The following is a 72,089-nucleotide window of genomic DNA, read 5'->3' as shown; positions in this document are numbered from 1 at the left end:
ACCTTGGAAAGGACAGGGAGTATCGAAATTGGGCGGTACTCAGTGAAGGATGTTGGATTTGAGGTTTTGGGAGAGGAATTACATGAGCAAGCTTCCACAGTCAAGGAAAAGTGCCCGTGGAAAAGGAGAAGTTTATAATGTGCGAGAGAATGGGAGCAATGTGATCCGCCGCCAGCAAAAGCATGTCCAAGCCAAGGCAATCTTCACCAACAGCCTTCGTCCTAATGACTTTGAGAAAAACTACTATTTCCTGAGGTGAAATATCATCAAGTTCAAAAACGGGACAGTCAGGGGAAGGTATAGTGGCAAGAAGAGATAGTGTATGGTGCTTAACGGAAGGATCCAATGTAACCGGAGAAGTACTGAAATGCTTATTTAAAGCATTGATGCTTATTTAAAAGTTTGGTGGTAATTGAGTATTGTAATTTGGAATGTTCGTAGAGTAACTGTAGCAAATTGTTTTCTCGCTTTTCAGTTTGTAGCGTATTTATAGGTTAGCAATTAGTCCCGGCACCTTTACAGCTAGAGAGTTTAGGTACAGTCACCAGCATTAATATCTGCCACAGCGGAGCGTGCAAAAATATCTGACACGTCCTTCCGGTCCTAGAAATAGAGTCGTATCAGATATTCATGCACACTTATTGTGTCAGATATTGGTGCTGGTGACTGTACGTAGTTGAAATAGATAAATTTTGCTTTATGTGAACCATTAAATTTGGCAGTTGATTTTAAATTCCGAAATATCACTTAATTCCCATCATCATCATCATATTAGCCGTAAGACGTCCACTGTTGGACATGGGTCTCCCTCGTAGACCTTCAGTTGCTGCGGTTGGAAGCGGCCTGCATCCACTGTGAACCCACAAAAATTGCGATGGGAATTCGAAAAATAACACCGGGGATTACATTTACGTGGCATAATGAAGAATATCCGTGCAAAATAACGTGTCTCTAAACTTAAAAGTTGAGACTTAGGCATTTTACATACCATACATAGGTGTCCCAATCCTGCGATAATATTGGAATAAAAAGCCTATGTGATTACAGATATCTAACACCCACCAAATTTTATTCAAATCCATCCAACCATTTTAGGCGAACAAGTTGCAAACACACACACACAGACACATACTCTCGCATACTTTCGCATTTATACTAGCGGGGCATGATTAATACTGTACTTAAAGGCATGTTTAATTACGAATAACAGTTTAATTGAGGCTTGATAATGATCTTTATTAGGTAAAAATTATATCAAGCAAAAACTGGCCGGTGGTCGGGACGGGAGTCGAACCCGCAATTAGCAGCGAGGCTAGCTTTCGACACGTCCGTACCGTTAGCATAACAACCAACGGTTCTAAGGAGACTTCGGTTTTATATACAGGGGTGGACACAGTACAGTCACCAGCACCAATATCTGATACAACAAAGCGTGCATAAATATCTGATACGACTCTATTTCTAGGGCCGGTAGGACGTGCCAGATATTTTTGCGCGCTCCGCTGTAGCAGATATTAATGCAGGTGGCTGAACTTTGTACCAGTGATTTTTCGGTATCATGCAGCATATTTGGTTTTGGATGTGTTCCAATCTAATATTTTCAAGAAAGAAAGAAAACATTTTTTTTACTCGTGAAAACATTCGAAGAAAAATAATGTTTTTTAATTTATTTTATTTATTTAAATAATTTATTGAATCAGGCGTTACTTTGCGGAGGTCCATATCAATGAACTAAAATAATTTCTTTGCTCACCCACGACCTTACGATAACTAAGTTTGGGTCAATCAACTTTTTATTCGACACTAATCTGTCCGCGACATTTTTCAAACAATTGCAGATTTTTTTAAGTAAACATGTTTTTTCTGTAATTTAATAGATGGTGTACATGAATATATGCCATCCTACATAAGTTGAAGCCATTAAACCGTGAAATATCTTGTTGGAAGTACGATTTTTTGGTAACGCCAGAGACAATTTTGGAAACGCAGGAGACGCCCAAAATGTCGGTAAAATAGTTGATTGGCCCGTTTATGCAAAATATGCGTGTTCATGCAGTTCCTCCACCTACACACTGTAAGAACACCACACACAAATCACACAAACCCATCTATCATAACCACCACACTACACTAACGCGTTTCGAACTCAACCAGAGAAACATGATACGACTCTATTTCTAGAGCCTGGTAGGACATGTCAGATATTTTTGCGCTCTCCGCTGTGGCAGATATTAATGCAGGTGACTGTACAATGACTTTTTATTGTACACTAAGTAGTAAACAATACAGAAAACAGGTGCATAGAAAAAAAACATGATACGCTATAGGCAGCCTTATCGCTTCCAACATAAAGCCACCAATTGCTGTTTCAACTGAGGCGATTATAGTGTGTTTCTCTAAACGGAATCAACAAACAAAAAATAAATAAAGTGTAGTTAATTGACTTTAACTATTAAGTATAAACAATACAATCTGTTAACTTTTTTTATTTATTAATGGCATTTGAATAGAGTATTTTTCTAGCCAACACTTAAATTTATTGCGGACACAGTTAAAAACGTAGTTGTAATTACTTTTTTTTTTAATTTGATATGTAAAGTCTAAGGTTATGGAGGGCTCTCAAGCTATTTTTTTATGATTTAGGATTGATCGTTAATAATGTGATTTGCGTTCTTTTAAGTAGTAACAGTGACGATTTTTACGGAATTTTATTAGTATATCCAATGATTCTATGGCGGGCAAGCAATCAAATGGTTGGCTGTGCGTGTTACCGAAAACCTTTGCTATCTGGTACTGTTAAACAGGAACCAGATTCCTAAAACGACAATGATTTAGCTTCTAATATTCTTTATTCTTTAGAAAGAAGTTCTAAATACTTTGTCTCTTTCGATTATCCTACAGACCCATACGTTAGAAAAAGTAAGCACTAAATTCCCTACCTCCTTATCAGGACTAGGTAATTAGTTGGATCATGGTACATAATAAATTTACTGCGCCTTTAACCGCTTTGATAGAATTTTAATCACGTCTTCATGTTTGGTGGCCGCCATATTGCCTTCCATTTATGTTAAACTTGACAGCGGCTGCCTGTAGTGCCATAGACCACTGCTGTTTTTTTTTTGTTAATTGCTGTGAAGTATTTTAAATAAGGATGTGGAGTTAATTATTGATTTCTCTTTACATCACAGGAAGGCTTTAGGAAGGAGTACTTTTGGAGAAGTAGCGTTGAAAGAGATTGTGTATTATATTTTAAAATTACATGTTAACTCGTATTATTAAGTTAAGAGCTTTTATCAGTACAAAGTACAACCTTGCAAAGAGAGAGAAAAACCTGACGAAATAAGATAATAACGATTTAAAATACAAAATTGCGGATACCAAAGCTTTTTTATTGGCTTTTTTTGGGCTTGAAATCAACATGAACTGAAAGTTTTGAAATTGTGACAATTATGTAAGATTTCATAGGTTTTGAAAATCTTTGTTTTCAGGTTTCTTAACGTAATTTTTTTGAAGGTTAGTTTTTACAAGGGGGATACTGTAGGAGCTGTTTCACCATCCATTGTTAAATTGAGCGTCTTAACGAATAGACGACGGTTCAAATGTGATGCCCTCTTCGTCTAGTGTGATTACTAGTGTTTTTAAAAACAGGTGATTTTTTTGATGTCTCTCTCATGTCATGTGTCTCAATTGACCTTTAACAATAGCTGTGAAATTGTATTAAGTACGAAAAACATAGTTTTCTTTCTTCAATTTAACCAAAAAGTTAGTTATCTGGTAGTTTCTGTCGATAAACTGAGCTAGCTGTCGAAGTTAACGGAAATCAACAGAAATAAGGTGTATAAGTATTTGTGGATTGGGCACGTATCTGAATATCGAAAATTGAAATATCTATAGTTAAAATATCGACGGTCAAAATATCGAACCTAACCTAACCTACTTTCGATATCTATCTTGTTTGACCGTCGACTTTTAACATTAGATATATTAATTTGCGATATTCAGATACGTCCCCTGTGAATTTCAATACTTACACACCGCAGACAGTCCAGTGTCGAGTAGGTGCAACAGAAGGTGACTTAAAACCATATCTCCAATGTCAGTAAAATTAGCCCAGCATTTGCGTCAAAATGCGATAAAGAATTCTGTGAAACCTTTGATGCCGATTAAAGTTGCTGCACTACTGGAACACAGTTACATGATAAAAAATAGTTTCCTTGAAAACGCTTTTTGCTGTCCGTACCTTTCGATAATAAGCCCACGGGGTGCCTCGAGGAAAGCTGCACCATGTATATGGGCATTTGTTTGCCGTAACAGCTTGAGGATCAGCTTTTTATCACTCAAACGCCATATTTAGCCTTTGAAAGTTTAAGGGCTGAAGTTGAATGCCGTAAATTTGAGCTTATTTCTCTTTTGGTTCTACACAAGTAGACTGTTTGACACCATTCTATTGACGTACTTTATTAGAAAAAATTGAGATAAAAACTCGATTTCCATTGATAATTTTGTGGGTGACACTATTTGCCGGCCCGGATGATACCGACTCTGTTTTTCGTGTTAAGTAACACCCGGAAACTAAAGTCAATACTTATTTTTACTTTTTTTCATATTAACTTAAAAAACGTCGAAAGAGGCAAGAGTTGCAATCATATACAGCCACGCCTACAATAAATCGGTACTGCCGCGCCGCAGTTTCAATCATCGAAAAAACGATCACGGCGCGAATGTCGAAAAACAAATAAGCATAACTCATCGAGCACAGATCGGTATCGATTATTGGGAGAGTGGAATCGATTAATTCGAGAGAAATAATAAAGCGAGTCGAGTTAATTGGTTTGGGAGCTGATAACTTACTTACTGAGGCTTGAACATGGCTTACATGACATGTTAAATTACGCCTACATATTTACATACATGTGCAGTAAAAGGGTTGAGAGATTTGCTCTTAGCCTGAGGCATATTTAGTTAATTATGCGGGCTCCTATTAATAGATTGCACACCTCTAAGATCGATACAGGCTTCGCAGGACCGGTAATAATAGCGTTCTATGCGGGAGACCCAAGTCCAGCAGTGGTTATCTTTAGCTGACGATGGAACATCATCATTATCAATGAAGACCGCAGAATGGATATTAAGATAAATATAAACCTAACCCGATATAACCTTAAAACTAGATGACTTCTGTCAAATTAACCAAGTGAGCGCGAATCGTTTCAGCGTGGGCAAAAAGGCTTTCTTATTGGCTGCTGCCCGGATGTCTAGCTGTTATTCTTTACGCATTTCTTAACCGGTTCTCGTGAAACTTTGTAAGTAAGTTTGATAATTAAATACTTATGTAATTTTTTTATTTGTTCAGTGTTTGGAAATATTTCAAAACGTTCGGAGCTTTGATGAACACGTGAAGCCTGAAATTAAGCAACATCGGCTGTGGTGACCTCCTCCGGCTTTTATCTTTTTGTTTCTTTTTCTTATTTCATTTTTAATGTGTAAGCAGTGAATAAACATGATTTTTACCGTACGTATAAATGTAAAATAAGGCTCCTCAAGTTACTAGTGTAATTTAGTTAAGAATTGGCAGAGACACCTTGTAAAACTGGCACTGTCATACTCTCAACCAACCAGACCAAACACCACGCCAGATGGTCCCAAAGGAAGATCGACACCGTTCATAAGACCGGCAATTTTGCTGATTTGGGACCATTTCGTGACATGCACATACTCGTACATATACTTACTAGGACGCTGTCCATTCCCCTTTACACCGAGCATGGACTCTCTTAAACGATATTCTGGACAGTGACACCAGTCTGGATCTGTTTTTTACCTCCGAGTCAAGATTTCTTGCATCAGCCAACCGGCATTTGGAGTCAATAGTGACACCGAGCTCAATAAATATTTAGTTTATATATTCTCTTATTCACTTCTCTTATAATATAATTAGCATGAGTGGCTTGTCCGTAGATGTTCATTATGAGATTAAATAAATATCATCTGGTAGCATGGTGTACGGTTGTGTTGCTCTGAAGATAAGCTCTGTTTGTGTTCGAAATGCGTTAGTGTAGTGTGGTAGTTGTGATAGATGGGGTTGTCTGTGTTCTTACCGTGTGGAGGTGGAGGAACTGCATGAAGACGCATATTTTGCATAAACTTAGCTATCATAAGGTCGCGGGTGAGCAAAGAAATTCTTTTAGTTCATTGATATGGATCTCCGCAAAGTTTTTAAATATTATTCAAATAATTTATTGAATCAGGCGTTACTTTGCGGAGGTTATCAATGTATGATTGGTTTTTTGGAGTCTTTTTGGATTCCTGTTCAGCGGTGGTGTAGAGGTGGTATAGCACGCATCACGGATTGCTTAGGACCTGGGTTCGATTCCCAGCGCTGGTCTCTTTTTCTGGTTTTTCTGTGCATCCATGTCTCAGTTTGTATTTTCCATATCAATGAACTAAAAGAATTTCTTTACTTTATTTTATTTAGATAAAATTAATAAACAATATTTGATTTTTTTTTTCTTTCGAATGTTGTCACGAGTAAATGGTTTCTTTATTTCTGGAAAATATTAGATTTGAACACATCCAAAACAAAATATACGGCATGATACCTAAAAATCACTGGTACCAACAAAGTACAGTCACCTGCATTAATATCTGCTACAGCGGAGCGCGCAAAAATATCTGACACGTCCTACCGGCCCTAGATATAGAGTCATATCAGATATTTGTACACGCTTTGTTGTATCAGATATTGATGCTGGTTGCTGTACCGTCTTAAAGTACCTTGTAAAAATAGGTAATACGCAACTCTTCATAAGTGGGGTAGGAGGTATTTATTAAACTTGAACTCTAGTGTTACCTAATCACTTCTCGCACATACGCGATCTTGAGCGTCCAGCCGCTAAGGTATCAATTTAGCAAACCAAATGAAGAGATTCGCCGACACTGGAAAGGCGTAAAACAATTTTCATGGGCTCTCAGCAATAACTAACCAGGCGCAGGGCTGGCGACGAGGAGTTTTGAGGTCAAAAAAACAATAATGAACTTAAATCAATTACTTTGCTCAGCTACATCTATGCAACAAAATCACGCAAACCTAACTATCACCACCACCACACAACACTGACGCGTTTCAAACTCAACCAGAGTTTATCTTCAGAGCAACACAACTGCCCCGCTCTGCAGCGCGTTGCTCTAGCCTTGCAGTTTAGATTCCTCACTGGTTGTTATTGTTACACAACTTCGAAACAAATAAAGCAACACAAGAGTATTAAATTAGCAATTGCAGAAAGACATGTTTGTAAGTCTCTACATTTCCCACCTTTTAACTAACTACATTAGTAAACACTACATTTACATGAAAAAAGCAGCTATTTAAATAAAAGGTGACCCATTACCACATACTGGCATACGCTGACCACACTTACGTAAACAAACCTACTAACAACATGTACGCTTCCCCTATAATTCCGCCTTGTTCTACGGCCGGTGAAAATGCTAATGTTGCCAGCCCTGCCATCCAATTGGCTGTCTGGCTAAGTGCCGTGGCCTCTGGGCAAATTAAAACATCAAGAAGCGGCCATGTTGGTCCGACAGGTTATCTTTCATATTTTGTCTTAGCTGTCATATAACGCTTGTGGCGTACCAATTATAGTATCACATGCTAAGGCTTGTGCTTATGAGTGCTGCAGGGCTACTACGAAATTTGAAAATAGAAGTTCGTGTCGTTTGGTCCCTCTGACACTTATACTATTTAATACGAGAGCGAGAGGGACGGTGCAATACGAACTTCGATTTTCGAACTTCGGAGTAGGCCCTCTGTTGCGATAGCGATGGTAAGCATAATAATGCCTAATAAGCGTTACAGTTTTCAGGCAAAATCTAATCCATCTACACTAATCCGTTTAAATATTATACTTAACTAGATTATGCCTGCGACTTCGTCTGCGCAGATCTAGGTATCCTATATTGATCCTTTGGGTTCAAACTACCTATATTATACCAAATTTCAGGTAGTCGGTTCAGTAGTTTCGACATGAAAGCGTAACAGCAGACAGAGTTACTTTCGCATTTATAATAATTATATTATAGTAGGGATTATGCGAAAGTAACTCTATCGATTTATCTGTCTGTATTTTTATCCCGGATTTTTTTTTATTCGACTGGATATGGCAAAGAGCAAGTCACCAGCAGCTTGTGCAAGGTCCGACCGGATTGCTACCACCATCTTGCTCGCTAATCCTGCCGTGAAGCAGCAGTGCTTGCACTGTTGTGTTTTGGCGTGGAGAGTAAGACAGCCGGTGAAATTACTGGCACGTGAGGTATCCATCTTGGGCTCTAGGTTGGCAACGCGTCTGCAATACCCTGGTGTTGCAGATGTTTATGGGCGGTGGTGATCTCTTACCATCAGGAGACCCATTTGCTCGTTTGCCATCCAGTCAAATAAAAAAAAAAAAAACCGCCCTTAAGACACAATGTACTATTAATACGTTTAAATAAGCACTTGCCTCTTGAAGAGGCTCAGAGTCGAGCAACGAGCTATGGAGGGAACTACCTATGCTCGGAATTCCTTTGCGCGGTAGAAATCGGAATACAGAAATTCACCGAAGAATGAAAGTCACCGACATAGCTCGAAGAATATGCAAGTTGAAGTGGCTATGGCAATGGGCAGGCCACATCATCCGAAGAACAGATAACCGCTGGGAGAGAAAAGTTCTCGAGTGGCGACCACAAACCGGATGACGAAGAATTGGTAGGCCTTTCATTAGAAGGGCAGACGACATCGTGACCTGACGCAAGTGGCGAGTTGTCCTTCATTGTGGCGTTCCGATGGGGAGGGCTCTGTTCAACAGTGGACGTCTTCTGGCAGATGATGAGCATTAAATATAATTAAATACGGTTAATCAATAATTACAATTTGCATTTAAAAAAATACTCTATTAAGCCCGGCTAACCAGAATTGTATATTAACTGTAAATACAGTGTTGTTATTAGTTGCTTTGCAACAAATAAATAAATAGTTAATCAATTCGTTGACCACGACCATTGTAATGTGCTCGAAACGTTGAGGTAATAGTTAGCGTGATGATAAGTCCTGCCTGATTAAGGTAGTTAGTATGAGTAAAAATCACGAAAGCTTGAAACATAATATTTTAATCAATTGGTAAATAAGTGATTTTACTTAATCATACATAGTTCACTATTGCCATACAAAGTCAAAAGGAAAGTCGTGTTTTAACTGCTCATAAAAATATGTCAATTGATTGATGGTGTCAAATATGTAATGGAATTAATGAAATGATAGTCGCGTTCAACTCCGTGTCTCCGTGACGTAGGTACAGTCAGTAGCAGAAGTAATGAGCAGTTGTGGTTGTCAATATGATCTAAACACTCTCTTATTACCTTGGCAGAAGAGTCGTGTGCAGGTCATTTTGAGCATTGTAACCGCTCTACTTCTGCTGCTTACTGTACCTATTAGTTTCTTAATTCCCGACACAGATTTGTGTCAACTGACAGTTGTCTGGTTGTTTCCTGTTTCCACAATGTCTTAAGCCCGAACAAGATTCTGAGGCCCTCTAAGCTTCTGAGACTCGTGTTAATGACAGTAAAGTTGTCTGTCTGTGTATTGACAAATGAAGGCGCGAGGCGGGCGCGGATTAGTTATAGGTGGCAGCCGGCACTCCCGCCCGCTCTCAAGTGAATTTGAATTAACTCGTTGCCTCTACCACGGATAGCAAGTTAGTAATGCTTAGGCTGGACCGGGTAAAACAGTGCATTTAGAGATATTACGTTGTTGCTTTCAGTTGATATTTTCAATACATTTTATTGATAATTTATACTTAGGGGCTGTTTCACCATCCATTGATTAGTGTTAACTGGCGGTTAAATGTGATGCCGTCTCCATCTATTCGAACAAAACAAATAGAGACGGCATCACATTTAACCGTCTGTTAACACTAATCAATGGATGGTGAAACAGCCCCTTAATCTATGTTTTTTAAGTTAAATTATGATTGAAAAGTTAAAATTATTTGGAAACAGAACATTTATGCATAACTGATTTGTAAATATATTTTTTGTTGGAATGACGCTACTTCCAATTAGGTCCCATAGTTATCAAGTCATGATCTGATGATTAATGTTCTAAGGGAAATCTATAGTTATTGGGTTATATTCTATAGTAACTCGTATATTTTGTTTTTCGAAATTACCATTTGGAGAAGTAGAACTGATGAGGAAGACTAAAGATAATTACCGGAACTACTTAAATACTATACTACTACGTTAAATATTACAGGAAATAGATATTTTTTGGAAGAAAAAAAATTTGAGAAGTATTTTTTGATACATACAGAATGAGCGTGAACCATGTTGAGCTACTCGATTTTATCGAAAATACAAACCGGATGACCGGTTCACGGGATGGCCGTAAAAGTAACAAATTTGGAGTTGAAATAAAAAATTCAAAAATACTCCAAAAACCAATTATACTACTCGATTTTGTTATAGGTTTGTACCTTCAATATGTATATATATAAGTAATCGTGTTAAACATTGGTACGGGTAAGTTATGCTGATGATATACATTAAGATTTTAATTAATCGACGGCGTGGAATGATTAAGGATTTAATTTTGCACTCGAGATCTTTCTGGCTTTGATTGCTTTAAAAAGTCGATTGAGATTTTATTGACTTCGGGCGATTGATTGCTCGCAAAGATAGGATTACTATACGTGCGTATTTTTCCGGACATAACCGGACTTTGGATCGTCGGAGGAGAAAAATCCTCGAGTGGTGACAATGAATTGGAAGACGAAGCGTTAGCAGGCCTCCCACTAGATGGACTGACAACATCGGAGAGTGGTGGACGACCGGTTAAAGTGGCGAGTTGTCGTTCAATGTGGCATTAAAAGTGGTAGGTCTTTTTTAGCTTCGTCTAGTAAACTGGCTCTTTCATGCCACCTCCTCCTCTACAGTTTTCTTTTCTTTCGACGTCACGTGCGGCCAAAAACTACAACCATCTTATTGCGCCTTGCTCCTGGCGTGCTATTAACTCTTTTATATAATTGCAGGTGATAGGACCTTGTGCAAGGTCCGCCCGGATTGCTACCACCATCTTGCTAGCTAATCCTGCCGTGAAGCAGCAGTGCTTGCACTGTTGTGTTTCGGTGTGGAGAGTAACAGCCGGTGAAATTACTGGCACTTGAGGTATCCCATCTTAGGTCTCTAGGTTGGCAACGCATCTGCAATCCTCCTGGTGTTGCAGGTGTCTATGGGCGGTGGTTATCTCTTACCATCAGGAGACCCACTTGCTCGTTTGCCATCCAGTCAAATAAAAAATAATAATAATATTAATACTATTAACAGGTATATACATAATTATATATATCACGATATTGCTGATTCACGTGTACGAAACCGTACTTATAAGCTAGCCTAGTCATTTATAAAGTTGAACGTTAGGGTTACCAAGTGGGCCCCTACTGCTAGTAGGTACATATACCCTTAATGTATTCAAGTGGCATATTTATTTGTTCTTTCCGTTGTCCGATAACCATCGACAGCTCGGGTGGCCAAACTCGTCCACAATCACGAGGAATGCCGTCAAATATGCTAACAATCCCAATTTTACCGAAAGGGTAGAGTCGATCTGATAATTGTAATGAATTATTCTACTCATTTTTATGAACAATTACGTTAATGAGCAAAGTTTTAGAATAATTACAACAATTTGTAAAGATGACGTTTTGGACAAATTTAAGTTCAGTTCAATTTTTAATTGTTGCCAAGTTTGGGGCTTTGTTATTATATTTCCTTACTTTTTTTTTGAGTTGCCTTAAGAGCCTAAGACACTAAGTCCTTGCATTTACTTACTTGATGTTAGTTTTTAAATTTTATAATGTGGTGCTTTATAGGTGATGGGATCATGGGGGCGTGCAGTCGGGAAAAACCCATTATGGACGACTGGGAAGGGAGGACCCAGAGAGTGCCGGACTCTCACCGGCTAAAAAACCCGGCTGCACGTTCCTAACTCTTTGGCCACAGATATAGATTACACTAGATAACGCAAATACCTCTGTATGAAAACCAACCGTGTCACTTTTTCATATCTACTGTAACGTCTCAAGAGCGAATTAGCGATGTGAATTCCCCGATGTCTGCGCAAAATCAATTCAAGTGCGCCGCCCGCCCGCGCCGTGGGGCTCGAGTCAGTCACTAGTCATGATTAGTCAGTTAGCGGTCAGTCTTCCGACGTTTGGTCGGGGTTCGGACACGCGAAGTAGATGCATTTGCGTGATCTAGTGTAATCTATATCTGTGTCCTTGGCGCTTATCCTTACTTACCTATGCATATCTTTATCTCATAACCGTTGGAGGGGAAGTTTCTAAAAGAGAGTAGGAATCGGAACACGCAGCATTGGCGCCTCCGGCTAGGTGGACCGACGACATAGCGAGAGTTGCGGGGCGTACTAAGGCGGAGGTTATATTCCACAGTGGACGTTATGATGAACATGATGGTAATCATAGTGACGAACTTATGTTATACTTACCTAGTTATTTTTTTTTAAATAACAACTAAAATAGAAATAACAAGTCAGTCTACACCTAGTTTACGTAACTTAAACTTCAACAGTCGAGACACAGTGACGTTTGTTACTCAACAGAGTTCTTACACTCCACTGCCACACCACTGCCTACTTAACTTGTTATTTGCATTTTAGTTTTATTTAAAGGTATTTTTTATTTGTATTAGAGATTTGATGATGTAGGTGGCAAAGGGTTCTAAGGAGGAGGACTTTGTTCAGCAGTAGACGTCTTCAGGCTGATGATAATGATGACGATGATGTAAAGAATTAAAAAACGGTTAAACCTTAATCACCCTGGGTTGGCCCTCCCCGTTACTTCCTTACTTGCCTCATTAAAGGGCATTTTAGGCCTTCACTCCATCCATTCGTCTTCAGCCATTGCGAGTACTGGCCAATTACAATAAATTATTCGTACTGGCCATATAAACAGCCATTTTGGTAAATAAATGAGTAAATTAATGCCACTGTTTGCCGTTTGGTAGTCTGTAGCATACGAATCTGTGTATTATAACAAATTATAGTCGGTTATGGAGTGCGCCGGTGTCCGGTTTTTACTGATCAGACCAATTAGTGGACGGAAACGGGGGAAAAAGTAGCGCTCACACCACGACGTCAATGCCTCATAAAACATGGTAGGTATGAGGCATCGAATGAAGCGATCCGATAGAACCAAAGTAAACTAAGTGACTTAGAACAATTTGCTCACCCGTAAACTTACGATAACTTGTATGCAATTTATCTTACTTAATTTCAGTTGCTGCGAGCGTACCACATCACTGTCGACCCATGACTACCAACAGGCTTAACTAGTAGTGGATGTACTCCCGTCGACGATGATAATGATGATGGTAATGAAATGTCTAAGTTTTGACTAAAAGAGGCTTAACACATGCCAAGTGATTTAAATGAAGTGATGTAAACTTTACTGTAAATGTATAGGTAAAAAACTTAAGAAGATGACCTATGTATGTGGGTATGTGTGTGTCTATGTTGTATGTAGTAACGTGTCCGTATAGATACGAGAAGGTCGACGTTCCATGTTCGAAAAATTACTTCAGTCCCATATCAATTCTATGCAGATACTTTTACGTAGTTTTTATTCTACCAAGAATTTATATAAAATTAAAAATCAATCAAAATAAATCAATAAAACTAAAAAATAGAATTATATAATAATAAAATTACAAAAAATCTAAATCAATACAATAATAACTACCAATTCTACCGATTGTGTAAGTGTAGGGTACATAGAATGCTGTCCCTATACTAGTTACGAAGTGCAAAATTCGAACTTCGTATCTTGCCGTCCCGCTGACGCTTATATTATTTAATACGAGAGTGAGAGGGACGGTACGATACGAGCTTTGATTTCCGAATTTCATAGTAGCCCCCTGACTGACTTTAGGTGTTACTTCGCTGAGTTTAATGTTTAAAAACTTCGGGGTAGATGGCCATAAGGGAGAAATGGCCAGGCCAATAAAATTCATAGAAGCGTCGAATTTACGCCAGTGCGAGCTACGGTATAGCCAACAGTTTGGGGAATAAAATATCGAAAATTAGATCTACCCCGGACTTACCCTAGCTTGACCGCACTACTTCGCGGAGGGGCAAAACCACATTATCCATTTTATTCTAAGTGAACGTAAGTTATTGTAACTTGGATTAGTTACACTAAAGGTCGAGGAATAAAAACAAACATACTCCAAAAAACCACGAAAATTCTACTGATTTGTGTGAAGTAAATCGTAATACACAAACTGATATTTCTCTTCTCGACTTAGGAGTCCACCTGTATACCTAATTGGCTTGTATTGGCGCACACATTATATACTTAAATTGTAAAATGATAATCTGTACGAGTCGGATGCAAAGAGACATACATATTTCATTAAACTTTCTATTGACAAACACACTAACTGTCTTTTTGTAACCAAAGAAATCCCCCCCTATCATAGAGTAGATAGAGTACTTCCACGTCCCTGGGGTTAACAAGTAGTAATAAAACTTCTATGTTGTACTAATAATTAAGTATAATTTTATCATAACTTTATTTATAACAGATACACTGCTTGTCTGGAAAAGGCTTCAATTAGTATAATTAGATGGTCAAGTTTTTATGTTCAAGTTATGTAGAGCAAGACAGTTAGAGCCTTCTTCACTATCTGGTAAGATTCTCATATTTCATACGACGAATGTTTTGTTGTAATGAACACTGTCACTTAAAATATCTGAAACTTTTTTGAGTGTGTTGTAATAGGGTTAAACAACTTATCGTAATCTGTCTACTTAGGAGGGAAAAAATAATAGGAACCATCCAGTAATTATAAATGACTAGCTTAAAATTATTTTGTTTCATGTACACTCTGATGTGTGTATTACTCTGAATTTAAGTGTTAGAAAAGTAATTGCAATTCAAGATTCATAAACTCGCATCAATGAACAGATTGTAACTACCATGTTTAAGAGAAGTTTCCCTGCCGGCCGCGCGGCCGCGTTAGGTACCTATTCGTTTGGGATATTGCTGTCTTTATCACTCGTGACATAAGCGCTCGCAGCCGTCCCCCCCCCATGTCTTAACTGTAAGCTTTTCAAGATTTGGGCGGTTGAATTTTGGGTTTCGTTATCCTCATATCATACGAAAAGTATAGCACAGAAATCAATTATATTTTACAATCAAGATATTAATTATATTTTCTATGCCCGTGGTTTTTTCGATTTTTGGAAAAATGCTTTATTAGTCTGTAATTCTCGTGCAAAGTTGACATCTTTTTTTTGTCGACTTTTGAGCTCCTGTAATTCTGATATTACACATTTATATGAAAATCTGGAAAATCATAGGCATAGATAATTACGTCTAGTCCATACTTACAAAATTTCATCTATGTCTGTTGCCTAGTTTTCAAATGAGACCAGGACTACGTTTGTATGGAGAATGGAAGAAAGAGACTTCTCTAATAGACATAAATGTTATCTTTTATAACCACATAAAATATACCGTCAACAAACAAAAACCCAAACAAATCGCGATCTTATTTTAACAAATTAAGGTGCTAGGTAAATGTGACGGTATGATCAGTGATGGGGTTGTATTCTAAGAGTCTTAACAGTTTGTATAATAGTACGAATTAGAATTCAAGTAACGTATTTCAGTAAAATTGACGTACCTTAAAATAGTACATATTTGTAAGAACACACACTAACGAACCATTTTATTTCTCTTCACAGTAGAACGCTCTCACAGTGTTTTTCATAATTACCTCTGATTTCCTTGTCAAAGAATGCGATGTCACAAACACTTTTTCTGCGACAAGGTTCCATTGTGGGCCACTATTCAGCAGGCTCGATAGTAGGTATTCGATTCTGCCTTACATAACTTGAACTTGAAATCAAAAACGTACTTACCATCGGAAGATCAGCCTTAAAAGTATGACAGTTAATTCGACAATTTCGAAAGGAACAAATTGTACGGGAAATAAATCCGTTTCTGCACGATAGAGACACAGCTATACGTTAGAGTAAGAAGCGCCATGAATATATGATTTAAAATGTATGCCACCGTAGAACCATATCCAATGAGTCCACACTTTATTGATAGTTTACAGCGTTGAAGAAAGGAGGTTCTTAATACGACTGTATTGTATTGCTTCCTGTTGCCCGCGACTTTATGAAGAATTCGTTTATTGCTATCCCGCGGGAACTATGCCAGTTTCCGGGAGAAAAACAAACCTATGTCCTTCCCAGGGCCTCAAACTATCTCCTTTAAATTTCATATAGCTCAGTTCAATCTTTTACGCGTGAAGAGGTAATTAGGTAACAGAAATACAGAGTTAGTTTCGTATTTACGATAATAAGTATCCTGGACTATGGATGTTATATGTTATTAACATATTTATATGTTATCATTACCAATATTTATGTTATCATTACTAGTATTAGTAAGAAACTACCGTGAGACTCATTTATATTAAATGATATTGTAACGGATAACTCAGCTCTTAAATCGATTTTAGCTCGACATGTTTCGGGCTGATTCGTAGCCCTTCTTCATAGGAGCAACGCGAATCGGCGGCTGCCGCAACACGCGCACTACGCGCCACCGCTCTGTCACTCGATTTAAGACGTGAGTTATCCGTTACAATATAATTTAATATTAGTAAGGATTGGTGTCCGAGCATAATTTCTTGGTAATGGTCCGCTTTATATGATTATTTTATATCTAATCCAATGAAGATACCAGAAGAATGGTCCCATATAAATTTTAATATATTAAGAGTCAGAAACTGCCCCTAGGTGAAATTATAGTTTACTTATCTGCGTTTATTTGTTTCATCATAAACTTTCATTTTACCAAATTTTAAGCTTTATATTTTCGGATGTAACACCTCGTAGTTAGTAAAAACAACCAATGCCATACTTTATGATCCTTGACGTCACATAAAAAAAACAAGTTTTTAAGGCGTCACTGCTTCTTACTGTAAAGTATAACTGCGTCCCTTTCGAGTGTTCATAATATATAGATCACATTGTGGATATAATGCAACTGCCTGGGACTGGCAGAGCATTATAGTGCTACAAAATATTCTGATATGATAATCATAACATCCACAAATACTCATCAGTATAGATTTTTTTTGCTCACATAGTTTGCTTGGGCGGCCTCTACAAATTGTATTAACCGTGTCTCTATCTAACGTTCTCATCAAAACGAGACGGTTATATGTTTGTGGCACCCTTCAAGAGTAAGTACTGTTCGAGCAAACATACTGTAATAAATACTCGTTATTTAGTCGATGATTTGCATACAACAAGAAAAAAAAAACTATCGCCATGTCTATGATTCACTTTCGTTATAATTTCTGACACTAAATAGGAAGTCGTGTTAAAAAATCTAACATCTTAACTAAAGTGAAATTAACCGAAACTTAACTATACAATAAGTTACTTAGTATGGTTAGTTAGTTAAATGTAATATTTACATTCACATTTTTGACATAAATGCTATTAGGATGCGTTTTTGCATTTGAAAAGGACTATTTGAAGTGAATATAGTCGGTTTGATTTTTTTTACAACGCAGATGTCACTGTCAAGTTGCAAAAGTTGATTGTAATTCTTATGTCTTTAATTATGTAGTAATGACAAGATACTTAGAAATGTATTTTTAATTAAAATTAAAAACATAGACAAAGGAAATTTACTTAAAATGAGTAAAATGGCGTGGCAAAGTCGTAAAAAAACTAACAAGCTGTCAACGATGTCTGTAAGGTATGAATATAAAATTAAATTAACGTAATTATCACACTTATAGAATTATTTTCTAGAATTTTTTAAATTATGACGAGTTATTTTGCATTAAATGTGAATATCAAACTCGTTTCGCGAACTAGAAAGAGGGCCATAAATAATAAATTACATTTTACACCTCCATAATTAAGTAACCGTGTGTGAAATGTACATCGTACATTCTTAATTATCTCAACAACTATTGCTCCGAGAAATGCTCATTACGTCTAATATATACACAGTTTTTTTCTATTATTAAAATAAATTAACTACTGAATTCAAACCTCATACATAAAAATTGCACTTACTGATTCTTAGAGTTCATTCAGTATACCATCAGCACAAAACAGCCAAAAAGTCCAACGTGCTTAAATCACAGACAAATGTCGACCGCAGTTCGATGTCAGAACAGCTAGCAGGGCTACTACGAAATTCTAAAATCGAAGTTCGTGCCGTTCGGTCTCTCTGACACATACTATTTAATACGAGAGCGAGAGGGACGGTACGATACGAATTCTAATTTTTGAACTTCGAAGTAGACCCTCAGATGCTTTATTGTCTACACTTGAAATCACAACCGTTTTCAACACTTCTTCTGTCACACGATATAAAGCGAGTGGTAGAAAGACATGGCGAATGCAATCGTGAACGTCGGCGTGTTAGACAATGCCATCTTCGACCCATTAGGATGGTGGTTGTTCGTTAGAAGGGTTACGCGTTGCCGCGTGATTCAACCGTCAATGCGGTTGCAAAGAGTTCAGTATGTTCATGTTGATGGCATGTTGGTGCGAGGGGGGGCCCCCGAGGAAGCTGAGTTGGGGGCGCGTGGCGGCGGCCATTGCTGCGAAAAGGGGGGGCGCTCCCCCCCCTCCGAACAGCGCGAAGGAAGGCGGCAGCAGCGGTCTCGCAGATAACCTCAGTTTCTCTATCTCGGCTTCTTGCAGCCTTTTCGCTTTCGCACGCCGATTTTGGAACCAAATTTTGACCTGGAAACAAAACGGTCAAGGTTTAACATTACGTCGTTTTACGTGTATTTATTCTGTGACTTTGACACGGAATCGTATGGTTAAGGTTAATGCTAACAGGCGTAATTCAGTTAAATACAATCGATTAACATACGTTATTGAAATTGTTTCACAGAACATGACTTCATTCGAAAAAAGTATTGGTCAGAAATAAACTACAAAAAAATAAATTTGCTAATACGCGACCTTGTGATAGCTAAACATATGCAACAAATATGTGTTCTTGCAGCTCCTCCACCTCCACACTGTAAGAACTATAAGACCACACACAAATCACAAGCCCAACTATATTTTGCAGGTGGTAGGACCTTGTGTAAGGTCTGCCCGGATTGCTATCACCATCTTGCTCGCTAATCCTGCCGTGAAGCAGCAGTGCTTGCACTGTTGTGTTTCGGTGTGGAGTGGAGAGTAAGACAGCCGGTGAAATTACTGGCACTTGAGGTATCCCATTTTAGGCCTCTAGGTTGGCAGCGCGTCTGAAATACCCCTGGTGTTGCAGATGTTTATGGGCGGTGGTGATCTCTTACCATCAGGAGACCCAATTGCTCGTTTGCCACCCAGTCGAATAAAAAATATATATATATCACCACCACCCGTGGCGCCTTTGGAACTTAACCAGAGTTCATTTCGAAAATACAACCATGCTACCAGATACCAACGAAAAAAAACTTTTCAGTTTATCAATATACTATACATGCCCAAGTATCTACCCACTTTATTTTTGTGTGTTTTTGTGTTGTTTTTTATTGCTTGATATTAATAACGGCAACTGGTAGACGCTTGAAATATTCACAGAATATTTAGTTGTATAAGCACTTTAAGAAAAAGATATTATATTAAAAGAAAATAAATATTTAAGGGGGGCTCCCAATGCTCCCATACAACAAACTTGATTTTTTGCTAATGTCTAATGTTGTATAGATAATGTCACGGAACCCTTCGTGCGCGAGTCCGACTCGAACTTTGCCGGTTTTGTTATTTTTTACATAAACTCGTCTCACCTGTGTCTCAGTCAACCTAAGCGAGGAGGAGAACTCGGCGCGCTCAGCGATGCTCAGGTACTGCTTATCCCGAAACTTCTTCTCCAGCGCCAACAGCTGCTGCGTCGTGAATGGCGTCCGGGGCTTGCGGTTGGGCTTGTGCTTGCGGAGGGCGCAGCGCACCACGGGAGGGCCAGAGGGTGGTCCTGCTGGGAGGACATACCGGCTTAGTACAGAGTAGCGACTGTCTGAGAAATTAATGGGAATGGAAACCCATTCTATTCCATTTTAGTTCTTCATTTTTGTTTTTATTAATCTGCCGTATTGTTTCTCAGGCACATCGTGATATGCCTGGCCAACTTTTAGGCATATCATGAAATGGCCCCAATTCACGATATGCCTAGGAATTTCGTGATCTGGCGGATTTTACGATCGGCCGCCAACATATAGACCAATTAATATGTTGCTGACTTATTTCAAGGAAATCGAATCTTGTTTTGCTTTACTATCTCCATTTTTAGGTAGTCATGATTTTTAAATGTCTGTATTAGAAAACAATTCCTAAAGAAAATAAAGAGAAGAAAAGCAAAAATTAGAAGTCTAAATATTTTTTTAAAATTTTCATGCGAAATTACAAAAATGTCAGAATTTAGTTCTTATGTTTGTACGGAACCCTCGGTGCGCGAGTCCGACACGAACTTGGCCGTTTTTTTTTTAATTTATTCGAGAATTGGGACAAGATTTTAAGACCTTAAATTGCATTAGGATAAGGTTGCTCCTAAGATGTTCCTAAGTTTAACTAGCGAGAAAAGGCAGTTAACCGAATTATGACCACCCAGCTTTTCCCTTTCAGCGCATGCGTGAAATTGATTGCGCAACACTAAATGTTACAGCGATTCTAACTGTCGCGAATGGAACTAACTCTCATTCTAATTTTAGTTAACTGAATAGTTGAGTATTTAAACAAAGGAATGTGGAGGAAGGTGTCTAAAAATTGTCCTGAAGTCTTTAAACAGATGATTGGGTGCGCTATAGGTCGATTCACAAGGGCTGGTACGAATTAATTGAACGAAAGTAATGACAATTTGTCATTGTGTGAGAGCCGCTCTTATAATAATAATAATAATTGATTTATTTGAATGTTCACACACTTAGTGAACTATAACAGCACGCAAAATATAGAGTTTTATAATCTAAAAAAATAATGTCAAGGTATGTCTAACAAGGATAAAAATTTCAATTGATCAAATTGTTGCATTGAGAAAATAACAAAGACTAAAATAGTAATCTTGTGTCGTAGTTAAAATTATCTTTCACAGAATAAAAACACATTTCTGTCAACCACTGTTTTAACTATTGTCTAAATGAAAAAATTGGGTCATTAGTTTGTCTCAAACGTTGCGGTAAATGATTGAATATTACCATGTCACTACACGACAGTTTCTTCCAATATTTACATAATAATCCGTTATTAAAAATACATAAAATATAATCTGCACATCATCATTTTAACGCAAACACTAACTTCATCAATGAAAAAAATATCAAAAAAAAAATTAAATATCAAATCACTTCACTCTATATGTCCCATTATTGGGTACAGGCCTTCTGTCAGAATAAGAGGGCTTGTGCTATAGTTCCGACGCAGGCCCAGTGTGGATTAGTAAATTTACACGGTGTTTACACGTTACAGCGATGTGGAACGCTGGAGTTCGGAATTCGTCGTTGGCAATAGAGAGCGCTGCTGCCCTTAGGTCAGGTCACTTAGACGAAGAGGAAGAGATAGGTCGGTCCTATTCCAAAACCGGGCACAGTACCGACACGGGTAAAGGTTAATTTATTTAACATACTAGCCGTTACCCGCGACTCCGTCCGCGAAGAATTCGGTTTTCAGTATCCCGCGGGAACTACGCAATTTTCCGGGAGAAAAACTATCCTATGTCCATCCCCGGAAACTCAAACTATCTGTAGGTAGGTGTACCGAATTTCAAATCGGTTCAGCGGTTTAGACGTGATGGAGTAACAAATAAACAAACAGACTTATTTTTTTTTTATATTAGTTTATAGTTTTTTATTAATTATATTAGTGGGAAGTGGGATGTCAAATAAGTATATAAGTACTGTAGTTAAACATGATGTTTCTTAACTCAATCACGCAATTGGGATGCACCAAAAAAAATAAGCTATAGTTTTTTATTTTATTTTTGGAAAGAAGGGTATTTTAAGATACCGTTTCATTGATTTTGAATTTGGATGAGTATTTAATTTTTTATATTTTTTTTATGAAATACGCTGGATGACGTCACAGTGAGACAGCCACGTTCCATTGCCTAGAAAAATTCAGGTCGTACAGTCACCAGCACCAATATCTGACACAACAAGCGTGCATAAATATCTGATACGACTCTATTTTTCTAGGGCCGGAAGGACGTGTCAGATATTTTTGCACGCTCCGCTGTGGCAGATATTAATACAATTTGACAATAATTCAAGCACTTAAATGAACCATGACAAATAGTTTTATTTATTTCTCTTCTTTTAGCTTCGATTATTCCTATGTTTGTTTAATGGTGTAATAGTAAATAGATATTTTTTATTAAAATCTTATATTTAAAATACATTGGAAATACTCGTATACATTTCGGACTTTACGATAAATTATTAAAGTTCTCTTTTGTCACTTTGCAATTACTTATAAGCAGGACAGCAACATTTCAAACTGTCAAATTTCTGAAGAGTGTAGACCTGCTTTATAACTGCCTTTGTGACGGGACACTGCAGAGGTCAAATGAGGGTCATTACTTCAATTTTGTTTATTTAATTCACTTTATCACATTTTTGGAATCGGATTTATGAAAACGCTTCACAAACCCTATTTCTCCAAATGGTTTTCGATTTATTATATGTTGTCAAAAATTGGGACATCCCAATTACCTCACTGTATAATTAATTACAATTGTTTCAGTTGACCTTTATTAATTCTTGTTGTAGTGTAACTCTAAGTAAATCCTACGTCAATACATATCATACATATAAAAGACTTATTTGCATTTGACAATGAAACGTTGTACTGTACCTACTCTTAAGTAGGTACAAAGTTTTTGAAAGAGTTGGAATGCTTATAGACTAAACCAATAGTAGGTACAGTCAGCATCAAAAGTAGCGGATCAGTTTTGACTTTGTCGTATTAGCACATAATTTGTCAAATTTGTATGGTGTTATGTACCTACCTAAGCTGCTGTAAAACGAAAAAGCACAAAAGTATGCAGCTACTTTTGCTGTTGACCGTATTACAGAATTATCATTAATACATGCTTTTTTTACCCGACTGCTCGAAGGAGGTGTGCATGTATGTATGTGTTAATATTTCTTTGATCCTATCTGCTGCCTAAACGGCTGGACAAATTTCAACATATATGTGTCATTAGATTTGAAATAATTGTCGGAGTGACATAGTTTTTTTTTTATTCGACTGGATGGTAAACGAGCAAGTTGGTCTCCTGATGGTAATAGATCACCACCGCCCATAGACACCTGCAACATATGCAATGCAATGATATGCTGAGCCGGGACCTTTTTATAGCGGCAACATTTCCTATTGTTATTTTTACTTATTATGTGTCATTGCTGTTATAAATAAATTATTTTCTTTCTTTCTTTCTTTCAACACCAGGGAGATTGCAGATGCGTTGCCAACCTAGAGGCCTAAGATGGGATACCTCAAGTGCCAGTAATTTCACCGGCTGTCTTACTCTCCACGCCGAACTGCTGCTTCACGGCAGGATTAGCGAGCAAGGTATAATTTTTCAAAATTACGTCCGCAAAAAAAGGCGGAGGAATTAAAAAATATAATTTTGTATTGTAAGAATATGAGTATCAAATGAAAGCTAATAATTAGCCCATTTTAAACATGTAATAAAACTTTTAAGTTACCTATCATTTTCATAGAAATATCGAAAAGACTGAAGTAAAAGAATAAAAAGAAAACTCAATTGCTTTAAAAAACTAAAACGAAGAAAATAATTCTAGCTGTCTAGAACTCTGTTAAGTAACATAAAGTTCAACAGTTGGGATCCACATCTACTGCAGGTACTGTCCACCCACCGTACTGGCAATTTTCGAGCCAGTCACAATTTTAAATGGATCCCAATTGCAGAAGTTTAGAACAGAACAGTATTAACAGAGTTCTAGTCTAGTACGTTTTATGTAGTTTTTTAAGGCAGTCGGTTTTTTTTTTAAATTTATTATTTTTGTTCACTTACATTGTCTTCCAAATTGCAATGCCATTCAAATTCAAGTCAAATCCGATCAGTAGAAATGTGATTTGCAGAATTTTAATACTTGCATAAATAAAACTTAGGTAATTACGTACGTACATTGTTATCAAATATAACAAAACCGTGTCGGATTTTGCACGACACCTCAGCGTGTCGAATAATGATTATCCTAATAAGGATATTATCCATATCCTAATGTCGAATACGACACAAAAAAAAAACAATCGAAATCAATGTCATTTGCCGTTCCGTAGTTTAATTAACAAACAAACCATTGTTAACGTAATTTGTAATTAAAATGACAGGACTTTACATCGTAATACGTTGATCTTTTTGAACTGAAATTTAATTTGAGATTTAATTTAGACTGTTGTCGTGGATACTGCAAACGTAAGTAAATAGGTACTAATACTAGTGATGTGCCAACTCGGGAAAAACAAAACTCAATTTAACTCGAGTTAAAATTCACGTAACTCGGGTTGAACTCGAGTTACGCAACTCGAGTTAACTGGATGAAACAGAGAGATTTTTCAAAGTTTTTACCAATTTTTTCCCTCACATTCGCACTAATAGGTAAAAAAAAATTGAGCAGACAAACAAATTATATTTTTATGTTTTTTTTTATATTATTTATTTATAATGTATTGGGAGAGTTATACTAGCTAAAGTAAAAAGGAAATTATTGTTTGAGATCCAAACATTTATTTATATATTATTGACTCGAGTTGGAGAGAACAAGTTAGTAACTCGAGTCGACCATCAGTAACTAATAGGTACTAATAGGTATAATGTTTTTCCATCGTGTTTTGTCGAATAAGTGCGTATTCATCTTGCTTCCTCAATAAACTTCAGTAAACTTCAGTAAGCTAGTTGAGATAGCAAGATAAATTACCAAGAGTGATATCTATTTGGCATATATTTAGGGTTCCGCACCCAAAGGGTGCCAACGGGACCCTATTACTGAGACTCCGCTGTCTGTCTGTCTGTCCGTCCATCTGTCACAGGGCTCTATCTCTTAAGTTAGACACTTGAAATATTTACAGATTATGTATTACTGTGGCCGCTATAACAACAAATACTAAAAATAAAATAAAGTTACAAATTAAAGGGGGTCGTCATACAAGAAACGTGTTTTTTTAGCTTTTTTTGGTTAACGGGTAGCTATGTCGTTTGAATATTTACCTTTAAGTTTGCGATTTTAATGATGTTTTATAAAAGCTTCGATAATATAATATAGTGACTGTCTGATTGTGTGGTTTATTCATTTTTGTGCAAAATTAATAAAGCAATTTATGAACCACAAACCTCAATGAAGCCAACTTTGATAAAGCGCTCGCCAAATCCACACCGTACTAATCACTATGTTTACCTATTGTTTTTTAAGAAAAACTTTTACTGAACTGTTTACGGAACCCTTCATGTACGAGTCCGACTCGCACTTGACCATTTTTTTTTGTTATTGTTCAAAGAAACCGCCACAGTGACACTGTACGATCATTAAAATTGTTGCCAGTGTAAGAAATAAGCTCCAATGAAATTCCGCAACATGGCGAATAGTCATATACTTAATATTTCTGGTCAGGCTTTACAATGAAAGTACTGTAACAATCAATTCAAAAACCTTATGATACGTAAATTACTTTGTGGAAGAATTAAAGGGCAATGAACGCGGTCCTTATTGTCCCGTAGTTAATCTGTATGTTAATATTCCAATTTCCTTTCGGTAATGTTTGAATATCATGAATATCTGACCTTTATTATTGCAACTGTGCCCTATATTAACACACAAAACGTTGAGGCAGGCTTTGGTACACTACGAAATTGTAAGAATCCAATTGTAAAACAAATTGAGTTTTTTTTTATATCTTAAGAAAATATAAAACAAACATTAACTGGTGTACATATAACAAATGAAAATACGTATCATACGGTCACGAAAAGGTCCCAAATCAGCCCCATTTGCAGGTGGTAGGACCTGGTGCAAGGTCCGCCCGGATTGCTACCTCCTATTGCATAAATTTGAATAAGATTTAAGTATATTCTTGTTTTGTTTTTAATTATTATTATTGAATTGAATTCTAATTTGACATTTTAAATTTATTTTTTATTCTTGCTGACAATTTATTGTAATAGGATTTTTTTTGTATACATTTGACGATCCTTTTGTGAATTTCTTGTAATTAACTGACATATGTTTATAATATATTTTTTCAAAAGGTAATAAATAAATCTAATCTAATCTAATCCTGCCGTGAAGCAGCAGTGCTTGCACTGTTGTGTTTCGGCGTGGAGAGTAAGACAGCCGGTGAAATTACTGGCACTTGAGAATCCCATCTTAGGCCTCTAGGTTGGCAACGCATTTGCAATACCCCTGATGTTGCAGATGTTTATGGGCGGTGGTGATCTCCTACCATCAGGAGACCCACTTGCTCGTTTGCCGTCCAGTCGAATAAAAAAAAACCATATACCCGCAGATTAATGACTATCTTTTGTTTCAATCAGTTCGTGCCTTTAATTTTTTATCTAGATATCCTTGTATTTCGACTCCTGATCATCGATCAAAAATCATCGCGCTTATTACCACAGTATTGATCTAGTGAAAAAATATTGCCATCGCATTTTGTCGTATAAGTTCGTATTTATCTTGCTTTCTCAATAAGGTTTAGTAAACTTTAGTATTAAATGATATTGTAACGGATAACTCACGTCTTAAACCGAGTTTAGCTCGACATGTTTCGGGATATTTCGTAGCCCTTCTTCTCAGGAGCACGCGACTCGGCGGCTGCCGCAACACGCACATTACGCGCCACAGCTCTGCTGCTTAGTGTGCGAGTTGCGGCAGCCACCGAGTCGTGTGCTCCCGAGAAGAAGGGCTACGAAATAGCCCGAAACATGTCTAGCTAAACTCAGTTTAAGACGTGAGTTATTCGTTACAATATCATTTAATATGAGTGAGCCTCACGGTAGTTTCATGTTCAAAACTTCAGTAAGCTAGTTTGAGAAAGCAATCTCACTTTCTCAATTTTTCCGATAAAATACGATGGCAAAACATTATTCACTACATGTGCATTTAACAGAGTTGGGCGTTGTTTAAAAAATGTAATATCTAGTTAATTATTTTAAATAATTTTTCATTCATTTCATTTCAAAACTAATTTGAAAATTATGTATTCGAAGCTGTAAGCTAGTTGCATTAGCTGAGCCGCCAGTCGCCAGTCTAAGTTAGTTCAAGTTGATGCAAATCATGAAAAACATGGTGTATAATTGTAGTACACATACAGTAGGTACCGTAATGATACCCGAGCATTATACACAATAGCCTCACCCAAATAAGTCGATATGCATTGCCATGCATTGCTTATTCGGTATCAAACAATATTATCCGGAATCTGGGGTGTGGTACTTAAAGGAGCTCAATATCAGGGCGACATCTAGGTAATCTTTATCACCCCCATTGTTAAAGTGAAGTGATTAAGGAACACTCGAAGGAATCGATTCCTGAAAGTTTCCCGAATGAAAATGATCATGATCAGAGCCCGGAATTTTCGCGGCATTTTTGATCTGTCATAGTGACTTCTCACTTATCGACTCTACCTAATATAATATTATAGTAACTGGGCGACCGAGCTTTGCTCGGGCTAAAACTCAATAATAAGCATTTTCCCAGATATGAGACCAAGCTAGATCGATTTGTCATTCCCGAAAACCCCATATACCAAATTTCATTGGAATCGTTGGAGCCGAACCGAACCCCGGAATTGCTCGTTTAAAGGCATTAGATGATGAATAAATGAAAAGGAAGATATTGGAAAGAAAGAAAAGAAAGCAAGAGATATTTATTTTGGTTCCGTTAGTACCGCCACCTTACAGTAATAAGACTAAAACACAAAAACTAACAATAAAACTAAGTTACGTGGTGATACGACAGGACACCAAAAAGGGCCTCCACTCAGCTGTTGTCGCATGTTATATGCCATAACGATGGTTTTCTGTGGAGCCCAAATGTGTTTGAGCTATGAGCATGAGCTAATTCCTTTGCCCTAGTCGAAAGGCGAAAAAAAATGAACATTAATTTCAAGGAAGCTACTTAGAAAACTATAAGTGAACCTAAATGGCGTCAAGATTTTATGAAATAGCTTTATGTTTCCTCAGCGTAATCTTTGCACGTAAATATGAAAATGTGGTAAGAATTTATTGGCTATCTATGGTAAAACCTACTGTGATTGTCATGCTAGTAACGATTTTACTGGAATAATGTAAACAGGGCCCATGACAGACAAATCCTATTCAATATTTCGTCATCGTCTCGGCCCATACCTACTTATGCATCCCACTTGAACTTCACACACACCATTGTATTTCTGCTCAGTTTACGCAGTTTTCTCACGAAGTTTTCCTTCATCAAAAAGGTCATGGTAAATATCAAGCGTAAATTACGACCAACTCTGACGTGCGAGCCTGGCTTCGAACCCAAGACCCTCTGCTTGAGAAACCACACTACAAAGGTAAACATTTTCGCGTGCATTCGTTTTATTATTATTGTAGCTTTTTTTCCCAACATTTTTATACTTAGTAGTTTAATTTTATAATTTTATAGATAGGTAGTTTCGGTGTCGGCTTCCAGCTTTCTCTACTCTTCCCTTATTGTAGCTGTTCTCTGCCATAATGGGCCTGCTACTTTTTTATTTTCGTCAGACCATCGTTTTCTTTGCCTTCCTATTTCTCTTTTTGTCTGGAATCTAGGAGTCCATTCTGTTATATCCTTTGTCCATTTATTTTTATTATCTCTGAGCATATGTCCTACCCACTGCCACTTGAGCTTTTTTGTTTTGGTCACAACAACTTTTATTTTCGTTATGTGCCTTATGCCCGTAGCTCATTTTCTGCTTCTCTTTATGTAACCCAGCGTGCTTTTCTCCATGGCTCTTGCATGGCGTGCATTCGAACTTAATTGTAAATCAATAAAAGTTTATTTAAATACACACCGTCCCTTTCCCATCGCTGGGTCCTACACAAACCCACAGCTTAAACATTATGCAGCCAAAGATTACAAACAAGCCAATTAAGCCGACATTGACAACTAAATCTTATTAAAGCCCGAACCGCGGCATAATTGGTCACCATTACACAAATGCTCTATGGTCTGTCTTTTCAAAATGGCGGCGTAAAAATAAATACAGAGATGGATATTATATCTTCATTAGTGCGGAGCGCGCATTGATATGTCCGCAGGTGGGGCCATTGAAATTGTTGTATTTTATCACGCACTGAAAGGAGAATCTTTATTGGATTGTCTAGCTAGTGGAAGGTCGCGCGTTGTGTACAGTGTTCCGTAGCATATAATTATTTGTGTGTGTGCTTTAGAATTATTTTGAAAATTGGGCCGTTTTCACGAGTGTTCATATTGTGACATTTTCAGGATTAACTTGAACATTCTCTTGTAGTGAGCATGCTAGCGAATGTTGCATTACACCTCATTTACACAATCGTGTTCGCCGTTCGCGACAAACATTCGTATACGAGTGACGTCGCGAATTGTACTGTCACACATTCGCGGGATGAATTATTTTGTCATTTGCACACGAACATGGAGGACGTAATAGTGCCAGCATGTGCGCTACCTCTATTGAGTTTATACAATTATTTAGATATCCTGCGTAAAAAAAGTAGGAAAAAACCGTCGACGCAAACAATGGACACGTCCTGTTGGGCCAGGCACTAGCAGTCAACTGAATGCAGGCGAATGTGTAAACAGCAAGTTCGTGTTCGCCATTCGTGCCCTTTGTAACAACGAACACGCATATGTAAACAGTGCTCGCTATTCGCTTCCCGATTCGCGCGCTCGCGTTGGGAGCAGTTTTTCGGACGTGAATCAAAGGGCACGAATGGCGAACATAAACTTACTGTTTACACATTCGCCTGCATTCAGTTGACAGCTAGCGCCGTAGCGCCTGACCCAAAAGGACGTGTAAACATAATGCGAGTGGAGTGAAGTGCGAATTTTAGAATTAGTTAGTTAAAGAATTAATTTTATAAACTCAATAGATGTAGCTGCCATGTTCGACTGTCAAAATAATTCACCCCGCGAATGTGTGATCAGTAGTTCGCGACGTTACTCGTATACAAAAGTTTGTCGCGAATGGCGCACGCGATTGCAGCACCTTTTTGCAGGTGGTAGGACCTCGTGCAAGGTCCGCCCGGATTGCTACCACCATCTTACTCGCTAATCCTGCCGTGAACTTGCACTGTTGTGTTTCGTCGTGGAGAGTAAGACAGCCGGTGAAATTACTGGCACTTGAGGTATCCCATCTTAGGCCTCTAGGTTGGCAACGCATCTGAAATACCCCTGGTGTTGCAGATGTTTATGGGCGGTGGTGATCTCTTACCATCAGGAGACCCACTTGCTCGTTTGCCATCCAGTCGAATAAAAAAAAAACCTTTTGACGGATGCGAACGCAAGGAAATTTAGTCACAGTTATATCAGGTAATATTCTAGATGAGAAGTGGCTCGTCTCCAGAAGTGAGATCAATAGAACTGAATTAAAATTTACGGCAAACGTTCGTGTTTTGGTGTAATTAGGCTACGCCGTGCAGTTAACAAGTAATTGCGATCTCCGGTCATTTTCCGCTAATTATCATCACAGATTCGCGCTCCACTAGCTCGCACCTAGAGATCGGCTTAACACATTACATTAACACATTACAGAATAGAATAGAATTTTTCAGAAACTTACGGGTTTATTATTAAAATAAACCTTACCTTACCTAAAGCAATATATGGATAATCATTAGACGATCAAAATAAATCTACTACTTTTTAGGGTTCCGGAGCCAAAATGGCAAAAACGGAACCCTTATAGTTTCGCCATGTCTGTCTGTCTGTTTGTCTGTCCGTCCGCGGCTTTGCTCAGGGACTATCAATGCTAGAAAGCTGTAATTTTGCACGGATATATAAATAAACTATGCCGACAAAATGGTACAATCAAAAATTAAAAAAAAATTACGGTACCTCCCATAGACGTAAAGTGGGGGTGATTTTTTTTTCTCATCCAACCCTATATTGTGGGATATCGTTGGATAGGTGTTTTTAAAACATTAGGGGGTTGCTAAAATGATTTTTCGATTCAGTGATATGTTTGCGAAATATTCAACTTTAAAGTGCAAATTTTCATTTAAATCGAGCGTCCCCCGCCTCTAAAATCTAAACCGGTGGGTGGAAAAATTTGAAAAAAATCAGGATGGTAGTAAGTATATCAAACTTTTAAGGAAAACTATAACGGCTAAGTTTGCTAGAAATTATTAGTACTTTATGAGTAAATAGCAGCCTAAGGTATAAAATATGCCTAAACTTGGAAGATTTCGTATAAAATAAGAAATCCTTTGAAAAATATTACTTAATTTTTTCGTAATGGCTACGGAACCCTATTTTGGGCGTGTCCGACACGCTCTTGGCCGGTTTTTAACGTTGTATTAAGTAGGCAGACGAGCTCGCAACTTATCTTATGAGCGCTTCTCGCCAATGAACGTAACAGTTTGGCCAGTAACACTAAATGTAATGCATGTATATTTATTTTTAAGCAAAATAAACAAATAAAAAATTTGATAAAAACTAAGGTCTGGACATGTGGCAACCAAACAGATGTCCTACGCGGTGCCTACACCGAGGACTGAAGTCCCTCTATGCTAGTAAACAACAGTGCGAATACTATTTGGTAGAAGGTTGACGGGTAAGACGGTAATAGGTATCTAGACGGACTCTGCACGAAGTTATCATCGGCGAATTAATAGTTTCGCCGAAAATGATATTACTTATTCCAAATACCTGTTATGCATTTCGTCCATTGTTATTTTTAAACTTTATCTTGACACGTTTCCCAATTAAGAATGAATCCTGTTTGGTTATAATGTCCATGTAAGTCGTAAGGACTACGATACAAATGAAAAACCCGGAGGCAGCCGTAAAGACGGCTGAAAAAAATATGATCAGAATATATTAATAACAATTTATAGCACGGTTATTGTTTGTTAATCAATGGTTAAAATGCCGGAGTTTACGACCGGACTCTGAAGATAATTAAGACATAAAAATGTTCTCGGAATGGCTACCAAATGAAATCACATTTAAATGAAACTAAAGAACAATTACCCTCGAGTATAAACGACGCGTTTATATTTAACGACACTCAATGTTGTTGGCAGTTTTTTTTAATGAAAGATAGTGTCGAAAACAAGTAGTTTTTAACCATGGGTACAATTAAGGCTGAGATCAAACGAGCGTAATTTTCTGAGTTGCGAATTGTGCAAACTGAGCCACGTAATTCGGTTTCATAGGAAAGTTTTATTTAGCGTCGTTGTGTAGGAACAATCATGGCTTTTGTATCAAATCAAATGCAAAATAAATTTAGCGATTCATTTTATGCGACGCACGAAATTGCGCTCGTTTATCCTAGCCTAACCCCGGTCCTTTGAAACCGGTGTAATTGGCATTCGGCGTTGCAAAAAGTCGCACCACTAGATACCTAAGTGATTGAAATGCGATGCGTCTCATGTTACTATTTGGGGCGCTACGTCATTCTAATTATAAGTTTAATATGTATTTAAGTGGTATTTATTTATATCTTCTTCTTCTCGTGTCGATGGCTTCACTCGTTTAAAGTATCCGCGACCAGAAAGTAGCGGTGTTATTGCCTTGTCCGTTGCATCTCGGAGGTCTCGCCCAGTACAGGTGGACGGACATGCTGGGCAGGACATCAAATGCGACATGCTCTGGGAAGCCGTCCACAGCCACACTGGGTGTTTGGGTTTTTCAGGAAGCCCCACTTTGCAAGGTTTTCCTACACCGGCCAACCTGAGTCCGAAGTCTATTAAGGGATTTCCAGGTTGACCATGGTTGTTTGGCCCCAGCTGGTAATGACTCCGCAGGATTTATTTATATAATATATAGGTATGTTTATCCGTTGCCTAGTATTTAATACCTACAACCTTAGTAAAGAAAAGAAACAAAATACAATTGACAAACTTTGAGACACTTGTATAAATTTAAACTTTAGGGTTTAACTGGCCATCTTATATAAGTTTTACTTCCTATAGTGTCTGACACATTATACGTCAGCTGCATTTGAACTTCTGAGCCATCACCAAATGCGTAAACCTGTAAGCGGCCAGTTGCGCACCGCGGAGGTTTGCCAGGTTTGCCATGTTACAAACCTAACAGTAAATTATACAAAGTTTTAGCTGCGGCTGTGATCGCGCAGCCGAATCAAATCATTCGTTCTTTAAAACGCCCGCCATGTTTTCCTAAACGCGAACGCAGAATTTCACAATTTGTCCGCTTTTTGCGCTCGTCAGTGAGTGGCATTCAGCTGGCTGGCAGCACTGCCTTAAATGGCAACCCGCTCGTCGCGGGCTCGCTTTAAGAGTATCTGACAAATGTGTAATTATTTATTTAATATCGCTGCGTTCAAGTTTGGGCACAATTCGCATGCCGCGAGCTTGCGCGGATGTGAAAATGTGAACGCATTAAAGATGGTGACGGGGTGAACTAGTTCGATCTAAACTTTTTTTTTCCAATCATAATGACGAAGTTCAGCCAGTGCTAGCTGTTAGAAGTTAGAAGAACTGTTACAATTTTAATGTTTATTTAGATTAAAATATAATTACATGTATAACAATAAGCATTAAATTAATAAAACTTAAAGTACTTACATAAAATTAAATAAAACCTAAAACTAAAACAAATTACTTAAAGAGTACCCCTTCGGCAAGGTCCCGAAGATGCTGGCAGCGTTTTCTCTTAGAATAGCCAAGCTAATTCTTTGTCTGAGGAGCTGCCAGCTCTTCGGTTCCCTGTGACGTCTACTAACCTAATCGAAATTTCTTTAAAAAGTTTTAAAGACTGTTACAATTATGTGCACTTTCAGTGAACAGTTTGAAAAATACACTAGATAAACACTTAAAAAAAAACTAAAAACAAAAGTTATACGCACATCAGCTCTAAGAGCTGCTAGTGCATTATTTGAATAAAAATAATATAATGAAATGAGAAGATACGTAGAAGAACAAGGGTCACCGACATAGCCAAGCGAATTAGCTCGTTGAAGTGGCAATGGGCAGGCCGTAGCATGGAGAACCGATGGCCGTTGGGGCCGGAAAGTTCTCGAGGGGAGACCGCGGATTGGCAAGCGCAGCGTAGGACGTCCACCAACGAGATGGACGGATGACCTGGTTAAAGCCGCGGGTTCACGATGGATGCAGGCCGCAGCCAACCGAAGCGACTGGAGGTCTATGGGGGAGGCCTATGTCCAACAATGGACGTCCTACGGCTGAGATGATGATGATGAATAATAAGGGCCGCTGACACGGTCAAGGGTTAAAAAATAACGTATCTGTCCGTTTGTCTGTACCGATTAAGTTGAAATTTTGTACCTATACACGTATTTAAGTCGGTGATCCAAAGACGAACGCGTAGTGAAAATAAATGAGTTTTAACCATAGAGGGGAGGTTTAAAACTTTTGGGGATAAATTACAAAGTTATAGAAAAATTATTTATTAACTTACTGAAAAAACTAGGAAAAAAAATACTATTTCCCCCAGTTACATTTAAATGCTTTGATTACGTATAAGATAAACTAAGTCGTTCGCATATCCTGATAAATACCATTAATTAATGTCTTATATTACAAGAATTTACTACGTAAGCTTTCAATATGCAGTTAGAAGCCGGCTTAGTTAATTAATTAATTAAACGTCGACGACTATTTTAACAAGGCCTCTTTTACCCGACTGCGAAGAAGGAGGGTTATGTGTTTGACGCGTATGTACGTATGTATGTATGTCTATTCCTATGTCCACTCGTAACTACTCAACGGCTGAACCGATTTTGATAAATGATACGTCATTGGATTCGTCTTAATGACGCGAGTGACACTGGGTACATTAAATTCTTGAAAAATCAAAATGGCGGATTTTTTGCGCCAAATTGTAAGTTTTCAGAAAATGTTTTTTATTCATACCTATCGAGTGGGGTATCAAATGAAAGCTAATAATTAGCCCATTCTAAATATATAGGTTATAATCGTTTTCATGTAACATTTTCACAGAAAAGTGTGAAATAAAACAATAAATTAAAAAAATCAAAAAACCCGACTGCCTTAGAAAATACTAAAAAGAAGAAAACAAGTCTAGTGGGCTAGAACTTTGTTAAGTAGCTAACTTAAAGTTCAACAGTTGGGACCCATTTAAATCGTGACGCTCAAAAATTCTTACCTAATGGGTCCCTAAGCTAAGGCTAAGACTTGTTTTCTTCTTTTTAGTATTTTTTAAGACAATCGGGTTTTTGATTTTTTAAATTTATTGTTTTTTCACTCAGGAAGTTGGGTAGAGCTAGATAGAGCAAGAGCGGTCGCTCTAGGCGCTAAATAGCTAGGGGCGCCATTTTACAGTTTCCAATGCAAAATAAAATTAGGATGCCGCTTTTGAGCGGCGCGGAAGCGGTTTAGACAATCTCGCTCTACCTTTACACTCTCTATTTACTCTCTCTCTCTCTCTCTTTTGACATGCGCGGAAGCGGTGTAGACCATCTCGCTCTACCTTTACACTCTCTATTTACTCTCTCTCTCTCTCTCTCTCTCTCTCTCTCTCTCTTTTGACATGCGCGGAAGCGGTGTAGACCATCTCGCTCTACCTTTACACTCTCTATTTACTCTCTCTCTCTCTCTCTCTCTCTCTCTCTTTTGACATGCGCGGAAGCGGTGTAGACCATCTCGCTCTTCCTTTACACTCTCTATTTACTCTCTCTCTCTCTTTGCTCTCCTTTTACCTTGATCAAGGGCTAGAGCCGGTGCTGCAGGGGTTACTACAAAATTCTAAAATCGAAGTTCCTATCGTACCGTCCCTCTCACTTTCTTATTAATTAACATAAGTGTCAGCGGGATCTCAAGATACGAAGTTCGATTTGGCCAGGTGGTTATGTCAGTGGTTGGGTTCAGTGAAACAGTCATAAATATTTAAGTTGAGGATTAACATATCTGACCATTAAAGTTATAGCACAGCAAATTGTCAGTTATGAAAAGGGTGAATATATGCAAAACTCACTACGAAATTACCAGCTTTTACTTTGATTGCAGACATTACGAAAACCTGTGTTAGGTACTTTTAATACCATAGACTTTTATAAATATCCCTGTAATGTTTTTTATTCATACCTATCGAGTGGGGTATCAAATGAAAGCTAATAATTAGTATAAACTTATTAGGCAGAAGAACCATTTTTATTTAGTTTATTTCTATTTTTTTAAGAGCCAGTAGTTTCAGAGTTTGAGGTTCGAGACTTCCAAAACAAGTTATAAATAGTTAGTAAATTTGAAATGATTAAAATTAATTTATTTACAATTTTACATTACACGTCTATTTAACATAATAACGTTGGTAAATAAAATAATTGAAACCGTGTTGCTTTAGATTTTTTCAAATGCATTTTAGAGAATACGTTTGATTAGCTTAGTTTAGCTTTAAAAATTCTGCTAGAAATACAAAAATGAAAATGATAGAAAACGATATATCGAATAATTTATTGAATCAGGCGTTACTTTGCGGAAGTCCATATCAATTAACTGTAAACAAAACAATTACTTTAAAGTAAGCAAAGAGATTGTTTATAAATCAAGGTACATTGCAAAGGTATTAACTACCAAATAATGAAATGTTTGTATCGATGAACAAATACGACAATAAATCACAAAGTTTCTCATCTTATTATGATTATCTGTTAGATTACAAACTACAAATTGACAACTCAGCTTTACTTTACTATCGAAAATTCACACGATTGCTCTGCTATTAGCAGACCCATTACATGACAATAACAACCTTAACGCTTCGTAACACAAGTTAAAATCCCTTGGCATTTGCCCTACGTCACACTGATATGGTAGTTGGTTAAACATAGATTTTATTCCTCTGAAATAGGGTTCAGTTTGAATGGTGTTAGTATATTTGTTGGTAATGTGGGATTCTGAAAGTAGTGCCAGTCTTGTATAACGCGGTATCCGTAATTGCGAGGCTTTTAAGGCAACTTGGGAATTTCTAACTCTTAAAGTAAGTGTATTGAGGATTAACAAGTTTTTTCCTGTGCATTCTTTTCAGTCTCCGAAAGCGCTTATAATATAAAATGCATGTAAAAGAGGCCTTTGCGGCCTTCGTACAGAATCATCTCTTTTAATCCCCGACGCAAAAATAGGGGTGTTATAAGTTTGACCGCTATGTGTGTCTGTCTGTGCTACGGTAGCTCTTAAACTGGTGGACCAATTTGAATGCATTTTTTTATTTGAAAGTAGGTTTTCTAGCAATGGTTCTTCGACATGTTTTATCAAAATCGGTTCAACCGTTTTTGTTATATAGAAATTTGAAGTGACAATGTCGGGGTTTTCCAATTTTTGCTGGTTATGTTTTGATTCCGTGTTTTGTTTATGGAATACAACAGTTATTTGTATATAAATACAATTCTCATCTACAATGGCTTTCAGTATATTCAATACTAGCTGTTGCCCGCGACTCCGTCCGCGTAGAATTTGTTTATCGCTATTCCGCGGAAGCTAAGCAACTTTTCAGGATTTTAAAACTATCCTATGTCCTGCCACGGGTATATCTGTATACCGTATTTCATCCAAATCGGTATAGCGGTTTAGACGTGATAAGGTTAGAAACAAACAGACTTACAAACTTTCGCACTTATAAATAAAATTCACATCTTCAACGCCCTTTAGTACCTATATTCATTATACTCCTTTTCGATCTAGGTAGGAGTTTTTTTTTTAATTTCAAAGAGCAAAAAATGCGGCATTTCTCGTATTCTATTTTCACATAGAAAGCGAAAAATACTGAGCATGTTTGAGAAAAGCACTCAACCCAATTGGAAAAAGTACCTACTCAATCTTTTGGAAAAATTAAGCATTTTTTCTCAACTGTATGATCATCTAATAAAACAATAATAGCGCATTACGTCTACTCATTAACCGTAATTACAGTACGAGTCGTCATACTTGTCATTGTCCATAGCTAAGTAGTTGATACAACTGGAGAAATAGCTCTTAACACACTGTTCAAAGGTATCAATGGTCTTGTTTATGTTCAACGTATGGTAGAGCAAAAACACGCGGCGGAGTTGCTCTGAATGCAGTTAGTTCTTGTGTCGTTGGTATTGATGTCGATAATGTGTTAAGGCTAAGCTTCTAAAGTAATGTTTTAAGTTTTAGTGTTAATGTTTGTTAGACCAGATTATGTGCAATTGTATATTTGCATATGCAATAGCATTTAGTCAGTTTTCATCGGCTGTCGCGTATTATTTTACTTAAAAGTTTGTTATGATGCATATTTTGACTACATTTGCAATATTTGTGGGTTTAAAATAAATAAAAATTACAGACTTTCTTAATTTATAGTATGTATGTATGTATGTAAACTCTTTATTGTACAAAAGAAAAGAAACAAAACACAATTCAACCTAAATAATAGTTGCCTAGTAATAGTTGAATATTTTGTCAGTTTTCATGCATATTCATAGCGTTTATAATGCTTATCACAAAGTCGTGCGTGCACAAGTTTGTAACTTTGGTTTGTAAGTTTGTTTGATCTTTTTTTAGATGACTTTACACAAGACTATCTCACCATCAAACTGTAAATGAATTGTAGAAAGAAATCATACCTATATTTTCATAATACCCAACTGCACACTGTAACTCAGCGCAGCGTGTCGGATTGGCCACAATCGATATCACTCTTTTATTTGATTGGTTGCCTTCAATCAAATAATTGGCACAAAGTGAGTCGCGCGCGCACGCCGTTTCATTACCGATCGATTTATTATTATTCGATAACGTTTAGAGATGCACAAAATGTGTCATCTCATTAAAATACATCTTTTGTGCACCAAGATACGTCGCCCTTTTGGTTCCATTTATTAGTTCAATCGAAAATTTGCGTCTACAGATGTGAATAATGTATTGCAATCGTATTTTGTCAGAAAAGTTCGTAGATTGGTTATTTGGAGTCTTTTTGTATTTTTTATTTCAACCCCAAATTTGTTACTTTTACGATCATCCCGTAAAACCATATCGAAAATACAAACTGAGACAGGATGCATTGAAAAAACCAGAAAAAGAGACCAGCGCTGGGAAACGAATTTGTACAAATATGGAGTAAAATAAAAAAATACAAAAAGACTCCGAATAACCAATCATGTTTTTTTATTCGACTGGATGGCAAACGAGCAAGTGGGTCTCCTGATGGTAAGAGACCACCACCGCCCATAAACATCTGCAACACCAGGGGTATTCCAGACGCGTTGCCAACCTAGAGGCCTAAGATGGGATACTTCAAGTGCCAGTAATTTCACCGGCTGTCTTACTCTCCACGCGTAGTAGAAATAAGCAACCTGAGATATGGGTGCATAGGAGAAATTCGTGTCTGTACTCCTGTCCAGTGGTAGTGGTAGTGTAGGCACGCAGCACGGAATGCTGAGGACCTGGTTTCGATTCCCAGCGCTGGTCTCTTTTTCTTGTTTTTCTGTGCATCCATGTCTCAGTTTGTATCTTTGAAAGTTCATATTTATCTTGCTTTGTCACCTAGCGAACTGAAGATAAATGCAAACTTATCCGACAAAATGCGGTGGCAAAACATAATTCAATAGATCCGTATCTTTACATACAATCACGAGGAGTGAGCAAGATAGAATTTTTGTAAACGTATACGCGAAACGTAACTATTAGGGCTGTATGCAAAGACTAGAGTTAAAAATTACAAGTAAAGCGTTAACACTATAGGTTATGGATGATTCCATATATTATGACGCTACGTAACTTAGGGTTAGCACTTAAATCAGCTTACTTAAAAGTAGTTATCCCGTGTGTAAGGACGCCTTAGAAAGAACCATACCTATTAATTTATTTTCCCTTCGCCCTTTGATAACAAATTACAAAACACTGAAAAAAATAATCGAATAGAGTGAAATTTACATATGTTTTGTAATATGGTATTATTCTAATTTTATATTTCTTGATAATCTTTTTGATATGTGATTTTCATACAGAATTAAATCTATCTATCTACCTAATGATTGAAATTTAATTTTTGAGCACTGAAACACGGAACCGTGGTCCAAATATAAAATCATGGCAATCGGTAGTCACGCCAGCGTATTGAAACGATTACATTTCATTACCTATTGATGATTTATTGTTTGATATCGATTGACGCGGAGCAGTATTTAATTCCTATACCGGAGCCTAACGCCATTGGTCAGGCATGAATCGATGGTAAAATATGCGCTTGATGACAATTTAGGGGATTTTTATATAACGATAGCAGTGACCAAGTAGCGTGGCGTGGAAAATTTCGATAAACAGCCCGTAGCATAAATAGTAGATTGTACAACAAGAGCATACAACGAGCCATTTTACCCAGGACGTTCATATAGCCACCCGAGTCGGTACGAGACGACCGACACGTCGAGGGGAAAATGGGTTTAATGCTCGAGTTTTACACTCTGCATTTCACTTCGATTGCGAGGAAATGAAATAGCAACAGCGGAAACAATTGTTAGAACAGAGTAGAATAGAATAGAAATGTTTATTTGCACTTTGCAACTTACATACAACACAAAATAAACAAGTATAAAGTAAGTATTAATCTTAAGAAGGTATTTTCGAAATTGCGAAGCGGTCTCAGCTCAGCATAGTGCTGGCCGTAGAGGCCAACAATGGTCTTCCGCTGTGACAGCTTGGCGACTTCACGAAAGGCGACAAAAAATCACAAAAAATAAATCAAAAAAAGAAACAAACAAAAAGTAATAAAATTAAGATATCAAAAATGAAAATTCGAAACCAAATAAAATAATAACAATAATGAAAACAAACAGCACGAAACCAAACAAAAGACACGTGTAATTAATAAATTATAAACAAAACAAAACAGTAAAGGTGTCGACACACCACTCAACCATCCATAGACCACAGATGTCGATATGAACAATCTGTCAATTGTCATGTCATATCTCATCTGTTTACTTACTACCTATGTATCTTTTATTTTTCATGCATTACTTTATGATTACATTTTTTTATTTTATTGATCTATTTTTATTGGTTTGGTTGAAATTATTTATTCAGAAGATAATAATAATAACAATAGAAAACTATAACCTAGTCAAATAACTCACCCCTCGCCATTCCCGCCACAAAGGTGCCCATAACGCTCGCGGCATTTCGACGTTGGATAGCTATGGACAGCCTTTGCACCAGAAATGACTTGGAGCGAGGGTCCTCCCCTTTTTGCCCGAGTCGACGGCCCAAATCACCTACAAAACGCTTTGCATCCGCCCCCCAGCAGCCCGCCGTCTCCACCGCCAAGGGAACGAATATATACCCCGAACCCAATGGGGCATACTTCTCCCGCTTCACAGCCGCCTGAGATTCGGCCGCCGCTCCCGCCGCTCGTGTAGTGCGACCGAGATGGGAGGCGGCGAAGGTGCTGACACACGTAGCGTCCCACACCAAACAACGGCCCCCCACCAACGGCACCAACGTCAGGCCATCAGGCCGCTTGCCGTCCGTGCAGCTAAGGCCCGGCGGCTCAAGCACGGATGGAACGCCAGCCGACCTGAGGGCTCTTTGGACGATATCGTTGAGAGCATGGTGACGCGGGTGCCTACCAGCACATCTACGGCAACTCAACGCGTGATGACCGTCAGCTCCCACCATGGTACCGCAGATGCATAAATAAGGTTGACATACATCGCAGCCCAGGCGGAGAGCCACTGACACACGCAACGAGTCACCATCGAGCAAAGTGCCTAATTGAGGCGAAGGTAGCGCGTGCAGCCATGCCCCTGATTCTGACCGCGATACCGCCAAGAGTCTCGCGAGATCCGCACCCGCGGCGCCACCAATGAGACGATCGAGAGTCGCCCTACATCCCACATCATCCCACCCACGCTGGACCGTAGGGTCCTCAGGCACGGTCGCCCCCGGGTTGAGACCCAACCACGCCACCACGGCGTCGGCTACATACGGTATACCTGCCCTGTCACCATCCAGAGATAGAATATTAGCGACCAGGCCTGCCACCCCATGCGCCGACGCCAAGAAGGCCGGCAAGCTCACATCCCGCAAACGCCGCACCCCAATGCCCCCGTGCCGAATTGGCAGAGCAGCCTGTGCCCATTGGTTATCGCTCAGGGAGACATTGGTAATTGACTCGATCGCCGACTTAATGCCTACGTCAAATGAACCAACGTCGTCGGGGAAGAACCAAGCTGGGGCCGTACGCAGGAATTAAAATTATAAAAAATATGTAGAAACTTCTTTGTTTGTGCCTGTTTACACCTGATTGCCTTGGTCTTAGACGAAGATTTGTACTATTACGCCATTCCGTGATTTACAAAGAAAGTGGCGTTCTTAATTAATTTTTACTGTATACTCATTTACGCCGTACTCAACTCAACTATGGTACCTACATATTTTTCAATGTAAATAAATTACATGGACGAATATGTATAAGGACAAATATTTTTTTAATTGATTAATGTCAATTAAATACATTATGCCTATTCAGAGCCACTTTGTATTCACTTTGTGAATGCAATCAAAAACGAATGAATAAATAATAATAAAAGAATAGTTTTTATGCATTGTGTTGTGTGGTTAATTTATTTAAATTTTTAATTACCATTTCAGTTTTAACTATTCACATAAGCAGTTAGGAATTTACCAGTAGGAACGGATACTATTTTTACCCGACTGCCAGGGTGATTATGTATTGATTTACACGCTTATTCGCTTAGAACTATATTAGGTATTATGTATTCTGTGACTATGTATCGTGTATTTATGAATTTAATGTAATCTCTCCACTAGATTTTGATCTAGTATGAATAATGCGTAGTTCTGATAATCCTATACGAGTACAACCCCTCCTCCCCGTTTCTACTAATACTAACATATTATAAATGTGAAAGTTTGTGAAAATGTTTGGATGTTTTGGTGTTTGGAGGTTTGGATGTTTATTACTCAATCACGTCTAAACCGATTTAGATATAGGATTTTAGAAGGACATAGGATAGTTTTTATCCCGGAAAATTGCGTAGTTCCCGTGGGATAGCGATAACTGAATTCGACGCGGACGGAGTCGCGGGTAACTGCTACCTAACACAATAATATGGAACCATCAAGATGATCTAATCATGAAGTAGGCAGCTAGACACTGCGTCCCTAAGACAGAACAATGTAAACTAGCCGCAGATGGTTTTTTTAAATCGAATAACTGACAAACGAGCATGCGGGTCACCTGATGTCCTACAGCATTATTGGGACTGCGGGTACGTTGCCGGCCTAAAGGGATAGGGGGGGATAAAGGGGATTAACGAAATAGTAGCAAGACTACTATTTCATGCCTGTATTCTGTGATTGTTAGAAAGTTCTTAGGGTGTATTTTGGCCAAAGGTAGTTTCCGGGGTGTGATAATTAGACCTCATTATCTCAGGGCAGTGACGTCATAATAGGGAAACATGGGGGCAATTGGCACAGTTTGATATTTATTGTCAGTAAAGTAATTGCTATTTAGAAAATGACAATTACTAATTACAAGAACTTATTTAAGTTTTTAAGCGTTCATTTCAATTATTTCACTTAAACATTCACAAATTATACGTAGATAGTTCTATTATTATTACTTCATTCGTTTCATTTTGTTATTATCATTTTGCTATTTTTGATTTTTGACAACACTAATAAAAATGTGGCTGCTACTGGTTCTTCGCTACACTTACCAGTTTTTTTTTATACATAAAACAATGATACCGTATCCTGTATTGTTAATTATTTAGACGACCAGATGGCCTAGTGGTTAGAGCACCTGACTACGAAGCTTGGGGTCCTAGGTTCGATTCCTGTGCCGGGTTTAATATGTATTTAAGTATTTATCTATATCTATATAATTATATTTATGCGTTGCTTAGTACCCATAACACAAGCTTTGCTAAGCTTACTTTGGGACTAGGTCAATTGGTGTGAATTGTCCCGTGATATTTATTTATTTATATTACAATTTTCAAGGTACAATGTTTTAAAAGAAAAGTCTTCGAAATAAATTTGCCGAAGTCTATTATAACTATATTTTTTATGAATTCACTACTTTTTGAGAAGGTTCAGTTGGATGGCATAGATATATTGGATGCATGTGTGGACTGTAAGGCCCGAAAATAAAGATTTGAAGATGATAATATTCGAACGGGTATTATGTATTATGATTTATTTGTCCTATACTTTTTCTGTGCAGGGGAAACATTTTGTGTTGTGGTATAAGACAAGCGTTTGCTTGTTTGTTTTTTCTTTTTTTAAAGCAAAGTTTTTTTAAAGCGAACTTTAATTTGTTTAAAATAAGTAAAACAATTTTAATTTTCACATTCGTTTTGTTTTTAAATTACCGCATGTTCCCAATGAGGGCTATCGCGTATGAATTCGCCACTAGAGGCGCTAGTGTAGCGTGAGGTCTCCAAAATGTCAAATCTCATAGTTTTTGGGTGAGCTACGCGGGTTTATTTATAATTAGAATAATTTTGTGAATATTTTGCAATTTCTGAAATTAATTATGGCAAATATGCGTTCCGGGGCAATGAATGTCTGTGTTTTGAGACAGTTTTGTCTTTCGGAAACCTTTGTCCTCCCTTTTTTCCGAACAAAACGGGGACTATGCAACACTGTGGCATGCTCGATATTTTTATGGTACGGTTTTAAGGTGTATTAAATATGATTTTAATCTAAACTTTGTTTTCACGCCCGGAATAACAGACTTTGAAAGCCATACATAAAAACCTCACGCAACAGTGCGCCATCTAGTGAGACAAAAAACGATAGCCCTCATTGCACCAAAGGTATTTCGTGTTTTGAAAAGGGTTCATTACATTTTATTGTTTTTCAAATTTGCCATTTATACTGTCCAAACTACTAAAAAGCTTAATATAATATTTATTTTGTTTGTACTAATTGGTCCCATAGTCTCCTATTATGACACTTGTGACATATCAATGCCCTGAGATAACGAGGTCTAGTGATAATAAAGCAGTTACCCTTGAATCGTGTTTTTTTAAGTTTTTTCAATCAAATCAAATCAAATCAGCCCACATCCACCCACTGCTGAGTAGGTAAATTAAGGCCTCTTCATTTTCACGCTACTTTGCCCAGACATGTTCTAGTCTCATCCACAGTTTACCAACCGTCACGTAAGTGACGTGACGTACCTACGTCAGAAATAGATGAGCAGTCGTGGAGCTCAAAATGACCTACACACTCTCTTATTACCTTGGCAGTAGAGTCGTATGTAGATCATTTTGAGCACCATAACTGCTCATCCACTTCTGCTTCTGACTGTACTCATTCATTAGCTGTTAACCAAGAAAAGTAAATTTAAATTAGTTCTAACGCGTTTCAAAATAGATCATTCATTTAACAACGACAATCATTAACAACGTGTTGAAAACGTTTTTGTATCATTTTAATGACGTCGAATCATTATTTTGACAAGAAAAATGACATGTCCCTACTAGGGGCACAGAAAAAGCATAGTGTTAATTATAAACTGCCATTTAACACTTTATTAATGATCAATAACTGTTATTTATTTATTCGGATTGTTTGTTACTCATTGAAAAACTTGTTAGTTACCTTAATTATAGCCCAATTGGAATATTATTGAATAAAAAATTGGTTATATTGTGTCACTAACCTTTACACACGGGTTTGCTCGCTTGAATATTTTATTTTACATTTATTTCAGCAATTTTGTTAAATGCTATGGGAATTTCCAAAAATGGTTTTTATAATTTTGCAATTTTACGAAATGTGCAATATTATTGACCGTTTCGGGTTAGGTAATATTGAAGATTGCGCAATGATTGAACGAAAGATGAGTGAGTTTAATTTTTATTGCACTATATTTTTCAGGTCGGTAGGGTCAATAATATTTCACAATATTTTGAACACGAAAACATTGTGCAGTTCGTATTATTGCGCAATATAATTGATCGTTTGGATTTAGAGCGCCTCTCATTCTTATTGTACAACTAGCTTTTGCCCGCGGCTCCGCCCGCGTGGATTTCGGTTATCGCGCGCTATTCCCTAGGGAACTATGCATTTTTCCACGATAAAAAGTAGCCTATGTCACTCTCTGGCCCATAAACTATCTCTATGCCAAAAATCACGTCGATCCGTCGTTCCGTTTCGACATGAAAGACGGACAAACATACACACAAACACACACACTTTCGCATTTGTAACATTAGTATGGATAAAACGTATTGTACAATGTTATCGTAGGTTTAGGGGCCGTCTTAAGATCGTTTATACCTGCTGAGCTGGCAACGTTGCATTTTTGTTAGTTTTTCTCGATTATTCCATAAAAATTGAATGAAGATTAATAATGTTGTCTGTTAGAACACTTCTTAATATATAAGTTAATGTGTCTACTCCAATAATTATTCGTTATAGACTTTTATTTTCTTTAAAAACCGTTAATAAACATTAATTCGTGTCGGCGGGCCTGGCTATGTCGCCAAATCTGGAAACCAATTTCCCTAGGAATCTAACTGCATTCATTGACGGGCGGGCTGAGTGGGCAGTTGCACTGTCTTGTTGAAACCATGTCTTTTGCTTGAAGAAATTCAAATACATTTTCACACCTCTCCTTCAGAAAAGTAACTTTTCCTCCCTGACGAGAGGGAGCAAAGTGCAACTTTTCTGTTCAAGGCTTTTCTAAGTGTTTTATTGCAAATGCTATTTTTTTGAAGTTGATAATTGTAAAGCCACGCCATTTTCTATGCTGGTTGTTCTTTAATAATATTTAGTTTTTTTTTTCCAAGTTCTTTAATGCTCAGTGTGAAAGTTGTATGAGCCACTCGGGAGCAAAATTATTTTCATCTTGGGCGTTAACACTTGAATCACTCATTACGCTCAAGATTCTACTTTAGAAACCCTCGCTACGCTCAGGATTCTATTGTAGAATCCTTCGCTACATTCTGGATTCAATGTACGCCCTCGCCGCAAATACACCATTTTGCTCCCTTGTGACACAAATAACTATTATTTGTCAAACATAGGTGAAAACAGGTGGATAAATGACAGGTAATTTTCAGTAACGTAGCGCCATAAGGCATACAAATAGCCACAGTTTCACGTGCAGCATGCTTCTTACGAACAATTAACAATTCATAAATTTCAAAATACATATCTACTTATATACATAATACTCTGCTACATAAGAATCTGCTTCAACGTATTGTCTAAAAAAGCCGTCAACCATTTCACGTCAATCAGTTGCTCCTAACTATAATGCATCTTGCTGAAGTCACTTTTTTACTATGCAACGGCATCTCATGAATTTTTTTCTGGTTTTTTGTACCGCAATAACTACAATTTTGCTTGATTTTATAGTCATCGAAATGACAATATTCTTTTCATCTCTCCTGTTCAGAAAGTTTTATTTTCATGGGTAGATAGCCGGGTGGAAAATTGCGTTTTCATCTCTAGGCTGGAAAGTAATTTTTTTCAATTCTAATTTCGATTAGCCACGGAGTCGAAGAAAATTGAGTTACGTCAATGACACTTTTTTTTCACGTTACGGCATGGCCATCTAGATGCACGTCGTGACCAAGGAATTTATATACAACACTGGAGGTTCAACGACGAACATCCGTTTGAAACAAGAAATTTGATCTTTATTACGTCACGAACATATTCCATCTCTTTCTTTAGTTAGGTTAAGAAGTCATTCGTGAAATATGAAAAAAAAAGAGATGGAAAATATAAATAAGTAATTAAGGTCAAACTTTTTCGTTCGCCGTTCAACGTCCACTTTTGTGTTTAAGCTCCTTGGTCGTGACCAACTCGATTTTTTTTTGTAGGGTGCCGTGGCAAGTGGCCAGTCGAAAAGGTAACGTTGGAGGTTGGATATAAGTAAATTCAATTTATTATTATTCTCATTTTTTGTAGTTTTTTACTTTCCTCACAGTCGAAATGAAAAGTAGTGTCTAACTCGGGTGAAATTACCCATTTCACCTCGAACTATTGGCGAATATCTCGGGTGATGGGTCACTTTCCACCCTTGGTTATCAATCTACTATTATCGCTAAAGAAGATGTTCCCTACACGATGATTTCACGAAAATCTCTCCAATATATATTAGGCATACGATTTTGTCGATTTATAAGAAGTCAGAGTCTTGTAACTTCTGGAATATTTGATTTTTGTAAGGGTAGAACTTTTTTTTAGGATTGCATGCTATGTAATTAATAATAATATTGGCTATCGACTATTTTCTCGCTCAAGAAACGAACAAAAGATATAAGATCCTGTGTGAGTAAAAGAGACACATATATTAATAGTTGATCGCTGGCTGTTCACACTGTCGGCGTGAACTCGCTCTTACATCTTTTGTCGCAGGGACAAGAGCTATAAAACTCGCTGAGCTATAGATACTCGCTCAGCGATGTCAGCTTGGCGGCTGCCCCGCACGAGCGAGTCGAGTGGAGCGAGTAATCGCCCGTCGCACGCGAACACTCGCTTACAGCAGAGCGACAAAACTACACTCGCTTCTCGCTGCTCGCCCACTCGTTTCTAGTTACTCGCTCTACTCGCTTCTCGCTCATCGTCTCCGGTGGGACGAGTGCCTAATACCGTATGGCTTAGAATTCTGGCACTCGCTGGCTGCCGCCGCGGCATGCTCGCTTCGCTCGCTCGGCTCGTGCGTTGATTCTCGCGGTTCTACCTAACACTCCTCCTCGTTTCGTTCGTCGCACCTAACGTGTGTTTTGTCTTTATACTTTTTACCATAACAATTCATTTAACTAAAATTTAATCGCTAAATGATAATTGTCTAAAGATTGTTTGCTGTAATAAATAATTTGATAAAAGACCAAATGCAATGCCCCAATGTAACTTGCAAATGAAAATGAGCATACTAAAATTATACCAAATATTGCATTAATATAGAAAAAAGTTGCTAAAAATATGATAGGGTAATGAAATTTTGTCAAAATTAGTTTGGCTAAAACGGCAGGATCCAATAAAAAAGTACCCCAAACTTCCAGACAGAATAATGTTATTTAATTTGATGTAGACCTCCCGTCACCTTGTTTATTTTCGTTAATTATCCAACGTTTCTAAGTTTCTGACGTACTTAGGTATTTAGTCTAGACAATAGAGTTCATGATAGGTCACATGGTAATAGGTGTTGTATTTAATAGTATGTATAGTCGATCAAATAAGTGCTTTATCATTTTTTGACAGTTCCATGCATAACAAATTCTAAATCTATAGGGTGTCCCGTAAGTATTACGACAAATTTAAAAAGGATGTAAGCCATCTACCATAACATAACAGCTACCATCAAAAAATTACTTGAGTAAAAGTATCACAGTTCAAGAACTTTCGATTATTCGGATTTTTTGAATAATTTATAAGTGCAATAAGATTTTGAGTCGTGAAATTCGTTTTTTTTTGTAAGTATATATTTATTTATGCAAAATAATTTTGAACAGTTGTGTTTATAAAACTAACATAACATTTCATAAATGCAAAACATTACCTACGAGTACTTAATTAAAGAATAATGTTTTTTTTTTATTTCTTTGAATTTTAATTTTGCCTCTTCTAAACTTCGGTCAAGTTTAGTTTACTAACTTAAAAATATGTCCATATAACGGAAATTCTAAAATGATAAATATATTGTCAAAGAACATTCACAAGAAAAAGAAAATGCTACATAAATCATTATACGTAGGTAGGTACACTAAAAATAGAAAATAGAAATCAGTTCCATCATCCACCACCCTATTTTAAGTTGAAATACGAATTGGATCAGAATACGAGTACACTGTAGTTTTATGGAAAACAAAATGTCTTCAGCAGTTATATAAAACTAAATAGAAACAAATAAAAATTTTAAATGAACTAAAATAATTTCCTTGCTCACCCGCGACCTTACGATAGCTAAGCTTATGCAAAATATGCGTGTTCAAGCAGTTCCTCCACCTCCACACTAAGAACACACACAAATCACACAAACCCATCTATCACCACCACCACACTACACTGACGCGTTTCGAACTCAAACAGAGCTCATCTTCAGAGTGACACAACCGTACACCATGCTACCAGTTGTAAGACTAACGAACCACAACCACCGTTTTAACTTGTCACTGTAACTCCCCAAGTACCCACATACGTTTTATGAAACAAAACAAAACTACCCACAAATTATTAATATTTTTTTTTAACCGTCCTTCAAAACTACCTTGATTTTTTATTTATTTACTGTCAAGGCATGTTTTATTAACTACCATTGCTGAAATTAGATCCAAGCCGTAGCAAGGGAGATGAAACTAAATTTACCTGCTCATTAATAATAGACCCCATACTGTTGTATCTAATTATCTCCATGCATTCTAAAACATCGAGACGAAACCCCTTGCCACAATAATGTAACACTTCATACTTTTTTTTTGTAAAAATTTTAATTTCGCAAGTTTTATTAAGATTTTTTTAGTAAATGAGCAGTGCAATTTTCAAACAATGATAGTTAGGCTGCAATTTAACAATGCCTCGTTTGTTTTTATTAAAAAAATAAAAGCTTTTAAAAGAACGAAATACTGGGCGTGGCCGCAAAATTAATACTTTTTATTTAATTTTCCACTTCTATGCTCGCCATCGAAGTGAAAAGCAGTGTAAAAATCGAGCATTAAACCCATTTTCCCCTCGACGTGTCTATGCACCTTCGCCGTACCGGCTCGGGTGGCCATAAGAACTTCTTGGGTAAAATGGCTCGTTTTATGCTTTTGTTGTATAGTCTACTATTTATGCTCTAATGCATAAGGTAAAATTTCGTCTAAGGCCAAGGCAATCAGGTGTCAACAGCCACAACGACGACACACTCGAAGAGTCTATCCATATATATGAACGCCTCGAGTAAAATAGCTTGTTGTACAATCTACTATAGTTTGTCATTTATTTTCACATTTGAACCCAATTTTACAGTCAATTCGTATGTGATTTGTGTGATTTTGAAAAACTTTTGTTTATGGACTTTCTATTTTGGCTTAGATCTCGGACTCTTGGAGATCACAAAAATTACTTACCTGATCTAATCACACATGAATTTGATGGTATGATCTTCCTCCTGGATCCGCCTTAGCTCCAAACTACAATATAGCTTCGTTCGACTACCAACCTACCTAGGCGATCGCATAGATGTGGACAATAATTTTACAGATTTGTGAAAACTGCCCAAACGGCTGGAACCAAATTATTAACTAAAAAATCTCTGATAACACTCGCAAGGTCATGAATGAAATATGTGACATAATCTTGCAATGCTCCTAAGTACCGGAAGCTTAACCGACCAATTTCAAAATCTCTGACTCACCTGCGAAGCTTTAGAGTGAGATGCAGAAGTTTTATGGGTTCACTGAATACCGTTGAATACCGTTTGGTGATTCTGAGTATAAAGTGCTTTATCCCCGTCGACACGCTTGCGATTTTGAAATTATTCACGAAGGATTTGTGGCTGATAACCCTGACTGCGGAAATTCATCGAAGAACTAGTCACCGACATATAGCTGTAAAAATATGCAAGTTGAAGTGGCAATGGGCGGGCCACATCGCTCGAAGAAACAGATAATCGTTGGGGGAGAAAAGTTCTCGAGTGGCACCTGTCGAGTGGCGACCGCTAACCGGTAGACGAAGCATTGGCAGGCCTCCCACCAGGTGGACTGACGACATCGTGAGAATTGCGGGCAACCGGTGATGCAAGTGGCGAGTTGTCGTTAATTGTAACGTTCTAAGGGGGACGCCTTTGTTCAGCAGTGACGTCTTCCGGCTGACGATGAACCCTGATACTACCCTGGGACTGCTGGTAGCCCTCCGGGAAGAAAAGCAGGTAGCTGGACTTCAGAAAATCCTATAGCGTGTCATCGTAACCTGCTCAACTCCTCAAGGTTCACGGTCTTCTCCCCCCGGAGATCGCGGTCTTAGGCCGCGGTATGCTCGTAGGTTATCTAATCTATCTAATACCTTTAAAAAAGCAATTCTGGTATATATGTCGGCGGCCGATCGTAAAATCCGCCAGATCACGAAATTCCTAGGCATATCGTGAAATGGCGCCATTTCATGAATTGGCTAAAGGACATCCGCTATATCGTTAAAAACTCACCATTTAACGATTTGCCTAGTGACGTTTAGGCAGATCATGAATTTCCTGGGCATATCATGAAACGCCGCAATTTCATGATTTGGCCAGTTTAGGCAGATCATGAAATTCCATATCGGTTTTGGCACTTCGCCTGCCGCTGCCGCGGTCCGCTTGCTTCGCTCGCTCGGCTCGTCCGTTGTGGTCACAATTCACACTAACTACTCCTTGCTTCGCTCGTCGTACCAAATTTTTCATTTTTTTTGGCATATCACGATGTGCCCGGTATAAAGCTAGGAATATGATACGAATGTATTGCTTTAATCGATCTGCCGTATTGTTTCTCAGGCACATCGTGATATGCCTGGCCAACTTTTAGGCATATCATGAAATGGCGCCATTGCCTAGGAATTTCATGATCTGGCGGATGTTACGATTGGCCGCCGACATATAATATAATCATCTGTATGTATATAATCAGAATAGTATGTCGGGGTTTTCAGGGATGCCAACTCGATCTAACTTGGTCTTATCTCAGGGAAAACGCTTATTATCGAGTTTTAGCCCGAGCAAAGCTCGATCGCCCATAACTGACTTTTATAAGGCATTTTTTTTTTTCTTTACATATTTATTATATAAAAAATCACTTTCCGCAATCCGTACGCTTAGATCTTTTAAATCAAGCGGCAGATTTAAGGCTACGTTTCCAGAGACGTGCGAGTGCGTAGCGTGGGATGTGTTTCTCATGATCCAACAGAAATGATTTATTTACCTTACCTGTCCTAGCCCGCTCAACTGTTTCCACTAGAGCTGTGCAGTGCGAGTATAGGTAAATAAAGCGATTCTATTGGTTCATGCATGACAAACACATCCTCGCAAATCTTTGCATGAAACGCAGCCTAAATCAATTCTTAACCCCCAACGCAAAAAGAGGGGTGTTATAAGTTTGACCGCTATGTGTGTCTGTATGTCTGTCTGTGGCACCGTAGCTCTTAAACGGGTGGACCGATTTGAATACGGTTTTTTTAAATTGAAAGCATGTTTTCTAGAGATGGTTCTTAAATATGTTTTATCAAAATCGGTTCAGCCGTTTTTGAGATATTGAACTTTGAAGTGACAAAGTCGGGGGTTTTCCAACTTTATGTTGGTAGGGTTATTTTATCATTTTATCAATAGGTTTCGGGTATTTGAATACAAATAACGGACCTATTGTATTTCAATTAAACTATACTTTGCTAATTAGCTGATTAATTAACTTTTGAACTTTGACTAAAATAGTTTTGACGAAAAGTCGGGGGGCACGGTAGTGCCGCCCCGCCAAGTCAACTATACTTAGAAATAGTTTATTGAAATTTTATCATGATCGATAGATTTCATTTGTCAAGATGTTTAGACTTAGGTAGCTCGCCTCGCTCCGCTCAGCTGTTTTCACCACCAGAGCGGTGCTGTGCGAGGATAGGTAAATGAAGCGCTTCTATTGGTTCATGAGAAACACATTTCTCACGAGACATCCTAGCACATCTCTGGTGGAAACGGAGGCTAAGTATAGTCAGGAGATGCGGATTCAAAACCCGTCCGACGCAAACGACACACGCATTTTATCACTGACTCACCTATAGATCAAAATCCTAACCCAGTTCCAGATGACCTAGAAAGTATTTGGCGTCCAGATAATTCTTTTAAATTGTTTAAAATTTGGCATCTGGTAATTTTTTATAATTTCGCCGGATGACAAGCAAAACTCACTAAAATTTCTGTCACTGCTTTTCCAAAAGTCGTATCAAGTTACTAATTTCATACTGAGATACAAGCTTTGTTGAAAGTAGGTATTTGGTACTTAGTGACTTTTGCTTGTCACCCGACGATTTCAGTATAATTTTTAAATTAAATTATTTCTGTACAAAAAGTAATGATATCCCATCAAAACATAAATGTGAATCGGACTTGGCTAGTTTTCATATACGTATTATATTATAGCCTTCGCAAGTTCTGATCTGAAGCTGTAAGTTCCTATTTTATTCTTCCGAAAATGTGGCTTGGTGGTAGAAACTAGCCATCGAACATAGGGCTCTTCCATGACTGTTTTATTTGACTGTATAATTCGTATATGAGAACTAGCCAAGTCCGATCTTAGGCTTCAATATTATTATCCTAAGTTATAATAAGAAATGATATTTTAAGAATAAAATTTATTTAAGAATATAAACTTATAGAAAATACAATCATATACCTAAGAGCTAAATACTACTAAAATACTACTAAATAATAAATCTACTAGCTAACTTAAATAATATTTTTATATTATAAAAAAAGACCGCCTCGAATCGTTCCTGGCGCAAAGGTGCCCAACACGCTTGCCGCGTTCCCGCGTTGAACGGCGATAGATAGCCTTTGCGTCAAGAACGACTCGGAGCGAGAGTCTAAATTTTAAGTTGTTATAAAATATTTTATATATTGTTATGAATAAATTTCAGGACTGACCATTGAACTTGGCACCCATTTAGATCTCGCTTCTTTTGTCGTTAAGCTCAACCAATTAAGGCATATATCATAATATTGAACTTGGCTTTCATTTCACATTTATCTTTTGATGGGATTTTAAAACTAGTCCGCGTATGATTATTTTATCGCTATCCCGCGGGAACTGTGCAATTTTCCGGGACAAAAAACTATTCTATGTCATTCCCCGGGACTCAAAATATCTGTATAACGAATTAAATCTAAATCGGTTGAGTGGTTTAGACGTGATGAAGTAACAAACCAACAAACAAATTTTCAAAATTTTGCATTTATAATATTAGTAGGAAGTAGTAAATAAAAGATAATAGTTAAACCGGCCTTTAAAGAAAGTAGGTATAAACAATTTTCTTAATTGCCCGGTGTTACTTATAATTATATAGGTAGGTTATTGACTTATTTCCAATTTACACTTAACGAGAGTTGAGCGATGCCATATGAATCCCTATTTCCGTTAGTTACGTCACGGCATTAGGTACGCGTGAACGGCTGGGCCGATTTTGCTAATTCTTTTTTTGTTGTGTTTGCTATTGTCAGGAGAAGGTTCTTATAAAAGAAGATTTAGAAAATTAAAAAAAAAAAAAACTACACCGGGGGCGAAGCCGCGGGCACCGCCAGTTTAAAATAAATAAAAGAGGTATAGATAGGTATAGGTGATTCTTGATCATTAAGCGAAAATTGTAACAGGAAAAAATCGTCGAATATCCGATAGTAGCATTGAGTTTTAATGAGTAGGTACATGGCTAGTTGATTTGCCTAATTAATGGCGATCATGACATTGTTACGATAAAAAAGGTGTAGCTGTAGAATTTCGTGAACCGTCCCGAAAAAATGTTCGTTTGTTTGTTTGTTTGTTTATACTCTTTATTATACAAATATGAAATACAAAAATATAAAAAAAGCGCTAAAAGCAAAGGCGGACTTATCCCTGAAGGGACCTGTGCCAGTCATCCTTTGAGTGGTAGAGAAGAGCAATGAAAAAATTAGGATCGACAAATAGAGCAAAACATATGAATAAATATAAATGCAATGTAAACCCTAAGTACCTAAAAAAATGTAAATCTAGTTCTCAAATTAAGTATTTGAAAGTCCTCGGAATTTTGAAACTTGATTTTGGAAGTAATCAAATTTTAGTAATGAAATTAAACGCCAAGTTGGCGTCGCCAACTTTCGAGACAGTATCTGCAAAAATTCAGGTTTCGATTCAGAATGAGTTTATGGTAAAGGCTTCATTTTAATACACGCTTATTTGCTAACTGTAGGTTCTGGCATTATCATCTAACGTACATAATATTATTATGTATACGTTATGCCTATCCAATTTATTAAAAGTGTAAACAAACCGATTTTATCAAAATTCTTGTATAAACACTCACTGGATCGAATCAATAACACATTTATCTATAATTCGTGTCTTTTAACTAGATGTCTAATCACTTTTTTTACCAAAATTCACTCGATTTCAATATTTATTTTCAATTTTAAAAATCTTCGTCAAAATCTGACGTTATTTCTTGATTGAAACATGTGTATAATCTGTAGTAGCATATAGACTAGCGTAGAGATGGTGGAAAATATGACATTTTAAAAATCGATTAATGCGCGGATGTTTAAGCGATTTTTATTTACTTTCCTTAAAATCAAAAAACAGTTACGGCTTTTATAATTGAATAAACAGTCTTTGGAATGAAATCAAGTATTGTAAATAATAAAGAACAGACTAATTATTTTGCAATAGGTTCTAGGTTTTCACATCATTGAATGTCTGTGGTCGGATAAATGGCGTCTTTGTTTACACTTTTCATAAATTGGATCGAAATACAATATATAGCAAGTTTCAAGTCGATCTGACCACTGGATGTGTACCTACCAAAAATTAACTTGTAAGATTGGAAACAACAAATTGATATACAAGGTGATGTGATGATACTAAAAAGTTATTTTTTTAATAGACAAAAGTTAAGTTAAAGATAGTAAAAGTTAGTTAATTACTTTTTCACGACACTGCTCGAAAATGTGGCCATAGATAACCTAAATCCAGTACCCAAAACTGCCTGTATATTGTATATGTACATTTAACAGCTGACTCATTTATGGCTCGCAAAACACGACACCAATGATTACGAAAACAAGTCGTATCAATATATGTATTTCATAATACGATACGTCTTTTTAGAATAAAGATAATTTCTGAATTTCATTTGACCGACAATTGGACCAATCAAAAGTAATCGTCTGCTGCATTGACATAAAATTGACCAAAAAGAATGCGTTATTCGTGACTTTTATGACGTGTTTTTTTTTCTTAAACACATAATACGCACAAAATGCTTTAATTTTTTTAAGTATTATAAAACGCTACAACATCGCAGCAGGTTGGACATGACGAGGATGACGTTTTGATTTTTTAAATATGTGGTTGCGTACTGGCCACTAAGAACGGACTCGTTTAAAAAAAAATTAAGTCACAAAAGAAAAACTGAAATCGGCGGGAGGGGTGACACTATTTACCGGCTCGGATTATCCGGGCCGGTAAAGAGTGTCACACGGCGGAAGGAACGCAGTCATTGGATTCTTATTGTTTGTTTTGTGATAAATATTTTTTATTTCCTCGCAGTGATCGTGAAAAGCACAATGTTTCGTCTTGGCCAAAAGTGCAATAGATAAACTCGTATTATCGAAGGCCTCCCCTTCGAGCGGGCCTTCAAACTAACATGTTCATCTATTGCTTACCTACTTTCGAGCCTCTACAACAATGTACTATTTACCTGACTGCAAGGAGAGGTAATGTTTTTGAACGTTACTTGCGGCGCGTTCTTTATACTTATAAACATAGCTAAATAAGTCTTTCCGAACTGATACTTAGTACAAAAAAAGTGGCATTAAAAGTCATATTTGATGCCTATTTACATAATAAACGTTTAATTTTAGATTTTGATATTGCAAGAACTTATTTAGTCTTACCATTGGGCGATCCAGTCCTAAACATAGGGTTGGGAGCCATCCAGGGGAACGCACCAAAGGGCCACGTCGGCGGCGGTCCCTGGTACAGTCGTGGCAGCATCGGCTGCGGCACAACCACCCCACTCCTCTCACTCTCCTCCCCATTCCCGCTCTCTTCCCGCTCATCTCTCTCGTATCTCTCGTCTCTCTCATCCGCGTTGGAATCAACGTCTTCGATGTCAACATCGCTGTCATCTGTTTCGAGAGCCGTGCTCTCGTCATTGCTATGCTCCTGGTCTTTGGCTGGCGTGTCCTTGCTGTTCAGGAGAGAGTCCACGCTGAAGGAGATCCTCCCTTTGCCGCCGCTGTCTGCGGCCTCGGACCGCTCGCATTCGAGCGACGTCTTCATTTCATCTGCTCGACCGCATTTCAGGAAAACTCTCCCGCCGACTTTAACACGCCATCCAAAAATTCACCGATTTCTAATCTTGGTTAAAAACAACGACGGGTTTCCCAACAAATTCAATTCTTATGAGATTGTAGTCTACTTAAACGCGAAAGTTGTAATTTCCAATTAGAATTTTAATTTGTTGTATGCAGAGAAACGATGTAATTTCCGCGAACTATTAGCAAGTCGGACGCGTAGGAAAATGTCTGCACAGCATTTCGCTAAAAAAACACAGACTGTTAATTGAATTACACTCGGCGTCTAACTTCACTACGGCACAGTCCAGTCACAGAATTAGCACAATTGGCAACACTTGAAACGCCGCCGAATGTTTAGTTTTCAATTTGCGGAGGGCTGTGTTCGCGCAATGTTTCGCGTGGAAGCACGGTGAAAATCGCGCAAGCATTGGCAGCGCGGCCGCTCTCCTCTCCTCACCGACAGAGACGCAGCTACTCACCGAGGAATTTTAATAAGCGACGCGGAGCGAACGAGATGACGATACGATCCAACATGTGTGTAAACGCGATATTGGGTAGGCGGGGCCCGTCGCGCTCAAATTAATACCCTCCGCGGAATACGCCTTATAAAAACCTAACCGCGCCCAACAATTTAAGCTCTATAGCAGCGTTCTAAAGCTTAGAATGGGACGGTTTGTGGATTTATAAAGTGACGTAATAGAATCGAGCGCGTTGGATTGCAGTGGCTATTGTGTTGAATGAAAAAGGAGTAAATAGACGGCTCTGTAGGCGGCATGGAGGGGACTTTACGATTTAATTATTTGCGAATGCGGAGGCATTTTGTAGCGAGCTAATGTCTCATTGTCATTAATATCTCGGGCGAGCAGCCATGTTTGATTTGTTTATGACACGGCTGTAGGTGAGAACGTCTGACGTTGTTCCTGAGCTAAGTGTCGTGTGGCGGCGGGTAGGAAGTGGGGTCTGGGCGGTTGGCACGCTCGCTATGAAATTCGAACGTTGTTCAAATTAATTCCGTTGTCTGGTCGTCTTTTGTTTGTAACTCGGGCGCCAACTTTGTTGTGTGATCTTCGAGTGCTGCACTATCGATTGGCATTGCAATGTAAGGTGTCGGGGTGATGCAGGAAATGCGAACAATACGAGCGTTGAATTAGATAGGTAGGTATACACGTTTGGACATGTTAAAGGAATACGGATTTTGATTTTCTTTTGTCAGTAAATAATAAATATCATGGGACATTATTTTGACACCAACTGACTCCCAAACTAAGCATAGCTTGTAGGTACATGGATAATATAGGTATCTAACTATACGTTTTTATTAGCTCTACTTTAATGAAATTAATTTTAATATAAGTAAATTTGTTTTTTGTCTATTTTAATGAATATCAAGAGATAACCTATTGTTACAATACAATACAGTAAAGTGATACATTTTTAACATTTTGTTGAACACCACATAGTATTATTATGTATTTATTTTTTACTAGTCATTACCCGCGCGGCTTTGCATGCGTAATCCATAGATTTGACAGTTAAATTGAAGTTCAGGGTTTTTACAAAACTGTTAAGGGAATTTCCAAAAATGACATTGTAGTTCTCAGTGATATTGCATTAAAACACACACACAAACACACGCATACTTTTGCATTTATAATTTTAGTATGATAACTTTTTAACTATTTACCGTTATTAAAATAAATAAACAATAATAAAATCTGATTGCAGACTTTATCTAAACAATTCCCAGCATGATTGCCAAACATTTTTCGCAAACGTATTAGAGGATAACAAACATCTCAGACATAAAACCTATCTAAGACCCATCACAAAATGATATCCCCCCAAATCAAATCGTTAGCGCCATGTCACTTAACAAAAAGTTAATAGCGCTTAGGGTTGCCATAAGGAAAAATGAAATGTCCTGATATAAAATCCTGACATCACCCTAAAAGTCCTGACATTCTTGTTATAACAGAGATTTGGCATGGGTTTGGCTTAGATTGTAACTAGTGTTAAAGAAAAAAAAAATGATTGAAATTGTTTTGAAATAGGGAATTTATCATTTTATTCATTAAAACAGCGTAAACTTTGTAATAAGTGCATCATAAAAACATATACGTATTTAATTTTTTATTTAATGAAGCCGTTTTTCTAAGAATTCTGACACTTGTCAATTCCGATCGCAATCCTGGCAAAGAGTCAAAAATCCTGACATGTCAGGACAGATCCTGGACGTACAGCAACCCTGATCGCGCTACACCTATATCTGCCATCTCTTTGTGAGTTCTACAATAATGCCATAAATGGCACACCAACGCAAACTCAACCTTCCCCAACCGCCACACGACTGAAACATTGGTCCACAAATTTCCCTTATCAATCCGCAATATTAATAAAAGGTCGGAAAAGCGTCTCTCTTCCATTGAGATATGGTTTCGTTTTTGTAGAGGGTGGCGTACCCTCCAGCCAATTAATGTAATTTAATCGCACAGAGGGATTACCGAGACCTTAATTGAAAGAGTAGGTATAATGATCAGGCTGCAATCCGGACTGTTATGAAAGCGGAGGGGCGCGGTGGTTTATTCCGTGATATCGCTTTCGGACCCCGAGTGATTTTTAAATAAGTTTTTGTTGAAACATTCGTTATTTAACTCCCGACGCAAAAAGACGGGTGTTTTAAGTTTGACCGCTATGTGTGTCTGTGTGCGGCACCGTAGCTCTTAAACGGGTGAACCGATTTGAATGCGGTTTTTTATTTGAAAGCAGGTTTTCTAGCGATGGTTTTTAGACATGCTTTATTAAAATCGGTTCAGCAGTTTTTGAGATAGTGAACTTTGAAGTGACAATGTCGGGGGTTTTCCAACTTTTGGTTGGTTATTTATTAGTTATATTAGCTTTTAAGACAATCTTTCTTGCTAGTGCGAGAAGTAATGTAACCTTCTAACACAAGTATTGTCATCTTATCAGGTGGGTGCCGGCTACATTTTTTACCTACTATTTTATAAGTTTTAAAAATATTTTATTTATTTATTTATTTATTGTGAAACAAACAGTCACACAAAGGCAAGGTTACAAATATTTATATGCAACTATTACAGACCTATAGTTTCCAAAAAGTACTATCTAAGAAATACAAGAAATGCAACATATAACCGCAATTTTCAAGTATTTCTTTAAAATTACAACTAAATATCACACTAACAAAAATGTGTACTATAACTATTTTATTTCTTACCTAAAAACTTGCATTCCTACCTATTTTGTTGCTGACTGTAGGTACTTGCATTGTTATTGAAGTTACATACCTACCTATCAAATTTCAAGTCAATCCGATCGCTAAAACTGAGTGATTTTTGACTTACAAGATTTGAAGACGACACTCGTAACTCTTGAATACGAAAATTATAAGTTGAATATTTAAAAAAAAAGCCGTAGTAGTGTAGTTTTCGTTTAATTCGTATACTTACACATAATTATCTTAATTATTTCAAAAAACATTCGTATGTTTCTGATTTCTAAATTCTACACACGTATACTTGTCAGTAGTGCTTCACCGTTGTTTGAAAAAAATCAAAAACTGACAGTAAAACGTATTATCGAAATAATATGCAATCACGCTAAGACATTTCATTGGCGTATGTTGCATTTGTAAACTTTTTGACTGAGCATGGTAAAAGATGGTTAAAAAAACAACCTGGTTCAAAGTTCACTGTAATCGATCCTCCTTTCGGTTCTGAACAAACTACTTTTAGGTGTTACTTTCAGGTAACATCTTGTACTGTCAGCAGCACAAGTAGATGAGAACTTGTGGTGTTTGAAATTATCTAAACATTATCTTATTACCTTGACAGCTGAGTATGGCAATATGAGCACCGTAACCGCTCAGCCACTTCTGCAGCTGACTGTATCTATATCGCACGGACATAGGTAGGTACCTGTGCAGTAGGTACTGGTAAAATTAAAATAACACAGTCGTTTTAAATATCATTTAAAGCGAAAAAGAACAAATGAAACTTTGGGAAGTATGTACCTAAATAAATATAATGTATAGTTTCCTATATAGCTCAATTATTCGATTACGTTCACTCGAATAAGCACATTATTTAATTAAATAGTTGCTATTACTATAGGGAAAAACTTATAGCGATAAGTAATCTAAAGCGCTATATACATCATTTGAATAGTTACTTTTTTACCATTAGAATTACTAAGTTTCCCGTTGGTCACAAATTAATGGCGTTTATTGGACTTTCCAATCATTTATTTCCAGGTTTCCTACATCATTACTCTATTTATTCATCATAGGAAACTAAATATTTGTCGGTGCCGTGAAATAATCAAAACTTGACATTAACAGATTCATTTAATGGAAGTTTTTTTATACGAACTCACAGTGCCCCCTTTTTTTTAGTATCTACTCGCATAATTTTTGAAAGTCATACATAATTAAGATTGGTTTTTGGAGTCTTTTTGTATTTCTTATTTCAACTCCAAATTTTGTTACTTTTACGGTCATCCCGTAAATAAAACCCATATCGAAAATACAAACTGAAATATAGATGCACAGAAAAATCAGAAAAATAGATCAGCGCTGGGAATCGAACCCAGGTCCTCGGCATTCCGTGCCACGTGCTATACCGCTACACCACCACTGGACGGGGTACAGACACGAATTTCTCTTATGCACCACATATCGCAGCTTGTTTGAAAATGAAAATGAAAATGAAAAAAAATAATCGGGACACACAAATATAAATAATAGATACAGCAAAAAAACATAATAATAATAAAGTGAAAGTAAAGTAAAGTCCAACAGTGGACGTCCTACGGCTGAGATGATGATGATGATGTTTCTTATTTAGTCACTTAAGCAGCAACACTAGCGACATCTATGCTGTAGCCCTCATCGAGAAACTTTTAGCATTGGAACTAACCGCTCACCCGTACTAGCCCCAGCAGCGTCCTCAACCCATTATTATCTGGACGCGCAGGGCGCTAAGAGCTCTTTGAGTACACTTGGTCCACAGGCTGCACGTATAAAAAGTTTGACAATATGCCTTATAAGAGTTATCTTGACATCTTTTGTGCAACGTACGAACCTACGAGCCAACATGTTGCTCCTCACTGCCAACGCCCTACGTTCCCGCTCCACATCTAGGTCATCAGATAGGTCCTCGGTGACCCAGTGCCCCAGGTACGTAAATTTGGAGACTACTCTTAAGACAGACCCACGCAACATAACCGGAGGAACGGCACTGGGTTTCTTGCTACCTGCCTTAAAAACTAAACTTGCCTGCCTTATACTCGTAAACTTCGTGGTTTTAATAATCGGAATCTTGATTTCGAATCTCGAATTAATATTAGGTTTCGTTAGGTCAGGTACTGTTTTAGGCCAATCTAACCTACATAGCTTAAGTTAATAAGTCGGGATTTATTATTGATCGGTGTAATGATATTCGGAATTTTGAAAATCGGTATTTTAGTAATCGGAGTTCGGACTTCTTATTGATTCGGTTTATAAATTCGGAATTTTGAAAATCGTAATTTTAAGCATTAGCATTTTTAATTTTCGGATTTATGAAGAATCGGAACAGTCATATTATGCATTTTAAACATTCGGAATTATAAAAATCGGTATTTTAAAGTTCGTGATTCCGACTTTTGGAATTTCGTTTTTCGTTTTTATGTAGTGTACCCGACAATACCAACATCTGGCAGCGCAGGACGGAACTCCTCAACGGTTAATGCCATCGACTTGAAATTTGGTACTTACGCAAATGTGGTTTAAATGACAATTCAAGCACCGTCAACCAAAAGTATAGTCAGCAGAAAAGCTTGTATTAAAAATGTTATTTTTAACAAAAAACTTATTTTACCCTTAAATTTGCAGTGTGCATCAAAATAGGATTGAACCTGTGGATCGAACACTACCTTTTTTGTAAATATTTTTTTATTGTAGAATTTTTGGACTACAAGATAACGACGAAGTTTGAATCATAAACTTCTTTCAATTTTGTCAACGTAAGGGTAGTTTGCGATAAAAAAAATTGTATCTGGGTGAGTTATAGTTCGATTTCGCAAAATAAGGAAGACTACAGTAACTCTTTCTTATCCAATTAGTATGTTTCCTTATTATTGAAATGCTTAGTTTACGGAAAACGATTGTTTTTTTATAAATTATAAAGCATTTCCACGAAGTAATTTAAGGAACATAACAAATATCAAGTACCTTTATATAATTAGAGTCTATAATCAATTTAGGAAATTCCGTATCGATTTTCCTGTTTGTCCAATACTTCTTCCTGTTCAGAAATTCTCAACTTCCTGTAGCAATTTCTCGAATCTGGACCGATAAAGATTAAAACTTCTGTTCTTATTATCCTGAAATTATATCGTTTCTATATATTTGTGGTCCACTGCTGGGCAAAAACCTCTATTGTTTTATATTTACGAAAACCTCATTTAGCGTTTAAATTAAATTTTGCCGTTTTAGCCAATTTGTAGCTAGATTTAGCTACTTTTGGTACTACGAGTACATGTAAGTACTCATTTTTTTTTTGTCAAATATTGAATTTCAAACTTTCATTACTCTGTTATATAGTTTTGAAAAATTGATTTCTATTCGATAACATGATTTTTTAAATAATTCAATTTATAAAATAAGTAATAAATAGTTAAATACAAGCTATACTGCCCTCCTAAGCCAAAAGGCGCTATATTAAAAAAAAACTTTTGAGTTACTTATACCATGTGATTCAGAATGTCTGAAGATACACAATAGAACCTATGAATGTTTTTGTTGCGACACCGCCGCCAGTATAGTCTTTGTCTTACACGGTCATTTACCACGCCGTCATGCAAATAATAAAACAGCAAAAGCAATAAAAAAAAACATTAATTCCAGCCAGTTTTAATTACGCCGCGGGCCATTAAAAGTATTAAAAAGTATTAAAACTAGAGTAAATTGTAAAATCCCGGCCCATAAACTGCAGATACGCCTTTGAGAGTCTCTCATAAGAAAAGGGCTTAACTTAAATTTATACTGGAAATAAGGGCGATCTTTTTAAATAACGACTTTCATATTCCCGAGTGGAGCGGACAATTTAGCGGAGATGAGGGGTTTTTTATTAAAAAGTAGGGTATGATATAACTGGGCTAAGTGGGGCGGACCCGGCGACCATTACTCCGCGCGAAATGAGTTTTCAGTTACAGAGTTTTTTCAGAGCCGTACAGGATGATTGTTTTTTACTATCTCAATTTTTGCTTATGGAGGTTTCGTGAAAAAATTGGCATGTTAGGCTGCAGTCTAATAATTATCACGACTCACGAGACTGATTGACTTAATCCCTAAGTGAGCCAAGCTTGTGTTATGGGTACCTACTAGGCATTGAATGAACGTACTAAACTTAAACACATAGGTATAAAACACCCAAACATTCGAATTATTTATACAAATATCTGACCTGAGTAAATTAATATATTTTATTGTTAATGTTATCTTACCTCACTGTTACTGTGTTACGTGACTTTTATGTCTTGGCAACGAATTTACTTATTAATTAGTGCAGGTTAAGTTACATCATTTGGGAAACGGGAAACAGGGCTTCCTAGCTGTAGTGATTTATGAACCACGAAGTACCTAAGGTCACGGGTTCAATCCCCGATCGGAGCCGATCTATGTAGGTATGAAAAATTTGAAAGTTCATTACCGATTTATCTATTACATACTTATTAGAACCTGGTCAAAATGAGTACCTATCAACTGTCCCAAGATACAATTGTTTTAAATCTTTATATCTGTACAATCACAGGCACAACACGCAGGCTTGGAACTCTTGCGCACTGTAGGTATGTACAGCATGCATCAGCGTCCCACAAATCTATCGGGAGATAAATCGGCGGGGGTCAATCAACGTCGCGTGTTCACCTTTCCGTAAATTGTTGAGTAGGCCAACCCAATTATTATCACATATAAATCTCATTTAATGTAATGCTATTGCCGTACTTAGAGACGTAAGTTATGAGGATTGTGAAGTAAAAGCGAAAACTAGCCTTTTCATACAGACGGTGATGGCGGCTAGAAACGTAAACCAATTTTGACGAAGTTGATACTTGATTATGTTGTCATTATAATGAAAGCGTATTTGAAATATTGCAAAATAGTAGTGCCTAAATTGTGCCGTCCGCAAAAAATTAAAACTTGCAAATTTGTTGGTCATGTCATTAATACAAAAATAAAACTTACAATAGCAAAATAGTCAATTTTTAGGGTTCCGTACCTCGAAAGGAAAACAACGTGATTATACAAATTGCCGTGCACTGAAAACTTATAGAGTGCTTCCAGATGTCCTAGAAACTTGAAATTTGGTATGAAGGTAGCAATTATAACACAACCAACTAAAAAAGTCTGAAAAATCTTGATTTTTTATGTGTAATATCAATGACCAATATAATCTGACCCCACATTGCGTACGTTTTGCTTAGGGGCAGGGCTCTGCTTACACGATGTATTAAATCACTCGGAAAAAGCGAGAAATATCTTCAACACACAATTCCAGTTTACATACGCACAAATGTGCACGGAACCCTCGGTTCGCGAGTCCGACTCACACTTGATCTTCAAAAAATGTTTAATCTAGGTGGTGTTTTGGAAAATAGCTAACTCATACCGTACCTTTTTTTCTGCGCCAAACAAACGTATATATTTTTTTGTTTTAAACATCATCCTATAAGCGAGAGAAAGCGGCAAACTAATAAAACGTGCGTCGCGCTGTCATCGTAAAAACATTTCCCCTTAATATTCCTTTGTTACCTCCAGCCGCTATTTATTTGTTTCACTTCGCCTTAATAGAAGAACGATCCTGTGATTTTTGAATCAAATTGAATTTAGAAGCTTTTTGGCGATAGAGAAAGAAGTTTTTTTTTAATACAGGAAAAAGGAAACAGGATGCCGGTCTACAATAACAAAATAGGTACAACATACCTACTCAAGCTACTCCTTCTGTAATATACGTAATTTAGTATGTGGTTTTGCATAGGTATGTGTCTGTATACAATGGGATAGGTACCTATTTAGTTTTGGACGAAACTTTGCTACTCTCATTCGGATTTTTACTATTGCACCTTCTTCGCTCACGTAATAGAATGACGTATGAATGTTGTCTATTTTTTTCGCATTTACGGAAATTTCAGTGGATAAAAAGTGCAGAATTTAATAACTACAGTGAGAACCTCGTAGATCAGAACTATAATCTTTATATCATCATCATCATCATATTAGCGGAGGACGTCCACTGTTGGACATAGGCCTCCCCCATAGTCCTCCAGTTGGTTGGGTTGGACTTGGAAGCGCCCTGCATCTACCGTGAACCCGCGAATTTAACCAGGTCGTCCGTCCGTTTAATCTACTATGCTTAATTATAATCCTACGGATATGAACCTCCGCAAAGTAACGTATGAATCAATCGATTTCTTACCTATCTGATAGACCTGTTAAAATATTACATCCTTTAAGTTCTTCTGTTATTTCTCCCAGTAACGACCTTAAAACAATCCCTAAATAACCTTTAAAAACGAGACAACAAACGTGCTAAGTATTTAGCAAAAAATCGTGCAAGTTAAATCTACAAGTCAAACGCTTAACACTAAATACACGAACGAGTCGACAAATGTCGGCTTGCGAGTAAAAATAAACCCACCTTGTTAAGGTCGAGCCGTGTTCAAGCCCTCGGGCAAACATCCTAAAACAACCAAACATCAGCCTCCCACTTAAGCACATCACTTAACAGAACCAACTTTAAGAGACACTCCAAGCTTAACCTCCATGAGGAACAATTGACTAACGTCAAACAAAACATGCTCTAAAGGGGACCATTTTGTAATGGACGCATTATATCCCCAACAAATATTAACCGAACAAAGAACATGAAACGATTTTTGAATAATGAATCTATGTAACGAATTCGTGCAAATACACGGGGGCGCCACCGGCTTTGTGGATTATGGTTTAAACCGATGTTTGCTTTTTAAAAATGGAACGTTGTGATATTTTCGCATTAGCACCTTTAACTGTTGTGCTTTTAAGGAGGTTGCGATGTGTGTGGTCCGAGTGGCCAGTGTTTTCGGCCTATAATGTTTGTAATGTTGGCTGTTCTGGTAAACTTGGTAATTTTATGGAAAGCTGGAAAAGACGGTCCCACGCAGGCCCTCATAGCGTAATTAAAGTTGCTAATGTAATTGTTTATGTGAGCTATGCAACAGCGGGCTGTGAATCTCGTCTGTTTTATTTGCTAAGTGTATTATTCATAGGATATAAAAAGTTATAGAGACGTATTTCTCACATTATTTTACCTCATACTTAATGTTTTTTGCCTACTGCACAAAGGAAGCAAACTTATTGCTACAACAATGCTTATAAATTGCAACATCTGTTGTAATCTGATTTTGGACGATATATTTCACTTAATTGCGACATAATATTAGTAACATGTAGTTTATTTTGTATATACGAATGAAATTTGAAACGAACACTTTAAATTACAACGATTTTAATATTTGGCTTCTTAATCTAATATGCCATAAATACCTACCTCAAACAAAGGAAGCAAGACGATTCATTTTTCAAACGCACGGTTCGAATCGATTTTAAACGCGTGCTCGAGACAAGCGCAAAAACTGCTTTTCAAAGCTTTAACACCTTTTGATACCCAACAAAAAGGTGGCGCGAAAAAAAACAATAAACAACAATAAAATTATATCAACAAGCGAAAACGGACACATGGAAAACAAAATACTGTGTTTAATCTGCCAGTTCTAAGGTGCACATTCGATTGCGTTTTGTTTGTTCGGATTACAAATTTGAATTTGTAAAGTCAATCGAATATGACATCTTCTTTAAGCATGAGGACTTAGATAACATTAGTGGGTTCTCAATGCGTGTCTTGAGTTGAATTGAAAGAGTGAATGAATGAATGGGTGACATTTTTCCAAGAGATGGTTTTATGTTGATAAATACGCGACTAATCAAATTATTTATGGCATTAAAACGCAATAAAATCGGCCGGGACATCTGTTGTGTGCTTTGTGAAAAAACGGCAAAGGGTGAGTTTTTTGTTGATCCAGTGCGTTGTAAAAGAGGTGGCTGTATAAGGTTCGAGCTCGGATTTTATCATGTTTCTTGATTAAAATTCATAACAAAAAATAGGAATTACGGTAAAAACAGTAAAGTTTACGAACATGCGGTAAAAAATTAAATACACACAACATAAATGAAATATTTTTGTTTATAATTGACTTTAGGAAATCCTCAATTTAAATACACATTTATTTAATTTGCCACAGTCTAAGGGAAATGTGTTTTTCATTGTATAAAATATTAGATATAATACTTATAATTACATAACGTGCTTTGCATGCTGTGATACCAGAAAAAATACCCTGTGTTTTCAATGAAGGGTCAAGAGTCTTCAAAAAAGGTCTTAAAAACAACATTATTAATGCGAGAAAGACACATTATTTGATAAATCTTAAGAGTTAGCATGCACTTACGTGACATTCAATTACATTCTAAAAGCGCCCTAAATAAATCCAATAACCGTAATAAAGAAAATAATCGACTGACGAGAACCGATCGAATCAGCATTACAGCGAGGCCGGGTAAACGTCCCCGTTTCCACCTCATTAAGCCAAAGTTAAGGGCTCTATTATGTACTTTATGTATTCCTAAATTACCCATCACTTAATAGGGTATCCAACTGGGGGTCTTACCCTACGACCAGTTTATCTTGAGCTGCCTCTCCCCGCGCGTTGTAAATAATTTACATTCGAAGAGGGGTGGCGAGGTGACGGTTGGTGGTCCAGCTAATGCTGGTTATTTAGTGTCATTATCGGAGAGGTGGGTTGTTTAAAGCGTTCGTATGATTACAGGCCTGTTCAAATTTAGTTCAGAAGTCGGTGTTAATGTTATATGAGCTTAAATTTCGTGTATTGTGATTTATGTTAATCGGTGGTTTATTTAGGTTTCAACGTATTGGTTAAAGTTGATTGTAAGACACAATAATTGAATGACTAAAGTAAAGTTTATTTTCGTATAAAAAGTCATTTTTACAGTCAAATACCTGAAATTTGAATGTGGGCGAAATTTTACTGTCAGAGTATTCATCATTATCATCAGCTGGAAGACGTCCACTGTTGAAGAAACTCCTGTAGATCGCCACAATGTACGACAAATTGCCATTTGCATCCATTGCACTGGCTGCCCAAAAGTCTCGCAATGTTCCCGAACCCTGCCAATGCTACGTCTTCCACTCGAGGACCTTGTCGCAGACTTTTTTTAGGGGAATATTTCGCAGATGAAATCGCGGGCAGCCGATTAATATTTTTTTTAAATTTGTTATTGTAGTAATACATATTATGAATCATTTTCAGCTAACGTGATAACAGACAGACATAGAGACTGATAGGTACACTTATAAACATAGACAGACAGACAAACGGAGAGTGCAGTGTTATTAATAGGATTCCATTTGTCACCCTTCGGATATGGAACCCTTAATAAATAACTAAGTTAGTCGTTTGAAATCTTAACCCTATTTAGTTAGAACCGTATTTAGCCGTGGACGTATGTATGGACGTAGTATGAAACATAAAACACTTGCTATATGGTCTACCATACGCCTATCGTGATAGTGTTTTTATTTTGATTACCGCATAATTGCATCTTAGAAGATCGATTGGCCAATCAGAGTGGCGCAATTTCTTAGTTTTACACATATTTACACTATAATACGAAGAAAATCAAGTGTAGAACGAACATAATACCTATAGTAATATCATATAATTTAATAGATCAAAAAAATTATGCGACCACAGACTATAATGTCTTGGAGTCGAACAAAATGTATCCATTTAGGTCGGTTGACTTTATTAAAAACGATCACCGACATTAAGTAAATCACCTAATAGGTTTTTGAACGAATGAACGAATGACATAAGATGACAGATTCAACCACATTCTTAAGAAGCGAAATGAGTTAGCGAATTTGAGAATGTAATAGGGTGCCCTCGTTTGGGATCGGCAGGAGACCCCAGATGTCCAAATACCCGTTTGACTCTTGTATTGTGTCGGATGACAAACGCTGGCCTATTGTTGTATGGGACTATTGAGAGTGCTTAATATACTTGATGCTGGGGTGACAATCATTTTCCGTGTCTATAGGGATATTACATTAAATTTAACAGTCTTTCTTAAAGAATAGCTACTTTAAATCGTAAATCTGTCGTTTTGATATATAAATATAAAATTGTCAATTTTTAAACTTTTTTGTCCTCTGATACCCACTTTGATCATGTTTTTTTCCAAGTTAAATGTGCCAAAAAGTTAGATAAAAATTATGAATACCTAATTAGTAACTATTATATTTGTAATGTAGAGTAGAAAGTAGTGTATTTACACGGTGGTTCTATTTAGTCATGTCTTTAGTTATGTCCGAGGAATTTTAAATATTAGACAAATAAACTCACAATCTTAAAAAGTTTTGCTGTCTATATTTGATAGCTAAGGTAAATAAAAATTAATTAAGCAATAGGTATCTATCCTACAAAATAAAGTCAAAATTGTCACCCTACGACTAAAATGACACCCATAAGAGAGCATTCCGTTTTCAAATGTGCGTGCCATTCACGCTCGTTTTAATGACCGGCTGATAGCCGTTTAAAAACGAATTTGCTCACTTCTGGTACATTAAACAATCATTCGTTCATTCGCTCATTCGTTCACTGCGATATGGGATGGAGCAGATATGGGATGGGGAGTTCCAATTTTGAACTTGTGTTTG

At 37.3% G+C, this 72,089-nt stretch overlaps 1 protein-coding gene across 2 annotated transcripts; it reads right to left on the bottom strand.

Annotated features, from left to right (window-relative positions):
* Window positions 1-17,409: 17,409 nt before the first annotated feature.
* Window positions 17,410-58,701, bottom strand: LOC141442262 (uncharacterized). 2 transcript variants are annotated; one of them, XM_074107197.1, is made up of 3 exons: window positions 57,850-58,701; window positions 19,885-20,072; window positions 17,410-18,844 (listed from the first exon to the last, which is right to left on the bottom strand). In XM_074107197.1, exons 1-3 carry the CDS (start codon window positions 58,235-58,237, stop codon window positions 18,596-18,598), a joined length of 825 nt encoding a protein of 274 aa, XP_073963298.1. In that variant the 5' UTR covers window positions 58,238-58,701; the 3' UTR covers window positions 17,410-18,595. The 2 variants fall into 2 exon arrangements, with proteins under 2 accessions (XP_073963298.1, XP_073963299.1); XM_074107198.1 differs by having other exon boundaries at window positions 19,885-20,069.
* Window positions 58,702-72,089: the final 13,388 nt, after the last annotated feature.

Source organism: Choristoneura fumiferana, chromosome 25 (assembly GCF_025370935.1).
Source record: "Choristoneura fumiferana chromosome 25, NRCan_CFum_1, whole genome shotgun sequence".
NCBI classification, from domain to species: Eukaryota; Metazoa; Arthropoda; class Insecta; order Lepidoptera; family Tortricidae; genus Choristoneura; species Choristoneura fumiferana.
The sequence above is the reverse complement of the archived record's forward strand: the minus strand, read 5'-3'. Positions and strand labels throughout refer to the sequence as shown.

Coding starts and splice junctions, on each gene's coding strand:
- LOC141442262 (XM_074107197.1), bottom strand. CDS start 58,237: ATGAAGACGTCGCTCGAATGCGAGCGGTCCGAGGCCGCAGACAGCGGC. Junction 20,073..57,849: donor TAGGACTGGATCGCCCAATG/GTAAGACTAAAT, acceptor ATGTCCTCCCAG/CAGGACCACCCTCTGGCCCT. Junction 18,845..19,884: donor TTAGGTTGACTGAGACACAG/GTGAGACGAGTT, acceptor TTTTGTTTCCAG/GTCAAAATTTGGTTCCAAAA.